We start from the raw sequence: 72089 nt of genomic DNA on the forward strand, positions 1-72089 counted from the left end.
CACAACCGCAGCTTGGACTGAGGGGTGGAGATAATGCAGGACAGAGAAAAGAGTTCTGAGGTTATGTGAGGTGGCGCGTCCAGGAACAAACCCCGACTGGTCAGGGAGAGCGATGATTGGCAACAGCGGCTGTAGTTTGTCTGCAATGACCTTGGCAAAGATCTTTGCATCCACATTTATGAGGGAGAGTGGACGGTAGGAGTCGAGGAACAGGTCGTCCTTGTCGGGTTTCAAGAGGGTTACAATCAATGCTTCATGCATCGAGTCCGGGAGGGTGTTGAGTTCTAGCGCCTCAACGAACACCGAGTGTAGTTTCGGGGCCAGTTCCTCAGCATACATCTTATAAAATGACGTCGTCAGGCCATCAGGGCCAGGAGCTTTGTTCGCTGGCATGCTCTTGATGACTTGAGCTATATCCTGGACCGTGACCGGGAGGTCCATGTACTGCCTATGGTTGTCATTGAACCAGACGAGGGCGATAGTGTCAAGAAAACTGTCCAGGGAAGCAGGAGTAGCCGTCTGTCTAGACGCGTAAAGGGATGCATAAAAGTCAGTGAAGGCTTTCAGCACCGCCTCCTGGCCCATAACCAGAGACCCCTCACTATTGTGAATTGTGTGAATGTAGTGTGCGGGCGCCCGAGAGGTAATCAGCCTGGCCAACGTCCTGCTTGGTCTGTCCCCCTCCCCGTATCTGCGGGCCTCGGCTCGTCTCCCCAGGAACTTCACCTCCCTCTGCGCCTCCTCATTGAAGTCTAGTAGTTTGGTCTTAAGACAACCAGCTAGTGCCAGCGTCGGGTCCCGACAGAAGGCCAAGTCCAGATCTCTCAGCTCACGTTCCAGCTGGGCTAGTGTCTGTCGTATGGAATGTAATACCCCTGCTTGCCTAGCTATGCATTGGCCCCTGATCACTGCCTTAAAGGCGTCCCATACTATGGCTTCTGAGGAGGCTGAACCCTCGTTGTCCAGAAAATATCTGACAATATCTTCTCTAATTTCTTCAGTAAACACCTGATCGGTAAGTGCGTGAGGTGGTAGACGCCAGGAAAAAGCTTTAGAGGGTACATTGGGAATGCTCAGTTCTAGCATGCAGGGGGCGTGATCCGAAAGTGATCGAGCCTGGATGTCCACCTCCCCCACCCATGTCGCAACCTCAGGTGATACCAGCCAGAAGTCTAGGCGGGACCAGGCAGCATGATGACATGTGATACAGGTTCCTACACTCTCCCCAGGATGACGAATTCTCCACACATCAGTCAACATCCCCTCTTCCATCACATCAAGTACCGCTTGCCTCGCTTTAGCATGCGTTGGTCTACTAACACCCCTACGGTCCATGGCATCATCCAGCACAACATTGAAATCCCCTCCCATTACAATCAAGTGGCAATCCAGCAATGCAATTTGTGCCCAGACAGTTCGAAAGAAATCTGGATCATCCACATTCGGGCCATAGATGGCAGCAAGTATCATCGGTCTACCCTGCAACGAACCATGCACGATGACATATCGGCCGTCTTTATCCAGCACACAAGTGTGCTCCCGCCAATCCAACCCTCTCCTCACAAGGACAGCCACTCCCCTGGCATAATTAGAGTAAACTGCGGAGTAAACATGCGACCACCTGGAGTGCTTAAGTCTGGGCGAGGGGGTCATGTTAATATGAGTTTCCTGCAAAAAACATATATCTACATTGTGTCTGACAAGTGTAGAATGCATCAACTTAGCTTTCTTATAGTCCCCAAGGCCCCGAATGTTCCAAGTCCATAATTTAACCCCCCCCATACCAGTAGTGTAAACGGAGCAACCAGGCCCCTATCTCGCCCACCCCCACCGCCCCATGAAGGCCCACATGCCGCACACCCATCGACCTATGCAGTATAGAAGAAAAATGACATATCACTTTGCACCGCACCAGAACAGGTAACCAAACTATCAACAACCCCCACCGCCCCCCACCCACGCCAACCCCCCAATTAGGTGGCGATAAAATCCCATTCGTGCTCCGTACAGCACCAAAGAGAACTAGAAACAGAAACAGCGGGGGACACCCCATGGGGGCGAGGTGCTCCCAGCTAACACCCCTGAATTCACAGGGTGGCTGCACACTCAAGGATAGCAGCAACCCCCGAGGGGTGCCCGGCATCGCTAAACGGGCACCAATGGAAGTACAACGAGGGAAAATTTTCACAGACCTGGGACGCAGCTCACTGTCAGGGTTGTCCCCAGGAAAGGCAGGTAGGTCAGGTCTTTGTAAGCAGTTACTGCCGGCTCATTACCTGCGAGATTCAACCAGACCAACAGTGACAATCAGCAGAAAATGGGGTAGCACGGTACACACGGTTTCAAGTCTCTCAATCGTTGTCGCTCATCTGTGCAGCGTCCTCTTCCAGTCTCGGAGATTTACGTTTGGCGCCAGGGCCACATATGTGCTTGGCAAATTTCAAGGCCGATTTGGCGTCCGTGAAAAAGTGCGCATCATGATCATGAAGTATTTTCAGTTTGGCCGGGTATAACAAGGAGTACTGGACACCGGCTTGCATCAGAATTTTCTTCGTTGGTATGAACTCCTTTCTGGCCGCTTGGACAAGGGGAGTGAAATCCGGATAAAACGAGATATGGTTTCCCTTATGAGTGATCTTTCCTTTCTCCCGGGCCAGCTGCAAGATGCGGTCTCTGTCCTGGAAGTTGAGTAGCTTGGCCAGTATAGGGCGAGGAGGGGCTCCCGTCGGTGGCTTCATGCCCAGCGCCCTGTGTGCCCTCTCAACAGTGAATACCTGGGACAGGTCCGGGTCGAAGAGCTCGTGCAGAAGATCCGTAACAAACACCTCCATCTTCCCGGTGTTATCCGTCTCCGGAAAGCCAGTAATTCTAATGTTGGATCTCCTGGACCTGGCTTCCAAGTCGTCCGCCTTGGCACGCATGAGTTCAAGTTCACGTTCAATGTTAGTAATGTGCTGTTTAGTCTGCTGTTGGAACTCGCAGCATTCCGTGTTTCTGTTTTCCAGGCTGTCCAGCCTTGTCTCATGCGTGTCCACCTTGGACTTAACTGCCTCCAGCTGTGAGGTCAGCGTATCCAGCTTGGTATCAATGCTTTTTAGACTTGATCTAACCTCCAGCATTAAAGCGCCAAAATCAATGTCAGTAGTAGAGCTTTTCGGAGGGGGCGCTTCGGCCTCCGTGTCCATTGAGAGCTGTTTATTCTTCTGCTTTTGGTCAAACGTCAGCCTGGGCTGCTTCGCATCCTTCGTGCCCCCCATCGTGTATCCTCGAGGAATTAACCGCGCTTATCACGCTGTGGCGCTTTTACCTCGGATTCAGCCTCACGGGCCGAGCGGGATCAACTCCAGGCGCCACGCAGCAGATCCGGGGGTCCAACAGTCTTCAAGCGCAGCTAAACTGACCAGCGCCAAGCAGTGCCGACCTCAGGCTCAACCGACTGGGCAGATCAGGGGCCAACCCCGAAGGAAGCAAGTTGAGGGCACCGGCCCGCTCCGGTTCTCGGGCTCGGACCGCCCGCCCCCGGGAAAGAACCCTCTCTCGTTGCTGGGACGGCTGGCTCCGGGGCTCCAGGGGATCACAAAGCAGGAGCGGGCCTCACGGACATCCGTAACATATCCCGGGATAGCAGCGCTAAATATAACGACAGCCCCAAAATGGCGGCCTCAAGCTCAGTCACAGCCCCCTCCCCCTCCAGGGCCGGTACCTCGGATCTCAGTGTACACTGCCCCCGATCGTGGGCAATGAAGTCCTGGTGAAAGCGAATGTCGGCGGCGATCGGCCAGAGGGAGAGGGCGCCGATGCAAACACTGCGCAGCCGATCAGCGACGGCCCAGTGATCCCCGGGGTCTAGTGGGTAGGCACCGCCGCTGCAGGCTCCACAGCCGAGGGCAGGTGCGGGCGCCCGGGCCGGCGCGAAACACCACTACCAGATCTCGACTCCCAGATGTCCGATACCGTCAAGGATCCAGTCGATCGATCCCCAGGTCAAGCGCAGCTCATCCGTCAGCAAAACCGGTCCCCTCGGTAACGCTTTGAAGGATTAAACAGGATTTATTAGCGTGCAGCCGGCGGAGCTCGCTCACAGAGCGGCCATCTCGCTGCTCGGTTAGCCACGCCCCCCACATCTCCACTATTAATGAAAACTACAACATGACACCAGAGAGAAAAAATACATTATTATTGTATTCTAGGTCTAGGAGGAGTAGAAATTTACCATCAGATGCTGATGGAAGAAGAAGCAGGGAACAGAAATGTTTCTGTTTGTGCTATTAATAAGTTGGCTTTGCATATTGTTCTAAAAACCGAGTATAGCCATAATTGCATTTACATTTTTCCACAAGAAACATGGAAAAGAAAAGACTGCCCTGAGAAAACTCTCAAATGACAGTACTTTCGGTACATTATTAGGAGAGTTCATAAGGGGCCAAGCTATCATGCATGCAAGCAACCCAGCCATACAAGAAAGACTTTGGATTAATGGTGATTCTGAGTTGAAAGATGTTCTTGCAATAGTAGTCAAGGCTGAGATTTGAGGGCAATCTGCTAAGGCAGTTAAAAAGTGATTCAGATAATTCAGAACATGAATTGCTAGGAATAATTAAATCCAAAATAAAGTTGGATACAATGGAAATAGATCAGGGTCAAAAGCTCAGATTGTGATAAAATGGTATGGAGACTCACTGCTATAGGTATGGTGCTAGCTGGGGGGAAGCTTTTTTTGGTGTAACAGGTGCAGTGTCACTGGGTACTAAAGGCCTCAGGGGCCCACGGAACCCTTATTGTAGCTGTATTTCACAGTTTTGACAGTAACGAGGGGGGCCCATTTCCTTAATTTCCTCAGGGCACACGCCACTGGAAAGTAGTGGACAGACTGCCCAGATTTACTATTACTTTGTGTTACTTCAGTAATGCAAATCTGATGCAAAGTGTTATGCTGGGATTTACTGTCCAATGCAAATCAGGATTTACATTGGATTGTTTCCATAAGTAATGTATGGATATCTTTATTGTTTGATTCATAAAAATCATTACAATGGTGAACATGCGAGCGCTATAAAACATATATCATAAATAGTTAAAATATTTACATTTATACCATCACAATAGAAATGAGGGGTAAAACCCGTCAGAAAACAATTTAAAATCCCAATAGCCTGTTAAAAACAGTGCTAAACCTTAGTTGTCCGTTCTAGTTTTTCCATCTGGTCGGATCGAATGCAGACATTTGCTTATAAGAAGCAACATTTAATGACTTTGATAATATAGTTCAGGGTTTATGGTAAGAATCCTGGGGCTACAGTCCATTTGTGTAATGAGCCCCCTGCATACAGTATTTCTAGGGATTCACAGGGAAAACGAGTCAGTCCATGTGCCGAGACCGTTATCAACTGTACTTGCGTACTACGAAGGATTGTAGAAGGCGGGTGAGAGTACAACAACATAGACGCTAGGCTTCGTCTGTTTTTTTAATGGTTAACCGTTGGTGGCTTGCAGAGTCTCACTGTTTGTAAATTTTCTTGCTGTTACTGTAACAAACTTGGTGAACCTGATGTTAAGTTGTGGATTATCCGGGTTCATTGATGCAAGAATAGCCTGACGGCGTGTACGAATGCCTAGTTTGTTCCATTCACCCTTTAACAATTTCCTTCGATCGTCTTGAGCTGCAGCACAAAGACATACCACATGCTCCATTGTTTCTGTACTGCTCCCGCAGCCTCTGCACGTTACATTTGAGTTTGCACGTTGCCATACCGGCAGGTGATACAGAAATGGCCAGTCTCCCATCCTGAGGGCCAGGAATCTTTTTTTCCACTGCAATGAGTAGGTACATGACAAGTGTGGGCCCTCAATCCCTGGCTTAAATCCTGATACAACTGTCCAGGCGTGCTTACGTTGAATCAGTTGAGCTCTGTCAGAATGGAAGGACCAGAGACGGACGTTTCTTTTGATGTGGGCTTTAAGTACCTGCTGCGGTGGATTAGAAGACCAGATTTCTTCTATGTCAAGGAGTTGTATGGAGTCCTGCAAGTAACGCCGATATGAGCCGCCGATTTGACCGGCTGAGATTTCCAGCCACAAAAGGGCCTCCAGGCTTCCCTCCCTGGAGTTGCGCAGCTTGTTGCACAGCCTGATGTACGCTCCACTCCCTATTGCTTGGTGGTCTTGAAGACCAAATTCAAGGCGTGCTTGAGCGGGGGAGGAGGACTTCGGTAGGCCCAGTACCTGTTTAAATACTCTTGTTATTATTTTATTCACGCAGCTGTTGTCTTTCCCTTGCATGATCTCCTGGCTGTATGTAAGGAAATTGATGATTTTTGCCTTCATTACAGTTATAAGTGGGGTTAGGCTAGGGCCTGACAGATGTCTTGCGAGGGTCTTAAAAGCCACTTGGATGGTCAGGGCTTTCACTTCCACCTCGTCTCTATGTTTAGAGAATGTTCCCCTCCTGTCCAGGTAAACCCCCAGGTACTTATATAAGTAATGCAAAGTTGTGCTATGTTTTAATTTCTTCTACTTTGCATGCGTGCTGCATTGTACAGCACAAATACAAAGTAGGAAAAGTGCTAAGGGATGGTTTTTGCACTTGAAGAGCTCCCTTCCAGTACAAAACGTATTCCTTACAGAATGCATTCACCCTTGCACTATGGCGCAAGGGTGTGTGCATTGGGGGCATTGATGCATGGAGCCTAAAATGTGAAAGTGAAGGGAGTTAGCAAAGCAGCTTCGTATCATAATAGACATGGTGCTGTTCTGCTCTCTAGTTTTCACGCCACACAGTGTAACTACTTTACTTTCTGCACTGAGGTGTGTGAATTTGTATAAATCTCTTGTCACAAGACAGACCATAGGTGGTGTAGGAATTCAAGTTGTAGTCGATTTAGGCTCCCCTTACACCATAGTGTGGGAGGAGTTGCGGATGGGAAAATTAGAAGGAAAACTAGGTAGTGAATTGTTAGACTCAGTTATCAACCCCAACCCATATAGTGGAAAGGCCATAGAACTGTTGTGTAACAGGAAGTTGGTGTTTAAATTCAAGAATAGGAGGACAGTGTGTAAGCACTATGTGGCTAGAAAAGGTCCATCAGTCCTAGGGTAAATGGATCAACGGAACGAACACATTGTTTAAGATTTTACCAGTGCAGAGCAGTTACGTATTGTTGATGGGGTTAAGAATGCTGGCAGAGCCATGCTTACGAAATTCCCCAGTGCCTTTAGTTGCAAAACTGAAAGTTGTAAGTGCTCTAACACTTCAGTTATTTCTACTTGCAGAGACATCCCCTAAAGTTCATAGACCTAAGAGAGTACCTATTTCTTTAATGAACGATGTGTCCAAGGAATTATACAATATTGTTAAGGAGAATATTATTTAACCTGTCAAGGAGTAAGATTGATTTGCCCCACTGGTTATAGCTAGAGGTGCCAATAGAAAACTAAGGGTATGTGTCGATCTGCAAGTCCCAAATATTAAGATTTTGATCAACAGATTCCCTTTGTCCTAAATTAGTAAAATGATAGCATTGAATAAAGGAGCTAATTGTTTTTCTACCATGCATCTTTCTGCTACCCACCACTAGGTGCCCTTGTGGAGAGACTGTAGGAGTCACACTGCTTCCTTAACTTAACAAGGGTGAAACCAGTTCAGTATGACCCCCCTAGCGCCTCAGTGGGACACAATGGTTTCCAATCTCGAAGAGTGGTCACGGACACAGGGGACCCTTATGCGCTATATGAGGTCGTTACTCAAGGTATATCCACCACCGGCGGGAACGTAGAGTAGCCTTGACACCCGAGCTGACCCAACCCTTCTGTATCAGGGCCAATATTACCAGGTCCCGACAGTTTTTGGCCACCCCGGTTACACTAGACACGGCAGCAGGTCTTAGGCGACTCCACCCAACCCTTCCTTAACTTATGTTGTCCTCATTTTGTTGTGCCCTATGTCCTCAGTTGGGTTCGCACTGCACTATACCTGAATCGTTTTCATGGTATTCGGTGCCGTGACTCGCCAGCACTGCTCTATCCTCCCTGGGCCTTGACTCATGGTTGGAAATACCCCCCATAACTTACATCTTTGTTTTTCCTGTTACTATTGGGTATTGTGCATCGTGCTATTGACACTCGCGTTTCTTTCTTCTCCCACTTGCTACATGAGCACTGCTCTGACTTTATGTTTTATTAATAATGTGCAAAATGTTAATAAAAACGATTTAAACAAAAACAAGGGTGTTACCAGTTCAAACAGTTGTTTGATTGCATCTGCCACTGCGATCTTTAAAAAGACTAAGGTTTAATTTGTTTCAAAAAGAAAAGGGGATACATTTTTTCATGATGACATTTTAATTAGTGGAAAACCCAAGGTAGAACAAGATGAGAGGCTTGAGAAAGTGGTGTGTATCCTGAATTCAATATGATTGACAGTTGAGTACTGTAAGTGTAAGTTTGCTGAACAGAATGTGATTTGCCTCAGGCATGAGTTTAGTGGAATGGTTGGGAAACCTAGAGAGACCTTGGTCAAGGCAATAAAAAATGCCTGTCTCCTCAAAACAAGGAAGACGTTTGTTTACTATTAGGTCTTGTTGAGTTCTGTGCTAAATGTGTCCATAAATTCATAGAGAAAACAAATCATATAATACAGTTAATAAACAATAGGACAACATTTTCATGGGCTAAATGTTCATGTATGTGCCAGAATGACCTTGAATCTATCAAGTATGACATCTGTTCTGCAAGGGTTTGACCCCTAGTCTTACACTTTCTTTACCACTGAAGGCAGTAACAAAGGGTTTGTTACAGTCCTTAGCTAATGTGATGAAGAGGACAAGGAGTTTGTGATAGACTTTAGAGTGAGACCTTATGTGTGAGATGGGCCATTAAACATCGCATTCAACTGAAAGATATATTTGATGGGGAGCAATCAGAAGTGATCTTGAGGCTATTGTGTTGAGAAAGGGTGGTAAAATAGTTCCTCCTATGTCATTGTGGAAAATCATTAGCCAATGGCATAAAGGCCATTTGACACTGTAAAAGCAAACAAAGATTTGAAAAGTGTATAATGGTGGCCAGGAATTATTGGCGAGATTAAGACTACAGTCAGAGCGTGTGCTAAGTGTGTGAATGCTGGTAAGATCTTGAGAACCTTACGACCATCCATATGTCTTTCTTTGTCACAGTGCACCAGTGCACAGTCAAAATATCGATTCCCTATTATTGACCTACAGTAATATAGAGTTAAAAATATCGAAGGGGAAGAATATCGAGGTGAAGAATATCGTTGGACAGAATATCGACCCTAAGGTAAGTAATATTGATTTTTTTTATATCAATGTAAGTAATATTGAAGTTAGTAATATCGATATCAAATATATCGTTGTCACTAATTTCGATGTTACTAATATCGATATTAGTTTATTGTTATGTATTTTAATATGTATTTTATATGTGTGTTAAATGTTTTTTGTTAAGTATTTTATTTGTTTTAAATGATACGTGTACTATTTTTTATATATTAAAATTTTTATTTTTAATTTAATTTTATGTTTTAGTACTGGAGCAGGTTGTGGGTTTATAGGGGAATAGGGTGGGAAGTAATTTAATTATAGTAAATTAATTATTCATTTTTAGTAATTGTAAATTAATTTTAATTAATTTTTGCGTTTAAGTTCTGTAGCGGGTTGTGGGTTTATAGGGGAATTGGGTGGGAAGTAATTTAATTGTAATTAAGTAATTAATTATTTGTTATTGGTATTGATAATTATTTTATTTCTAATTAATTGGTAATTAATTATTTTAATTGGTAATCAATTTTTTTAATTGGTAATTAAGGTTTGTAATTGTAATTACATTTTTTATTTGGCAATTAATTTTTTTAATTGGTAATTAAGGTTTGTAATTGGCAATTACATTTTTGAATTAGTAATTAATTTTTTTAATTGGGAATTCATTTTTTTTAATTGGTAATTGATATTTTTAATAGTTAAATATTTGGTAATTTATATTTATTAACTAATATTTATTGGTATTTATTGTTATTTTATTGTTAATTAGTTATTCAATTGTAAATGTGTTTTTAGTAATTATTAATGTGTATTTGCAAATGATGTAGAGTTATTTAAAAATTTAATTTGTAATTGTTTTATTTACAACAATTATTTATAAGTATGTTATATTTAACTTCTACACTATCCAATGCTTTCCCTACTGTTGCACTTTCTGGAGTGGGAATAGTAATTTATACCCCTACGCTATCCAACGCTTTCCCTACTGTTGCACTCTCTGGAGTGGGAATAGTAATTTTTACCCTTACGCTATCCAACGCTTTCCCTACTGTTGCACTCTCTGGAGTGGGAATAGTAATTTTTACCCCTACGCTATCCAACGCTTTCCCTACTGTTGCACTCTCTGGAGTGGGAATAGTAATTTATCACCCCTACGCAATCCAAGGCGGTTCCTACTGTTTCACTCTCTGGAGTGGGAATAGTAATTTTTACCCCTACGCTATCCAACGCTTTCCTTACTGTTGCACTCTCTGGAGTGGGAATAGTAATTTTTACCCCTACGCTATCCAACGCTTTCCCTACTGTTGCACTCTCTGGAGTTGGAATAGTAATTGTTACCCCTATGCTATCCAACGCTTTCCCTACTGTTGCACTGTTTGGAGTTGGAATAGTAATTTTTACCCCTACGCAATCCAACGTTTTCCCTACCATTGCACTCTCTGGAGTTGGAATAGTAATTTTTACCCCTACGCTATCCAACGCTTTCCCTACTGTTGCACTCTCTGGAGTGGGAATAGTAATTTTCACCCCTACGCGATCCAACGCTTTTTTTACTGTTGCACTCTCTGGAGTAGGAATAGTAATTTTTACCCCTACGCTATCCAACGCTTCCCCTACTGTTGCACTCTCTGGAGTTGGAATAGTAATTGTTACCCCTACGCTATCCAACGCTTTCCCTACTGTTGCGCTGTTTGGAGTTGGAATAGTAATTTTTACCCCTACGCTATCTAACGTTTTCCCTACCATTGCACTCTCTGGAGTTGGAATAGTAATTTTTACCCCTACGCTATCCAACACTTTCCCTACTGTTGTACTCTCTGGAGTGGGAATAGTAATTTTTACCTCTACGCTATCCAACGTTTTCCCTACTGTTGCAATCTCTGGAGTCGGAATAGTAATTTTTACCCCTATGCTATCCAACATTTTCTCTACTGTTGCACTCTCTGGAGTTGGAATAGTAAGTTTTACCCCTACGCTATCCAACGCTTTCCCTACTTTTGCACTTTTTGGAGTTGCAATAGTAATTTTTACCTCTACACTATCCAACGTTTTCCCTACTGTTGCACTCTCTGAAGTTGGAATAGTAATTTTTACCCCTACGCTATCCAACGGTTTCTATACTGTTGCGCTCTGTGGAGTGGGAATAGTAATTTTAAGTTCTATGCTATCCAACATTTTTATTACTATATTTTTTTAACTTATGGATTTTGAATAGTATTTGTATTTATTTAGCTATTTACTTTTTTTTTATAAATTTAGATAATGTAGTATATAATTAATTTTAAAAATATTGAAAGTATATTTAATTTGTTTAATTTATTAAACATAAATCTTTATTTTTTATTTATGTTTTTGTTTTATGTTTGTAAATGTATTTGTAATTTATAATATTTTGTAATAATTTATAAATTATTAAAATAATTATTACAAATTATTGTAAAGTATGTATATATTATATATGTTCTGTATATGTTTAATTAATGTATTATTATTATTATTATATATGTATTATTTATTAATCTGAAATATTATTAGATATTTTTAACTATGTTTATTTTATTTATTAGTGTTATTTACTTTATTTTACATTTATATTTTTAACATCTATATATTTCTTCGATATTTTTGTACTTACCATGTTGTAGATAGGATGTCGATATTCTTGCCATCGATATTTCTGCATCGATATTCCTGTAGGTTGATATTTTCTTGGTCGATATTTTGTCAGTGATCCCAGTGCACCATGGGAAAGTGTGTCACGTTATATAATGGGACTATGAGTTCATATTAAAAAGACTTCATTATACTCACTGGATTATTCGAAAGGTGGCCCCATGTAGAGATCGGGGACAGAGCTGATAGAATTGCTGTTTACATTTTGGAAAGGTACATTGATCTGGAGTCATGGTACAATGATATGGAGAGAGTGCGCTGGTACGTAAGGTAAACATTAGCAAATAGAGGTGAACTCTACTGATACGGGGATAGTTGCTAAGAATGACAACAATTATATGTGCAGTAATGCAGTTGATAGGAACGAGGCAGACTCTGTAGTATAGATGCTGTTGGGGTTACTGATTATTAAAATGGTGCACTCTCCAGTGTGTGCTGATGGGCTAGAGAGGTTCAAGACACATGACCCAAATACAGGAGAGGACAGTCATGATCATGTGTCTGGACTTATATTTATTTCAAAGTATGAGACGGCGTTCTGGACTAAGTAGAACTACTATTTCACTCAAGGGGTGTGGGTAATATGTTGTAATTAATATGTATAACTATGTTTCTTTTAAGCTTCTTTTGTATATGTACTATATCCCTACAGTAGTAGTGTATTCAATTATTATTTATTTTTTCCCTTCTCGTCTTAATTCATTTTCCATTTTATTGTAAGGAGGAGGATGTATAGTGTATGTGTTTAATCTTGCCACACCGTACATAATGGAATCTTTTCTAGAGCGCTTAGTGTTCCATGCACTCACTTTTATTACGTTCACGGAATATTGCCTTCTCAGTGGCTGTGAGGCCGGGATGATGGATGGTGTCTCAGTTCATAAGAGTAACCCTACTTGAAATATCTCATCTTAAGTATTCACTATTGTTTTCATCACTTACATTTGCTTAGAATCTTCCCACGTATTTCTTTTAATAAAAAAAATGGTTGTCAATCTTACTCTAGTCATCTGTTGCAACTTGTAGAAAAATACACATTTGAGCCTTTCTTAATAGGCATTCTTATGAATGTTTAGAAGTTTGCAGCTTGCCTAAAGTTGAAGCTTAAGAGACGTGATCAAATCACTTCTAATCTCACGTCTCCACTTGATCACAGAGGAAGTAAGAGTGCAGATCTCTCCTTATGTATCTCCAAGTAGCATTTCATTGTCTGATTTCCCTTTATCCACATCTCTACACTGTCTCACAGCATTGCTAGTGGGGGTCCTCAGAGCTTCTGTGTATAAGCTCTTCCACAGCCCTCTTTCTTTTTTGAGGGGTGTGTTTGAAGTGCAAACTGTGGCTCCAGGGCTCTGGTTTGTTTTCTGTTCCAGCCACTGTCTTTGTTAAGTCCAGAATATAGTAGGCACAAATGGCAAACCTTTAGTAGCTACCACTCGTAAATACCATTGATAGATGTGTATTCACTCATAGACGACCTGCAATGGGCAGTTGATGGCAGTGTATCAGATATGTTTTGATCGGTTGATTTTTATAGTATATTGAAGTTGACTAGGAAGTCTCTCATGAGCCATTTCGATTGCATGTCAATATTTGAGGAAATGATACAGAGATAAAAAATATTGTGAAAGTAAGTGTACATAGGTGGGTATAGATTCACTCTTCTGAACTTCACACTTACATACCTTGAAGATATATGTATGTATTACATTACCAAGTAACCACATTGTAGCTATAGCTGGGACCACATTTCCAAAGGCCAGCTGGGGCTGCAGGGGCATTGAGGCCACAAAAGGAAAAGCAATCTTTTGATTTCTAATAACTTTAGCACCATTTGACGAATCGTAACACAACTTTCCAAAAACACTCCCCAGCTCCTTCCCAAAGTGATCTGTCAAGCGGTGGGCCATCACTTGTTTTCCCCATACTACTTTTCATACGGACAATTAAGACACTGCTGTAGCCAAAACAGCTCAATGCAATTGTATCAAATTTGGCTGAAAGTCAGATCTTGGTCCAGAAATTGTTTTTTTGTGATTTGGTGTAAATACATTCAGTAGTTTTTGAGAAATTGAGGTTAAAAATAATTGTATATGTCACACCGCCGAGGAGCCACAGATCTAACAAATCAAAGGATATGATCTGATTGGCTGCCACCACATCAGAAAATATGTGGTGGCAGCCATTTTAGGAGTCAGGTACTCAGCCCAATGTCCTGAATAAATAAGAAACAAAATACACAGAGGGTAGTGAATGGATATCTTGCCCCATTAGGGCTGGTCCCAGAGGGCCATCCTCTGTGTCCGAAAACCTTTTTTATATTGACACAGCAAATTTGCAGAGGATCTGTCGATCTGAGGCACTGAAAAAAAAAGTGTGGCCCCTCTTCAAAAAGAGCCTCCTATGGTGGGCCTGGGTATGGGGGACCACTGCTTTTTTTATGGGGAGAGTGATGTGTGTCCCCACTCCTCCAGCCTTTTTTAGACCCGGGGACCTAGGGCCAAGAATTACATTTTGGGCACATGGCATGTGCCTCCCCCCTCCCAGAGCCAGTCATCTGCTCCAGTGATCCCATCCCTGGGGTTCGATAGAGCTGCAGTGTCCCAGGCAGGGACACCATGCTCCTAGACACTGTAGTTCCCTGATCGGGAGAGTGAGGGCATACCTTGCCCACATTCCGCTGGGCAGGAAATGCAACTTTGCTCCCATCTAGCTGGGAGAAGACAAACATACTGGTACAGCCCGACCAGGTCACTGAACCAGCTCCCGTCAGCACCACAATGGGTGCTGGCTTGGGAGCCAGCTGGTGCTGCAGGGGCATTGAAGCTACCCTCCACACCCTCAATGATCTGACATGCTGTAGTTGGCCCGGGTGGGCACTGGGGCACCCACTTAAAAAATATTTTTTAATTGCCTGGCTCCTACCACTGTCATGGCTAGTGAGCCAAGGCGATACAAAAGGGGATGATGGACAGAGCGTTTGAGCAAATCAAATACTCACCCCCAGTCAACTGATCTGGGTTTAATCCATCACCATTCTTTAGCCCACTCAGCCACCCCATTTCAGACATGGCCATATGCAAATCAGTCTGACCCTGTGCCCCATGAGAACAGTCCAGCCCGAACTGCCAAGCCATGTCTTCCATGGACCGGAAACAAGCATCCTGGGACCGGTTTCGGATTCATAATCCTCATCAGCCAGGCTATCTTGAATCCAGTGGCCAAGTGAGCAAGGGACTCACGTCTGAGCATGCCCTGCCACACTTAGGGCGAACAAAGCTATACAAAAGGGGATGATGGACGGAGCGTTTGAGCAAATCAAACACTCACCCCCAGTCAACTGATCTGGGTTTAATCCATCACCATTCTTTAGCTCACTCAGCCACCCCATTTCAGACATGGCCATATGCAAATCAGTCTGACCCTGTGCCCCATGGGAACAGTCCAGCCCGAACTGCCAAGCCATGTCTTCCATGGACCGGAAACAAGCATCCAGGGACCGGTTTCGGATTCATAATCCTCATCAGCCAGGCTATCTTGAATCCAGTGGCCAAGTGAGCAAGGGACTCACGTCTGAGCATACCCTGCCACACTTAGGGCGAACAAAGCGATACAAAAGGGGCACCCACTTAAAAAATATTTTTTTTAATTGCCTGGCTCTCACCACTGTCATGGCTAGTGAGCCGGCAGGGGCTATGGCTGCCTTGCGGCTCTCCCCACAGCCCCCAATGATGTTTTTAAAAATTTTTTTTAACAAAGTGCAGAGAAGAGTAAGGTAAGCCAAATGTTGCAAATATCCGTACAGTAGTGACCAGTATTTCATCAAGACTCTGAACTCCATAACTAACGGGTAGTATCGAAGACAAGCTTAAGCAAGTACAGCAAGGACATTTTTGTATCATTATTAGTAGGCCGTAATATTCAGGGTGGGAATTTGGCGCAGGAAAGGAGAAGAGAAAGAAAAGAAGGGAGGGAGGGTGGGGGAGAGACCTCAGCTAGCTGTTTCATGACTAGCTGTATCTAGGGAGCTAGTGTCATTTGGTGACAGAGAAGAGGTATTGGGAGAGTCCAAAACAAGAGTTAACAGATAATTATGAATGGGTTGCCAAATATCCTTGGGTCAGGAGGTGGGAGGTTCCCCTAACGATGTTAATGTTGTGAGGGCCGCCAGTGGGCACCCACTTTAAAAATTAAGTTGCCATCTTCCGCCTGCACCCTCTATGGGTGCCAGCTGGAGCCATGGGGCTCCACATACGGACCCCTACTTAGAATAATATATATAAAAAGAATATGTGGCCAAAAAAATAAATATAAAAGGACATCAGAATAATAAACTTTCGTTCACTGCTCCAGCAAGAAGCTTCACATAATGCCCTGTAAGTCTTTTCAGTCATGTTTTTTATATCCTGGTGGTGCCCTTTGAAAGGACAGAGGCACCACCAGGTACATAGTTAGTGGAAACTTTTTGACAAAGCCAATAGGTCTGCTCATTATTTGTTGAATCGCTGACCCCTTGATAAAGCCAGGATGCCCCCTACTTTTTATATTTTAGTGTTTTTACCCTTTGAGAAAGCCAGTAGGTCTTTCTAATTAAAATTATATTGTTTTTCATCTATGGAGGGTTGGGTGAAACCAGGCCCTGTGCCCAACCCTAAGGCCATGCATTGTGAAGGATTGGGAACCCACAGGATGCTTGGGTGCATGCACTGCACCCAACCCCATGCTGTGTATGACAATCGACAACTAACTTCACATTGAAAAAAAAAAAATCACTGAAAAAAATCAAAGTTTATATTGGAGTTATAGTTATAGTTAGAAAACTTAAAAATTCACTGAAAACAAGAAAGGGTAAAGGGATGTTATAGTTAGGTGAGAATGTCAGTTAAAACATATCATTTTAAACTAACATTGATGAAGGCGATAACACCAAAACGCGCGTAGTCTCTCTACCGCCATTGCCTCCATCAACAGTCTCAGTTCCTATTGTTCACTGTTTTATGAATTATCACCTAATGTATATCATTTTGAGAAATGTACCATAAATGAGAACTTTCACAGTATAGTTAATAAAAGAATTTATATAAAGATACTCAGTTTATGTGGAATACTTATCCCTTACGCACATTCAGGTGCATATGGGATGATAGAATTAGCCATATATTGACCTGTTAGTAGGTTTTCTTGTCAACTTTTTGACTGACTGAGCTATACAATCTTCCATAACGTGTTTCTTCCCTATGTATAGCAAGTCTATCCAATAAAATAGGGGTCCCCTTTTTCCTAATCAAGGTATCTCTATCTTGTACAGGTCTGTGCTTTTGGTTAGTTGTTTTTGCTTTGCGAAGCTGCTTCATTTAGTGTCTGCATTTCGTCTAATCAGTCCTTTAACCACTTCCATGCTAATGACAAGGTCAGCTCGTCATGCAGTACACTGGAGCTGTGCTTATGACGAGCTGACCTTGTCATGAACAATGGGAATTCATGAAGCTTAGCACCCAGCGGGAATTGCCTTAGCATTGAAGGTGTTAATGGCATTTTGTTATATCGATCACCTGGCCCATGGCTCATTTTTTCACAGGACTTCAGTTGTCTCCTTGAGGAAGAAATTGTACAGAAGGATTTCAAGATCCTTGGTGATTTCAATTTTCACCTCGATGCCCACAATGATTTTGGCACTGCTGCTTTACTACAAACAATGTCCTTGTTAGCCTTGTCTCAATGTGTGGATAGTCCCACACATCAGGCAGGACACACCCTCAATGGTACTTTTTCCAACAATTCTTCTTTGGGTAATGTAAGTACGCTTCTCCTTCCTTGGTCCGATCACAGTGCCTTCTTTTTTAATATCTTCTACAGACATTCCAGTCAGGTATCCCCGGCCACTCCATCTTGGATCCTCGCTCATGCTTGGCACAGGATTCAAGCGAACGAGTTTTCTCAATTGCTTATTGAAATCGTACCTGGTTCATCTGGCGATGCCTATTTGGCAGTCAAGAATTTTACACATTGGCTTGAGGCCGCCGCCATCGCCTTAGCTCCTGCAAAAAAGGTCACATTCAAGAGACATCGCACCACCGCCCCTTGGTCCTCCGAGGAGCTAAGGACCTTGAAACAGGCCTGTAGGAGGTAAGAAAGAAGCTGGCATGTAAAGTACTGCAACAATGAAAAGGACAAATAAAAGATCTGCCTGTCTAGGTATAAGGTAGCGATTCGCAAGGCAAAATATGTATATTTTACCAAAAAGATAGAGCTTGCAGCTAAATTATCTAAGGAACTGTTTTCCACAGTTAAAAAACGTACTTCTGCTACTGCACCTAAAAAGTGCAGATAATATTTTTTCAATTCAGTGGCCAACCCTTCCGTCTTAAGGTAGAACATGTTTTTAACAACTTTACCTCACTTTCCTATGTCCCTGGGGCGGAAAAGTCTCTACCTGTGTCAACTAATTCAGGCACTTCATTCAGCTTCTTTTCCCTGCCTGCCACCAATGAAGTTATTAAGCTGCTTAGGGCCTCTAGATCAGGATCACCAGATGATCCTTTTTCCCCTTCAGTTGCCAGTCTAGAAGCTGAAGCTATTTGGACCAAGTTGGCTGACATCTTTCAGCTTTTGTGCTTTTTGGGTTCTTTTCCTTCCACCTGGAATAAAGCCATGCCCCTAATTAAAAAACATTCTCTTGACCCAAACAATCCTGACAGTTGCGGACCATTTCCTGCCCACGCTGAACGCACAATTAGAAGATTATATCAACACCAACAACCTCCTGGACGCTACACAATTTGGCTTGCGTGCTGGTCACAGTACGTAGACTGCCCTTATTAATGCTACGGAGGAGATTAGGTCGACTCTCGTTCAGCGTTGCCTGGGTTGTACTGATCCTGCTTGATCTATCAGCAGCCTTGATACTGTGTATCATGAGTTACTGATGGAGCGGTTGAGTGAGATCGGTGAGACTGGAAGAGCCTGGGAGCTATTGAACTCCTTCCTCTCAGTCGAGTGCAATTGGTAAGACTAGTTGGGTTCTCTTCTCCTCTATTTTCTCTTCCTTGTTGGGGGTCCCAGGAGTCATCTATCAGTCCTCTTTAATTTACCAACTATGTCACTCCCCTTGCTGAACTTATAAGATCATTTGGATTTGAGCTGACCTCATATGCCGGCGACACACAAATTGCTGTGTCATTGGCAATAGAGGATAGGCGTGTGGCAGTGAGATTCTGTGACTGTACGAAAGCGTTGGCACATTGAATGGTGAGGAACTGCCTCTAATTGAATGCTGCAAAAACTAAGGTGCTGGGGTTTGGAGCCCAGTCCTCTTTTTGGACCGCCGATTGGTGGCCATCTGTGCTTGGTTTACTTCCCTTCACCTATCAGATATTTTGAGAATCTGGGAGTTTTAATAAACAACAAAGGGCTAGATGTAGGTGGCTAAATACCGGTCAGTAAAGCCGAAATTCAGTAAATTTCAGCGTTACCGACCGGTATTTAGCCATGTGCGATGTGGGTATTACCGAATGCCATTGGTAATAATGATTCGGTAAATTTAAGGGAAACAAGTTACCGATTCCTTATTTACCGATCGGCCGACACCGAAACACCAAAATACCGAATCGGTAAATAAGAAATCGGTAACAAATCGCTAATGCGATGTACCAAAAATAGGTAATACCAAATTTGTCCAAAACCGGTATTTAAGAATCGGTAATTACCACTGACCCAGAGCAGGTGGTAATCAGGTGCAGTGCATAAAAACATCCCCAAAATGCAACACTGTGAACACAATGGCAGCCCTCTACGTCATAGCAAGGCGGCTACGTTTGCAAGCCGCAGGACTGAGGGTTTGGAGACGGGAAGACCGTGTGTACAGACTGCGTTTCACACTGTTCCAATTGACTGAGACAGAAATACATGATAGGTATAGGCTACACCCACAAACCATCCTAGACCTGATACGGGACCTGCACCCATACCTTAAGCATCAGACACCAAGGGAGCATGCCATACCAACACATGTGCAGGTGCTCTGTAGCCTGCACCTACTCACATCAGGAAGTTACCAGGGTGTGATAGCTGTGGCAGGTGGCGTGTCACAGAGTTGCCTGACCCATTTCTTCAACTCCTTTTTGGATGCCATGATGCAGAGAATGCATCACTACGTACGCTTCCCCAGCACACAGGCTGAACTGCAGAAGACAACGCTGGATTTCTACTAAAAGGCACAGTTCCCACATGTAATAGTGTGCATTGATGGGACCCACATACCAATCTGCCCACCTGCAGCTACAGAATACATATACCGCAACCGCAAATCCACTCATTCCATCAACGTGCAGGTGATATGTGATGCAGACTACATCATTACTGACATTGTGGCCAAATTTCCAGGGAGTACCCATGACTCCTACATATTCAGGAACAGTGGGATCTATACACGTCTGGCTGCTGGTGAATTTGGAGAAGGAAAACCTGCTAGGTAAAGCAATGTGACACACCCTCATGTATACCTTGGATGAATGTATTGGTGACTCAAATTAATGGCACTTTCTTTCCCATTTAGGTGACAGTGCATATGCCGTGCGGTCATTTATCCTACCACCATACCTCAACCCATCCACCCCTAGTGAGAGGAGATACAATGTGGCACATAAAAGCATGCACCTCCACAAAAGTGGAGGTGCACGTCAGTACCGCCCCATCATCTGCTGCAAAATAATAGCAACATGTGCAATGCTGCATAACCTTGCCACAAAGAAAGGAACAGCAGTGGAACTAACTGACTCTGAGGACGAGGGTGAGGACTGTCCACAGCCAGAGCACAGTGCAGCAGGTGTGGCAGCAGCACCGGATGGGAGACACAGACGGGCTGAGATAACACACAACTATTTCTGAGTGAGTAAGGAAACATAGCCAGTTACTGTATTTGAGTGATGGTGTTTAATGATCAGAGCACACCACCAAGATCATTAGCAGTGTCCATTCAAACATGGGTATATCACCCATTTCAGTACAACCATATCATGGCTGGCTCTACTTCTTGCGTCCACGCGCTGCACTGCCACGTTCCTTTGCACCACTGTCCGCACTGCCTTTCTGTCCAGGGCCAGAGCTGTGGCGTTCTCTGCGCCTCCTGCTCTCTGTGGGAGGAGCCGTGATGCTACTATGGCTAGTAGCCTCCTCACTTTCCTCCCCATCAGCTGTATTGGCCACCTTGTCTGTTTGGAGCACTTCAAGTGCAGTGGTCACTGTGACCAGCCCCCTAGCCACATCCCGACTGCAATGTGCCATCTCCTCCTGCATGGCTATTGAGCGTCTGCACATGAGAGAGGTTGCAGTGGACAGGCGGTTCACCGCCTTGGTGTAATTATCCAGAATCTGCCACTCCCTGTGCCTAGAAAGACGGTTCTCCTCCAACTTGCTGCAGAGGTGCCTCACCGCCTCCGCCACGTCACTCATGCCCTCAGCCATGGTGGTGTTCATGGCACTGATGCCCTTCTCAATACGATGCATGTGAGCATTTCATGTGTTCTATCTCCCGCTGCACTGACCTGATTGCTCTCCCTTGCAGGTGCTGGACCTTGAGCATGTTGCTTTCAAACCCAGCAAACACACTGTCATCTTCGCCCTGGAAGTGAGGACTGGCTGCCCTTGCCCTGAGGCGTCTGGAAGATGTGTGGGCGTGCTCTGTTGGGGACTGTGATCTTGCCCTGTTGCTGTCCTCAGCCACTGTAGACTGTTGGCCCCCTGTGCTGTCCTCCTCGGACACCTCCATCTGCTTGTGGCGGTGGTGATGGTGGTGGTGGTGGCAATGATGGTAGCTGTGGTGATGGTGATGGTGGTAGTGGTGGCGTTGATGGTGGTGGTGGTGGTGGTGGTCGGGTGGTGTGCCCTTCAGGCGACAGGTCCTCCTCCTCTTGTCTCCTCTCTGGCCTGGGTGCCTTTCCTCTGCTCCCCTCTGCTGCACTGTGAGATGTCTCGCCTGTGAAGACAGCATATAGATATGCTCACTTATCTGGAAGCATTTGCATTGTAATAAACATAATGCCTGCCAATCACACTGACTGTCCTCTGCTTGCTAATTGCTAATTGCTGTCCATGCCTTTGGGTTTGCTGGACTGACTGTTCTGATATGTGTTACTACTGACTACATCTCCCATAATGCATTGCAGGGTATGAGTAAAACATGTACTGGAGTCGGAGTCTCTATGCCTCTCTGGGGATTGGGGTTAGGGAGGGGGTGCACAGCATGCTGTGCATGCATCTTACCTTGTTTGTTGGCAGCTCTGGCTGAGCTGTCTGCATCACCAACGCCACTCACACTCTCCGGCTGAAGCGTGGACTCAACCAGGAGCTCCAGGGCAGTTGGTGCAGGTGCTCTGCTCCTCCCTCCACCAGTTTTGCTGGTCTGCTTCTGCCTCTCTGCCATCCTCGCCTTAGCAGTCTTCCTCAGATCGTACCATCTTTTTTTAAGATCCTCAATGGAGCGCTTGGTGACTCCGATGGCATTGATCTTGTTCTGAATTGCAAGCCAGATCTGCCTTTTTTGTGATTCTGGCACATGCAGGGACTGCTTGCCAAACAACTTGTCATGGTCCTTGGTGACATCTTCAATGAGGACCTTCAGCTCCCTCTCGCTAAATTTTTGTTTTCTTTTCCTTTCAGCTCCCTCCTTCTCCCTCTCCTGGTTTGCCATTTTGCTTGGTTTTGGTTGCAAAATAAAGCTGTGTTGCTCCTGGCTTCTCTGCTCTGCTCCCTGCCTCACAGTCAGCTCCAGGTTCAGTGCAGCTGCTTGGGTGTGGCCACTTCCTGTTTGAGAGGTAATGGGGATGCACAGGAGCGGCTGATTCCACAATTACCGATTTTTTTAAATTACCAAATTGGTATTTACCGATTCGGTATTGGGATTCGGTATTTACGATTCGGTATTTGGGTTTCGGTAATTTTATTTTACCGGTCCATTCCAAATCGCTATTTTTTAGCGATTTATACCAATTGAGTAATTTTTACCAAATCTTTACCGATTCCTTAATACCGAATCGGTAAAATTCGGTATTAAGGAATTAGTATTTCACAATTACCTACATCTGGTCCAAACTCTCTTAAATCGACCAGGCTAATGACGTGACATCTTCAGCTTTTATCATCTTAAAAATGAGTGAGAAAATTCTTCCTTTCCTACCTGTCCATCTTCAGAAAGCAGTTGCTACTTTTTTTGTTCTCTCTAAGGTTGATTGTTGCAATGGGCTTTTTCTTAATGCTCATCAGCTGGCTCTTAATATGTTGCAAACCTTACAGAATGCTACAGCTCGGGGTTGTGCACAATTACCAAATATCAGCCTGTCTCAAAATGTCTCTCCAAACTTCATTGGCTCCCTGTCAGACAGGGTCATTTTTAAAGCTTTGTGTCTCGTGTTCAATGCACTGCACGGGATAAGGTCTGACTTCCTTAGGAGGAGTTTTACTTGGTACTCACCAAGTCAGACTTTGCTTTCCGCCTCGGCCAAACTGCTGATGATTCCCATACTCAGATACACCAACTGAGGAGGCAGAAGTTTTGTGCTGAGAGCTTCTAAAGCATAGAATGCCCTTCCTTTACATATTAAAGCATTGACCATTTTTCTGGTATTTAGGAAGGTGTTAAAAACGTGGCCTTTTCTACATGTTAACCGCCCTTCTTGCACTTTTCCTGCACCTGATCACTCAGCTAGCGCCAGGACGCCCTTCGGGCAAGGAAGCGCTTTACAAGATATTTTAACACTAAAGTGTACCGGGCAAAAAAGGGGATGATATGTGTTTGTGTAACTTTTCTAGCCAGTCTCATCTAATTTCAAAGTAGTCTATATTTGATAGACAGCTTTTCATGACCAAAGTATCTCTTGCAGCTTTGATCTCTCTCACAGTTTAAGCATGTCCATGGTGGGGCATACAATTTCTATACACACAGAGAAACTGTGGAACTCTTTAATGCTGACTATCCGTTTTGCTAAAGATTGCTTTGTACTGAGGCCAGATTACTCCATTGCACAAGGATTGAGCTCAAATGTTTTTTAACCAAATGATTGCATTTTTTAATTTGTGGTTTTGATTCTCTTCACATGATCCAATTGAAGCAAAACCACTGATAAAGATTTTTTTGTCCAAAATGTTTTATTAATTTAAGAGAGAGAGTATAAATAATTAAGGTACTACAACATGTAATACATACAAATAAAACCATCTTGAACAATAAATAATTAATGAAAAGAATAAATATGAGCAATAATATATATAATGGATAAACCCTAATAAAAACAGATAGATAAGAACCTAATCATGTCATTTCATTTGTATTACATTTAAGTAAGAATAATTGATAATAGAAAGGATAAATAAAAATGACCTACAAGAAAAAAGAAAAACGAAGAGAGAAAGATGAAGAGAATAAGGAAAGGAAAGAATAAGAAGATAGAGAGAGAGTAAGAGCAAGAGAAAAAGAGAAAAAGAGAAAGGTACTCCAGCCTTACTAAAAGAAAAGGGAAAATCAATCAGCAGTGATAAAAGGATATTGAGCCACCAGACCCTGAGAGGCTAAATGGATATATTTATCAAGCGATCTCCAGACACCAGAAGAGATAAAAGGGGAGAAGTGTGGCTCAGGGGTTAGAGGCAGCAGACCCGGAAGCTGAGATCGGTCCTGGACCAGGGTTCAATTCCCCGCCTCGGCGGGTCTTGGGCTAAAAATTCCACGGACTCGATAATTCTCGCCCCGGTGCCTCCTCGACTCACGGGTTCACACTCTGCGACTGGGCAATAGCTTGCTTAATCTCCACAATGGCCCCTCGCGGCGGGATGCCTGACTTTCACCTTGTGGATACCCTGCTATCTCACAGGGGAATACCAGGAAGGGTTCCCTAAGCAAGCGCCGGGACACCCACTGCGGGTAGCTGTGCGCTATATAAGCTCAACTACATTTACATTTACATTTGTCCCTCCTCCACCAAAGTGTGAGCACCGCGGGGAAACGATACCCATGCCCACCATGTGTGATACGATATGGACATGTTGTTTCTAAGATATATATGTTTTTGTTTATCACTCCGCCAACATTTCTACCGTTACACAGCTCAAATGGATACACCATTTTGATTCTGATGTATTCAAACATATTACACTGGACAATTGGAAAACAATTGGGAAATGTTCCATACGTGATAAAATTGCTTCTTCTCTGATTCAATCAAAGTTTTTCACCATCAATCTTCTACATTGGACCCCAGCTCGTCTGTATACACTCAAACTTAAAGATGATAATCGTTGCTGGAACTGTAAAAGTGCTGCTGGTACCTCTCAGCATATGTTTTTTGAGTGCTTCCTTCTCCAAACGTTTTGGGAGTTAATCCACAAGCATTTATTACTAATTTGTAATATCCAGTTTGAGCTTTCCTTTCCTCTAGTTTTGTTGGGTCCTTGGGCAGCTTCATCTCTACTTTCTTTAGACGAGTTAGATTTACAACTTCTAGATCTATTGTTATCAATAGCTGTTAAGATTATATTGTCAGAATGGAAAGCCTTCAATTCCTTATCGTATCACTAATAAAGATTTTTGAAAGAAAAGTGGAGGAGTGGAAATATTGGGTGTACAGGTGACATGTTCTCCAAGCCCCTGGCTCTTAACAATGTGGCTGTTCCTCATGAAAGCATAAATATCATTCAGGTCCCAGCTGCCTGCATACCTTAGACAGCGCCACAAAACTACTTTGGTGACATATGGCCACTTTCCTATACACATTTTAACCTCTTTAAAGCCCTGTTCATAGCCAAAGCAGGGAACAGTCCCCATGAATTACTGTGTCTTATGTAATTTTTAGGTCGAGCCTGGGCAGCGCATGCATTGCTCTGCGAGGCATGCTATTTTGAGGTAGGGACTTAAAGCTCCGCCCACATTTTTCATTGGCTTGTGTCATTGTCCACTGTGAACTGTGGCTGTTCACTGGTCAAAAGGCTTAGAAGTCCCTCCTTAGTGCCGCCGTGTCTCATTTTGTAACCTCCCATGGCGACACCCCCTATTACGTTTGTTGTTACTTGGTAGGGTTTAATTACAGCCTCCGAGCACTATTTTCTCGAATAGCTTTGTCTTGCCTTCTTTGGACATGCTCTCTCCTAACGCTTTTTAAAAATAAATTTGCACACATTTGCAATGCAATAGGTCTCACATTTGCAAGAGTTTAAGCTATTGGTATTGTAAATGACAATGCCTTTTATTTATCTGTTTTAAAAACAACACATAAATAAAGGCATTGTCATTTACAATGCCAATAGCTCAAACGCTCATAAATGCGAGACCTATTGCATTGCAAATGCTTGTTGAAGACTAGCTCTTGAGCCTTCTGGTGAACTTAAACTTCAAAATACTTCCTTCGCTGACCCCATTACATTTCTGACACTTGATTGCCCGTTAGGACAGACGCTGAGTTCCCTACTTATAGTGGCATAGAGAAGAAAAAAAGCATGAATTGAAACGCGGCCTATCGCAATTACCAGCAGCTGAGATTAATTCAAGCATTCCACCCACCACTTACTTTTCTTCTCTTACACCCATTTGGCTCCAAGGTTTCCTGACACGCCTCTGGGTTTGTAGCAGTGTTCTGGCGGGGGCGGACTCAAGCAAAACAGGAAGGAAGTGTTAGGTGATATTATAAGAGCTCTCCCTCCAGGAGGTATTTCTAAAAGGGGCTCAGAGGAGAAGGGCAAAAGAGGGCCTGTGGAGCTCTCTCCAGGTGCATGAATTAATTTGTAAACAAAGAGGCGGCAGCTGGTGCAAGCTAAAATGGGGGTGTAAGGGCCAATGCTCTGTTCATGTGATCACGTTTGGGAGGGAAGTCTGACAGGCACAGCTGCTCGGCTGAACAATAGAATAATCATCAGATCCCATTAATACATTAAGTGGCATAGCTGTTGTCCTCCTGACCACAGTCACGGGCCATGTGAGGATTTCAGTGTATTCGCGGGTTTGAAAATATGCATTTTGAGGCCTGTTAAATATCTCACGCACTTTCATTATTATTAAATGTAAGATATTTTTTTTTCTTGTTATTACCAAACTATCCTGCGTTTACTTGGTACATTTCCGGAAAGGAATTAAAATGTTTCAAGTGTGTAAAGCTCCATAATAATAATATTGTCAAATATACAGAGAAACAAAAAACAACCATGGTTTATAAACCAAGGGCCCAAATCTCAACATTTACAAGGGAAAATTCGGAAAGGTACTCCTGCAAGGTTAATGCTGCGTTTGGAGTACATTTCTGACTTTTTAGTACTTTACAAAGAATTCCGGGATTACTCCTGCTCTACTGAGGGGATAATTTCCAAGAGGTCGGAAACTTCCTACAATTGCTTACTTCATCATTGGGAATGCCACCCGAGTGAAGGAAGTGCCAGTGCCCAGGAATCAGAGCCCCACATTAAGCAGTGTCAGAAATGTCTTGACCCTCCCCCCTCATGTCTCTATATTTATTGGTGTTTATTTGGCTCCTATGGTGCATATTGGAAAACCACGTGCCTGGCTCACAAAGATACTTTAACTTTTGAGTAGATGTATACATCTACACTTCTACTTTTCGGTATTCACGAACTATGGGGCCGATTAGGATTGCGGTGAATCTGCATCCTCCGGGCCGGCGGAAGCCACCGCCGGCCCGGACGATGCGGATTCACCGCTGCGGTGATTGAAAAGACTCCCCGCCAGATTAGGTTGGCAGGGGGGTCATCTGCGGACGGGAAGACCGTCCGCCGCCTTTCCGCCGCGGTCGCCTTCCGACCGTGGCAGAAAAGCTCTAATATGGTGGCGGTGTCTATCAGACACCGCCAGCCATATTAGGATGCATGCGGAAACATGCTTTTCCACGGCGTGTTTTCCGCCGTGGAAAAGCATGTGGTCTTTTGTGTTTGGGGGGCCGTTGCGGGCCCCCAGGGGTGGTGAGGGGTGCACATGGGTGATACCTATGGTACCCCCCTGCCTTTGCATGCACAAAACGGCAGGCACCGCGCGGTGCCTGCCGCTTTGTGCATGCAAAGGGAAAACATGCATATTTAACATTGCGGAGGGTGCTGCTTCAAGCAGCACCCGCCGCAATGTTAACTATACAGGATGTGACCGCCAGGGTGGCGGTCACATCCTAATTCCGAGGGAGGGAACGCCGCTGGCCCTGAGGACGGTCCCTCCACCTCGGGGGTGGCAGACGGACGCAGGTCCGTCCGCCATCCTAATAGGCCCCTATGTGCGGAATTTTACAACTCCACACTTCCTCTACTTATGTATGCAGAATTCTTCACACCCAGAGAATCTACAATAGAATGCAGAACTCTGCCCACATAAACATATGGAGAATGGGGTCATAAAACTCCGCACGTTGTTTGTGGATACCAAAAGTAGTAAACGTGCACACAAATGTAAGTGTACCCCAATGAACCAGGCCCTCTATGTTTATGCTACTACTTAAAAACATAAAATGGTAGTTAGTCCAGCACTACACATGACCAACCACTGGTACTGCAACAGTCTCTCATAGAAAATAATGGAAATAGGGACTTAAACTAAAATCCCTTTGGAAATAATGTTAAATTAAATTATTTAAAAAAGGTAAAAATATAAATATATAATAAATGAATGTAGAAAATACATAAAATAATACATATTTATTATTGTACAATATTTTCATGGCCTATTTTGACTTTAAAAAGAATATGTAATAAAACATTTAAGTAAAAATAATGACTTTTATTTTAAATAATCCTATACCTCGCTTTTAATAATTATTAATGTGCATTAAAGATATTTATTTTTAGTTAGGAAATCATTTTTATAATTTAAACAGAAAATTATTTTCATTTGATATACTCTTATTAACTAAAGTTTTAATTCAAATTATTTTAATTGTGCTAGTGCATTTTTAAATGTTGCTTCTACATTTCGAGGAAACATATAAAATTAATTTACATTAAAATTTAACACAAAAACGTTTTTAATATTTTTTTTCGAGTTAAATAAACAGTTTAATTTTTTACGCAGATTTTGTGAATACCAAAAAGTCGTAAACTTACTCAAAAGTGTAAACTTACAAATATGGAACCGTTGGGTGGACTATAGAGGCCTAGGAAATTTGGGAGGGAGGAAGGGAGGGGACCAAGAGTTAGAGATATAGGTGGTTTGAACATTATCCAATAAGTGTATTACAGTAGTGGATGTCGGAATGTATGTCAGAATATTTGAAAATAGACTTGTAATGTAACCTGATTGAGGTATGGCCAATACTTCTGTGTCTGAAACAATGTACGTTATAGCCAAATGCGGCTAGTTTCTTGACACTATGACACCATGGCTCCTGTAAATGATAAACTGTATACTGCAACTGACAAAGGTTTAATAAAAAGACTTTAAAAAAGTGTAAACTTACTCAAAAGTGTACGTAACCTACGTGAATGAGGCCCTAAATGTGTTCCATGCTCAGAGGCAAATACATGGTATACACACCGACATATCACCAGTTACAAATGGCTACATGTCAACATAGTCTGGAACACAACAGAATGGATCTGATGATGGTAACATAAGTTAGGGTCCACAACAGCAAGAGTGAGAAGTCATGATTACACTGACCTTGCCCAGTAGCCATTAGCAAATCCTGTTGAACGACATATAGATAAGCCATATGAACTAAGGTAGCATCAGAATATTACTTTGCCAAGGCAAATAAGTTATATTAACAGCCCCATGTCAAGATGTGCACGACAAAGGACTGAGGTATTAATATACAGCGGTTTACATATTGTAGTGTGCAATAAAAGGAAACATTATTTTCCACCATATCTGCAACGAAGACTAAAGTTAAAATGTTTTGTAAATGGATAAAATGGTACAAAATATATGTGCCACATTTTTCATGAACAAATAATCTGGCATAACACATGCCCATTTCTTCTGCTGGATGTGTTAAACTGTGGCTGACAGGCAGTTCATTAGTGCTGCATTTTCATGCCTGCACCTCCGCCAGGAGCCCCATCTTCTTCTGAGGAGAAGCCTAGGAGTTGCAGTTTGAGCAAACTGGGAGTTGCCCCAATAGGCCACCCACCACTCCCTCCTAAATCACTCCTGGGGAGTGAGCCCAAGAGGCTTAACCTCCAGTTAAGATGTCAACCTGACCTCCCGTTGCACGGTTGGTGCAAGTTTTTCCTGGGAGGGAGGCTATAGCATTCATGTCATGAGTCGCCACACCTAAAGATGGCTTCAGGATTTCATGTTATGTCCTCCATAGCCTAGGGTCAGAACTTTTGTCTAAGGAGGCCCATGATTTGAACGTAGTCCGTGGAAGCAAAACATGGCATTCAGGTTGTGCTCATGGCCACTGTTAGCCAGTGGGTATTGATGTTTTCTGATTGCATCTACTACACGTATCTGCATGCCTCAACTTTAACAGCACAAGAGGGTTGCTATTGCATCCTATGGCTGAGATCAAAGCATTTTCTAACACAGCTAAGAAGGATTAGTGATGGCAGTTTGCAGTGAACATATTTGAGACTTGTCAGAACCTCAACCATTAAGGGGAGTTGCTTTCTCCATGTAAGGGTGGGATGTCATTGCTCTGTAACATGACTGTCAAAGTGCCCTTACCGGAGGCACTTGGCCCATTGTGACTGCAGGTTAGGACTTGAGTCACAAAGGAGGGTAGCAGTTGCACCCTCTGGTGGGACGCAGACCTTAATTGTTTCATAATGTGCATACACTTGTCACTCAGGTGATACAGGTGATGGTTAGCTGTTTTTTTAATTGGCTATGCTGTCAGGACTCACACAGTAACTAAGTAATATGTTCTTGTGCAGAATTTGCCTCATGGATCAACTTTGGGCATATATGAACATATTCAGTGTCCTTCATGGACCTTGGGTGACTGTCAACGTCTTAAATGAGAAAATCATTGATAGCCAAAGCCCAGTGAACAGTACAGGGATCTATTTAGTCCCCATTCTCGGGCAACATCTGCATCCCTTATGAGGTTTTGTACCTGAATACTGGTAGATTTGTAACAGAGACACCCACCAAAAGCAAATAGCTGGGTTGGTTCATTTGCTTCCAACTTACAATTAATACATTTTGCACTCTGTATAAGGGCATGCAGCTGAGCGGGATGTAAATTTCCTACTCAGACAGGTGCCTAAAGTAAATAGCCCTGCTGTACCCACCTGCAGGAAGTGAGGTCTAATACAACCTTGGAGTTTTCCTGCAAGTGGGTCAATAACTCTTAGAGGAAAAACTTTGTCAATGAATATTTTAGTGTAACAGAATATATCCTTGTCAATACATAAGTAGATGGCTATTTTCATGATGGAGTGGGGTTGTCCGCTTACTCAGTATCTGGTCTAGAGATCTTTGTTGGAATTTTCTGTCAGTAACAAGTGGACAAGGGTAACAGGTAATGGGGGAGGGCCTCAGTGCTTGCAGCTGCTGCTCCTGAGGCTTGGCAGAGTTACTGAGTGATCCAACAGCTTTGGTTCTCAAAATTAACCAAGAACATTTGCCCAGAAGTAGGGGCTTTGTGACAATACCTCTCCAATCATTTGAAATGTGCCTAGGAGGGGACTTTGTGGCAATACCTCTGCAATCATTCGGTGGGCAGCCGCGGGCCGTGGAGGGAGTTACGGTGGGGCAGGGAGGCGGGGAGGGGGAGGGGCAGGGTGGAGGGACCTAAACACTGGCATATGGATTATTGCAGGTAAGAACACAATTTAATTATTAAAACGAAATTCGTAGCGCGCACAGCATCGCATTGTGCGATGCTGTGCGCGCTACGAATTTCGTTTTAATAATTAAATTGTGTACTTACCTGCAATAATCCATATGCCAGTGTTTAGGTCCCTCCACCCTGCCCCTCCCCCTCCCCGCCTCCCTGCCCCACCGTAACTCCCTCCACGGCCCGCGGCTGTCGGTGGGGCCCCAGTGAAAATAACAGTCCCCTTGTATTTCCGGGGACAGTTTGAAACTTAAGCAGTTGGGGGTGGGGGGTGTCTTTGCTCCATCTTTGGTGGGAGCTATGTTCTGCTAGACTGTGGTCTTCGGAGGCAGGGTACACCCATTTTAAGCCATTTGAGTATTGCATCAGTCGCATGTTGTCTTCATGTTTGTTGGTTAATAAGACTGGCAGCCAGGTTAGGTTGTATCATCATTGGTTTCTTTTGCCTGGCCTGTAAGTTAACACAGTGCCCTGTTTAATGAACCTGCGACATAACATTTTCCATCAGACGAGAACAGTGTTCTACCTTCTATTTTTACTTGTTCTGCATACATTACACCAGTTTATGAAATTACGTTATGGAATTTGGGGTGGTTGCTTGGCTGTGGGATATCAGTGCAATGAACGTACATTCTATTTGTGTACACCTCCAGTTGTTAATCGAACCAGCCTGTCTGTGTTTACAAAGCGGCATGGGTGCTCCTAGGAGACAACTAATTTAGGTAGTAAATAATATATTTACTCAGGGGAAAACTAGCAGTCTCTTGTGAATTTTATAGTAAGTTAACATTTGCTCTGAGGTTATATCAAAGGTTTATCCTATACTTTGGATGTCGATGACAGTCCAGTATTAAGACTAATTCAGAAGGCTATTCCACCCAAATATAAATATTTTGGGTTTTTTAAAAACAGAATTTCATGTGAGATATTCTTGAAGGCACAGTGAAAATGCTCCTTCTTTTATGTATCCTCTTTTTACATTTTGTGAAATGACAAATTCTTTCACTATGACTTTGTGTGAGCGCTAACTGAACTGCCAAAATGCAATTTAGTAATCTGCAAAATTTGCACGTGGGGCTGTAGTTAGTGGCATGGCAGGTAGAGTTAGGCCTTTCTGTCATTCACTGAGTGATGCGCCAGGTTCTATGGTCTACCGTTACAACCTTTCTACTCCAGTTATGCGAGCCCTGATATGGCACAGTTCTCCCACTGGAGAAGGTACCATGTGGGCTGTGGAAAAATGTCCAGTGCATCTATTGAAGACCATCTGAACACCAGGGCTCGTGCAGGGCCTGATGGTTGTAATACAGGATTTCATTTCTACTTCTAATTAAGGGGTAGCAGTATAACTCCTCACAATTCCCTCTGTACATCTTAAGGTCCACCAAAGGAAATACTTCCTGACCTATGTGAGTAGGGTGCCAGACCCTGATGATAAAAGGCTCCTATCCCGCCCCCCCCCCAGTGGCTTCTGGGGGCAGAGAATGCTCAAGCAATGGTGACAGGCGTGCAACGGGTGCTCTGGTATTCATGTAGGGATAGCTTCTAAGAGTTTCACAGCCCTTGTACTGCCAGCTTGGCCACCCTCTTGTATGCACATATGCAAGGAGCAAACTGCTCATCTCAGCTGTGTAACGGTGGATTTGTGAATTTGGCCCTAATGGTCAATACCTTAAGGTTAATTTGCTTCCGCCCATAGATACATTGTAATACAGTGCATAGGATGGGTGACATTGTTTCATAGGACAAATGACAGGATTATTTAGAGATAATGAATAATAATAAGAAATCACCCTCATGATCACTCACACTAATGGCCTCATTACAGGTTTCCTGGGTTTTGGGGTGGGAGAGTGGAGATTCAGGTCTTCCGGTATCTCGGCACCTAATTCTGGAGATTAGACGCTATTTCACCGTGGAATTACCAGATCAGCAGTCTGCACACCTACTAATTCCGGGCCTGGAGATTATGGCAAAGACAGAATGACGTACAGCATATTGCTGCTGTGGGCCACTTATAATGAGTGCATAGGTCTCGTTACTCCAGTCTTGGAAATATCGGTTGCAGAGTTTGTGCACTCAAAAATTTCTGGACCCAGGAAGATAAAATGGCTCAGATTGGTATCCGTCCTGGGGATCTCACCATTGGTCGCTCGTAATGAGAGCCTTGGTGCTTTTCCCATTGGTCTGTTATCAAGAGACTGCATTAACTCGCAAAAGGAAACTGCGAGTCTGTCTTTCATTTTAGTAATTGTTGTGCTATAATTATCTCACCTTTGCTTTGTAGAAAACGACAACCACTAAATATAGATAACGTTTTTTTTAACTTCATTTACGTTAAACTATTTCTAACATCTTTTTTCAACAAATTACTAAGTGTTTTTTGGTGTATTTAATCTCCCACTACAGATTCTGCTTTTATTCTTTATAGCTACAACCATGCTATTGCATTCATATGAAACAGCAAGACACCAAAGACACATGGTTTGAGAGAAGGGTGATGGTGTGACCATGTATTATAAGAGATAAAATACCCTGTGCTGTATATTGAGCGAATATTGCAAGACAGCTTCGAATTCCATGACCTTATAAGGAATTTGGCCTTTTGCCTTTTTTGCTTATATGGTCACGGAACACCTTGGTGGCTTTGCAATAGCTTTATAATGTAGAGTACACATTATCTATATATGAGGACATCATAAACTATAATGTAGAGCAAGAGACATACATATGATGACATCATAATCCATGAGGATGAAGGCTTAGTGGTTTGTAAATGTCAGCAGAATCCTAAAATTGGATTATAGAAACATATCACAGTTGTTATCTGTTATATTTTTTTCACTTGCTTACATTTGAAAAGTCTGAGGACTGGCCATTCAGAAGGGTTGGTTCCATCTTCCCTCAAGACTATTCTCACTAGCAGTCCACCATCCTTGTATCGAGAGCAGAAGGGCATTGAATACCACACCAGGATCATGCACATTTTGTGGGGGCTGGTTGCACAAGTTGTGCAGAGTACATGCCATACACTGCACACAAAACTCAACATTTGTGACCTCGGAAGTTATGCATGTAACACACCGATATTGAATGATTTGCATCAGTTTTGTTCTGGTTGTGACAGCATGGACTTGGGGGTTCCTAGATAAGCAGCAAACTCCACTTAAGACCTTATCACATAACCCACAGAAATCTTGACTTGGGCACATACAACAGCTCGTGCTCAAATCTGAGTCATAAATGTTATCCATAAATGTTGTCCTTCCTCTCCCTAAGGGAGGACGTACACCTGTGTTGCCATACCGGAGCTTAACCCATTAAAGAGTGTATGTTCAGGTAACAATTTGTTTGAAATGTGTGTTCCAAATACATTGCCTCCTCCAAACCATAAAAAACCATCTTGGCGCACTTGTCAAGTCTTTCACTAACAACAAGATGATATTGCGATGCTGATTGAGGATGATTAGCGTAATTTGTTTTTTAATGACAGAAACTTGGATTAATGAAGCCCTCACATATGATTTTTATCGTGCATTACCCTATTCTTATAAAATTGCAAGTGTTGATCCTGTGGGTCGAAAATTATGGTTTCTAGAGATCTTTTGAATGTGAAGTTACTCACCCTTGAGAGTTTTTCCCTGACTGAGATGTTGGTATTTTCTTTTTCACCCACAGCCTTCATTAACTTTTTCTAGTGTGCTAGTGTAACATCCTGTGGGAACCGACATTCAATTTGGCCATTCGCAATTTTTTTTTCACATATTAATTTGCTATGTTCTTGTCATGAGCTAAATCAGTTAGTCAGGGAGCCCAGTCAATTGACAGGACATATGCTAGACTTTACCTTTGTTTCTGGAGATTTTGTGTCTGAACTTTCCCAGGCTTTGGTCCTGTGGCCTGACTGAGAAGTTATTTTTTTCTGTATTAGTGGCAATACTAATAGTTCTGGTGATGCTCCTCCTTCTAAACTTTATTTTGCCAAATGGAGGCTAACGTCTGTTAATCCCTCCAATTTTGATGCTACATTAATAATTACGATCAGTGTTCTGCATGGCAAGACACAAGTTAATAATGATACGTTTAATGGCTGGATCATCTAAACACTGACACTATTTATTTATTTATTTATTTATTTATTTATATCATTTATAGAGCGCGCTGTAACCTTGCGGGCTTCCTGGCGCTGAAGAAAGGTGCAAAAACAGTCAATCTTGAGAGCATGAGGAGGGTGTCTCGACAAAGGTCTGTTACTATTACCCCTGGGGGGGGTTATACCCTTGGAAAAAGCCTCGCAGCAGTGACTTGTGGGCTCTTTGTTTTTTAAGTGTTCTTTGCCTTCCTGTTCCGTTCCACAAACCTGGATTTGCATTACTGGAGGCCCTGGGGAACCCGGACTGAGCGCGGGACTGCGAGGACCAGCAGCAGTAGCGCGAAACCATCAGACGCAGCTGGGGACTTTTCCCGCCCACTCCTGCCTGTTTCCCATTTAACTGCTCGCGGCCCCCGCTTCGCGGGAGCCGCTCGCAGCAGTGACTTGTGGGGTCTTTGTTTTTAAGTGTTCTTTGCCTTCCCGTTCTTTCCCTTACCTGGATTTGCATTACTGGAGGCCCTGGGGAACCCGGACTGAGCGCAGGACTGCGAGGACCAGCAGCAGTAGCGCGAAACCATCAGACGCAGCTGGGGACTCTTCCCGCCCACTCCTGCCTGTTTCCCATATTACTGCTCGTGGCCCCCGCTTCGCGGGAGCCGCTCGCAGCAGTGACTTGTGGGCTCTTTGTTTTTTAAGTGTTCTTTGCCTTCCCGTTCTTTCCCGTACCTGGATTTGCATTACTGGAGGCCCTGGGGAACCCGAACTGAGCGCAGTACTGCGAGGACCAGCAGCCGTAGCGCGAATCTATCAGACGCAGCTGGGGACTCTTCCCGCCCTCTCCTGCCTGTTTCCCATATAGCTGCTCGCGGCCCCCGCTTCGCGGGAGCCGCTCGCAGCAGTGACTTGTGGGCTCTTTGTTTTTTAAGTGTTCTTTGCCTTCCCGTTCTTTCCCGTACCTGGATTTGCATTACTGGAGGCCCTGGGGAACCCGGACTGAGCGTGGGACTGCGAGGACCAGCAGCAGTAGCGCGAAACCATCAGACGCAGCTGGGGACTCTTCCCGCCCACTCCTGCCTGTTTCCCATATAACTGCTCGTGGCCCCCGCTTTGCGGGAGCCACTCGCAGCAGAGACTTGTGGGCTCTTTGTTTTTTAAGTGTTCTTTGCCTTCCCGTTCTTTCCTGTACCTGGATTTGCATTACTGGAGGCCATGGGGAACCCGGACTGAGCGCGGGACTGCGAAGATCAGCAGAAGTAGCACGCAACCATCAGACGCAGCTGGGGACTCTTCCCGCCCACTCCTGCCTGTTTCCCATATAACTGCTCGCGGCCCCCGCTTCGCGGGAGCCGCTCGCAGCAGCGACTTGTGGGCTCTTTGTTTTTTAAGTGTTCTTTGCCTTCCCGTTATTTTCCGTACCTGGATTTGCATTACTTGAGGCCCTGGAGCACCCGGACTCCCGTCCACTTCTTACCGGTATTTAGTGTCAGCTACTATTGCGCATCGCGGGACGCGCGCGGGTGTGCGCCGGGAGAAGCCCGGGACAAGGGCGGGAATGTCTGAGGCCGTCCGAGGCCAGTAAAGGCCGGGCTGTGCCCCCCCCTAAATTACCTGACTTTGAAAGTGAGATTTTATGTGTACATTTCTTTTAGTTATTAAGTGTATGTTTTAATCGCCAATTTGGTCATAAGGTAACTGGTCGCAGCTCCGCCTCTTCAGCTTATTTTATTCTCTCCTGTGTTTCCGGAGCACACATTCTAATGGCATTACGCTCTGGGAAAGGAAGAAAGGCTACGACCTCCACTATTGGGGGGACAGTAACTGGTACGCTTGATCAGTTTATTACCAGGGCCGCTATAGTACTTGAAAAAGAGATTGCTCTAACTGAGAAACGACTCTCTTTTGACCTTCTACATGCTAAATGCTCTTCTCTGGGCACCATTAGGTCAGTGGTTACACCAGAACAACCCCGGGAAAATGTTGCCATTGGAGATCCTAGCCCAAGATCCAGCCTGACGTTGGCTGGATTTGAGGGATCAGTGGTTTGCACTTCACTAAATACTACTATCGATAGTTCGCCCCCTTCAGGAATTAGGCAAAGAAACTCAAAATCGCCATCTTTGAATAGCTCGCCCAACATTAATTTAATCCCTGATTCACCAGTCAGTAAATGTACAAAGGCCAAACAGTTGCTGGGTAAAAGAAAGAGAGGAGATGGGCCCCAAAAGGGAAGATCAGCCAAGGTATCTAAAATCACCAAACCTACCCCTGTTCCAACTACCACCGAACATCCACCCACCCCCCCTATGAGTGCTAGATATCTAAATCCACAGCCTGCACAATATGCCGCTAAAGGTATAAATGAGGGTCTCTTAGCCCAAATGGAGCAACTTGTGAAATCACTATTGTTACCTCTCTTGGAGAGAACCAAATTAATAAATGCTAACTTGGAGAAACTGGAAAATATAGTATCAATGAACTCTAGTATGTTGAAACAGGTAGTGGCAGGTTTTACGGATTCTAACTCCCGAGTTTCCCAAAGCCAGACCCCCGGATCTAGTACAAATACCATGGTTCGTCCCCAAGAAGTAATCAGCAGTGCCAAAAATGAGAATACTTTGTCCCGTGTTGAGCGGACCATAGATCCAAGCAAATCTCCACGTCATATTAGGGAGGGTGACAAGGGGATGAGAAAGGAGGTAGAAACCCAGCTTGTATCCCAAGACCAGGACGGAGTGAGGTCAACACAAAGGATAACAGCATTGGGTAAAGAGGGTGGTAATAAGAGGGGGCCCTGTATTGACTTCCCCCTAGAGTCCGTACCATACACGGTAATTTTGGCAGGAGTCCCCGGGGTTAGCAAGGAGAAGCTGGAAACCCATAGAGAGCTGAAAAATAATGTCTCCTTTTGGTTAAATAGGAATAGAACACTCCCACCATCTACAAATGCAGAAATTCTAAATGTCAGAAGGGTGAGTTGGGTGGGGTGTAGACAAAAGGACATAGAGGGCGACTGCATAATCGTAAATTTCAGAGACCCTAGGGTGGTCAGATACATTTGTTATGAAGCAGGGTTTGGAGGAGTGGGTGAAATCCAATCGCTCGATCTGAACTATTTCTATGTTCGAGCTCCACCATGCCCAATCACTTATCCCTACGATGGTTTCATTAAGAGACCATATAGCTTTAACCCATATGATAGGATTAAGTCCCACCTCTCTCTTTCAAATAGGTATGAGGTACTTTCTGGGCTAGAGGGGGTGGATTGACATGAGAATATCTTTAAAGGTTCCAAAGCGGTTCAGTTCTTGGGTGAGGAAAAAGTAGGGGGAGGAAAAAGTAGGTCGGTGGAACTTGATGGTGGGCGATGTATTTAGATAGTGATTTTCCCGGGCTTGGATTAGGTTGCAGTCATTCTGCTGGGCAAAATCCAGTGCTCTCTGGGGAGTATAGCTCCGTGAACACCATGGGAGGTTGGAAGGATGGCCAAAGCTTGGTGAGTACGAATATAGAGCCCCCGATTGTGGGGCATCGTTAAATGGAATGTGGAATAATAGGATTAAATCACCTGTAAACGCATATAAACAAATAGACAAATAAAATGGATGACTCCAAAATGGTGAAAATTGCCTCCTGGAATAAAGCTGGGTTAAAAAGTAAAATATCCATTGCTGAGTGGTTAGAATTGGTGGACGACCAGGATATCCTGATTTTCCAGGAGACTTGGGCAGTGGACCCCATCCATCGCCTTGGGTACTTGGATTTTTATAAACAAGCAATAAGAGGGAAAAAAGGTAGACCTTCAGGTGGCCTAACCATCTGGGTTCGGCAATCACTAAATTACAGTCCCCTTGAAGTAGAAGGCACGGAGCATCTTGGTGGCTTGCAATAGCCCAGATATACTCGCCTTGAAGTGGAAGCTGCCAAATCAATTAGAGACTCTCATTGTAAATGTGTATGCTAGAGGCCAGCCGGGAGGGCGCGGATTGGGAATTCCTAATGAGTTGGATTCCCTTTTTAATGCTGTTGGGTTGGACTGTTATGTGATTGTGGCAGGGGATTTTAACTGTACATTTGAACCGCTAATATATGAAGGGGAAAACATTTTTGCAGAGGAGGATGCTCAATGGAATATTCCCCACCTTGATTTGAACCCAATTAAGAAGTGGACAGAAGCAGCTTAAGAGTGGATGGGTTTCTGCCTGGAGTGGGGTTTCAGAGCAGTAAATGGTCGTTCCAACTCAGATAAAAGTGGCAAGGCAACCTTTGATAACGGTTTTAGTACAAGTCGTATAGATTATATCCTTATTAAGGTCGAGTACTGGTCTATTCTTGAGGACTTGATAATTCCTGACCGTCCAGAGAGCGACCATATCCGCTCTTATTGAGTCTAAAAATAGAAGGGGGTCTTGAGAGTAATAAACCATCTGAGATATCCACTGCGGAGGCTCTGCTAACTAACGGTGGGCCAGGGTAATTGATGATCCCTTAACCCTAGATAAAATCTCCAACGGTGTTTCCCGCACTCTGTGTGCCCTGCAAGCACTCCCATCCCAAGTAGAGATAAATGAGAAGACTATCTTACTCCATGAGCAGTTGTTCAGGGAGTTGAAACTCCACTTCACTAAAAGCGGTAAACTTACCAAGTTGCCACCCCAACCACCAGGGAAATCATGGTACAATAAATTATGCCGTGATGCACATGGCTTATTGGTGACAGCTATAAAATCTCGAAATACCCTGGAGATTAGGAAGGCAAGGCTAGCCTATCGAAAAATCCAAAGCAAGTCCAAAAAAGACTGGGATGACCAGCACTGGCAAGAGCTTCTTGAGGCCAGTAGACTGAAAAGTCAGACTAAGTTCAGGCATATAGTTAAATGGGGGAACTCTGCCTATTCTCAAGTTCCTGCTAATCATGTGACCCCTGTAGACTGGGTTGAGCACTTTCAGTCTCAGTTTAGGGGACTAGAATTAGAAACAGAAATCGCCTATGGCGATATTTCTCCTAGACCATTGATTTTCAGTCAACCTTTATTGTTTGATAAGAAAGACGTAGAGGATGCATTAAGAAAGGCCCAAGGTAAAAAAGCACCTGGAATGGATTGCATTCCGGCAGATCTTTTCAAATATGATTTAACTAACTGGGTACCATATATTACATTCCTTGCTAATGCCACCTCGAGGGGGGCTGGTATCCCGGACTATTGGCATGGGGCTGAGATCCTGCCCATATATAAAAAGGGGGACCGTTCTGTCCCGGGGAACTACCGCCCAATAAGTCTGATAGATGCCATCCAAAAAATAGTTGCCAGGATGGTGCTTGCAAATCCAGAGTTGGATGGATCTAGAGGACGTTTTATCCCCCCTTCAAGCTGGGTTTAGATCTCGCATTAGTACGATTGAACAGGTCTTCAGGTTTATTTTAATATATTGGAAGGTTGTTAGTCTGGGAGGGGGCACTATCTACGCCGCATTTGTAGACCTTAAGTCTGCTTTTGATTTAGTCCCCAGAGCCAAGCTATGGGATGCGTTAAGAACCATGGAGATGCCCCAAGAACTTTTAAAACTGGTAACTATATTATATGAAGCTAATTTTGCCCAGTTCAGATGGGGCAAACAAGGGCAGGTAACCGAGAGATTCCCGGTGTCCAGTGGTGTCCGCCAAGGGTGTGTACTAGCACCGACCGTGTTTTTGTTGTTCATTAACAGGGTGGTGCAGTACTTTGCAGCATTTCCAACTTACGCACCAGCCTTAGGTGCCACCAAGTTTCCGCTACTAATGTTTGCGGACGATACCCTCATAATGTCTAAAACTCTAAAGGGTCTCCAGACAGCCCTAATTAAATTTGAACAATTTTGGAAATCAAATGACCTAGAGATTAATGTATCAAAAACTAAATTTATGGTTTTATCAAAAAATAGACCAGTGGTTGCGCATGTTTCCATGTATGGATCGATACAAAAGGGGATGATGGACGGAGCGCTTGAACAAATCAAACACTCACCCCCAGTCAACTGATCTGGGTTTAATCCATCACCATTCTTTAGTTCACTCAGCCACCCCAGTTCAGACATGGCTATATGCAAATCAGTCTGACCCTGTGCCTCATGGGAACAGTACAGCCCGAACTGCCAAGCCATGTCTTCCCTGGACCGGAAACAAGCATACTGGTACTGGTTTCGGATTCATAATCCTCATCAGCCAGGCTATCTTGAATCCAGTGGCCAAGTGAACAAGGGACTCACGTCTGAGCATACCCTGCCACACTTAGGGCGAACAAAGCAATACAAAAGGGGATGATGGACGGAGCGCTTGAACAAATCAAAAACTCACCCCCAGTCAACTAATCTGGGTTTAATCCATCACCATTCTTTAGTTCACTCAGCCACCCCAGTTCAGACATGGCTATATGCAAATCAGTCTGACCCTGTGCCTCATGGGAACAGTACAGTCCGAACTGCCAAGCCATGTCTTCCCTGGACCGGAAACAAGCATCCTGGGACCGGTTTCGGATTCATAATCCTCATCAGACAGGCTATCTTGAATCCAGTGGCCAAGTGAACAAGGGACTCACGTCTGAGCATACCCTGCCACACTTAGGGCGAACAAAGCAATACAAAAGGGGATGATGGACGGAGCGCTTGAACAAATCAAACACTCACCCCCAGTCAACTGATCTGGGTTTAATCCATCACCATTATTTATTTCACTCAGCCACCCCAGTTCAGACATGGCTATATGCAAATCTGTCTGACCCTGTGCCTAATGGGAACAGTACAGCCCAAACTGCCAAGCCATGTCTTCCCTGGACCGGAAACAAGCATCCTGGGACCGGTTTCGGATTCATAATCCTCATCAGCCAGGCTATCTTGAATTCAGTGGCCAAGTGAACAAGGGACTCACGTCTGAGCATACCCTGCCACACTTAGGGCGAACAAAGCGATACAAAAGGGGATGATGGACGGAGCGCTTGAACAAATCAAACACTCACCCCCAGTCAACTGATCTGGGTTTAATCCATCACCATTCTTTAGTTCACTCAGCCACCCCAGTTCAGACATGGCTATATGCAAATCAGTCTGACCCTGTGCCTCATGGGAACAGTACAGCCCGAACTGCCAAGCCATGTCTTCCCTGGACCGGAAACAAGCATCCTGGGACCGGTTTCGGATTCATAATCCTCATCAGCCAGGCTATCTTGAATCCAGTGGCCAAGTGAACAAGGGACTCACGTCTGAGCATACCCTGCCACACTTAGGGCGAACAAAGCGATACAAAAGGGGATGATGGACGGAGCGCTTGAACAAATCAAACACTCACCCCCAGTCAACTGATCTGGGTTTAATCCATCATCATTCTTTAGTTCACTCAGCCACCCCAGTTCAGACATGGCTATATGCAAATCAGTCTGACCCTGTGCCTCATGGGAACAGTACAGCCCGAACTGCCAAGCCATGTCTTCCCTGGACCGGAAACAAGCATCCTGGGACCAGTTTCGGATTCATAATCCTCATCAGCCAGGCTATCTTGAATCCAGTGGCCAAGTGAACAAGGGACTCACGTCTGAGCATACCCTGCCACACTGCCATGTATGGATCTAAATTAGAGCAGGTGAATGTCATGACATATAAGTCATAGGGGTCGTTTTGGAAAGTAGGATCAGCTGGAAACCCCAGATTGATACTCTCTCTCTTAAGTTTGCGCAGCTATCGGGGTGCTTAATTAACACCTTGAGTGCTAGAGGTATTCCCCCCTGGTGCTGAATTCATCGAATTCCCATTGTTCATGACAAGGTCAGCTCGTTATGAGTACACGAGCAGTGTACTGCATGACGAGCTGAGCTCGTCATGAGCATCGAAGGGGTTAAGGAAGAGAGAACCTCTCTAACTAAAAGGATAGGTCCCGTTCTGAAAATCTTTAATGCCAAGATAAGTTCAGCGATCTTGTACGGTGCGGACCTTTGGGCCTCTGCGGACCTTTCCCTGTTAGTTAGACTCCAAAACAAATTCTTTAGAAATCTTGTGGGCCTCCCCCTTTCCAGCCCCCTAAAGCCTTTGTTATTGGACCTGGGCTGCCATGCAATCGACGATGAGGCACGCTTTAAACCAGTGGCCTTATGGAGGAGAATATAGACCACGCCTTAATTGGCACTTTTTACCAAAGAAATTTTGGATGTTAGATCCTTGCTGGGCTCGGGTAATATCTCCTGGTTTAAAAAAGTTAGATTGCTTATAGAAAATATGGGTTTGAGTAACTTATGGACCGACCCGGCAAAAAATTCCTTTCCAACTAAAAAGGATTTTAAGGCATTATACTGGTTGACAGTACGTCAAAAACATATTAATATGATAAACACCTCCTCACTGTCCGGTAGGTTCCTGGAACATAAACTTGATCCATCCTTAGAAGCCTACTGGGACATAATCACCAAGAGTAGTGACAGGAAGCTTTACCACCAGTTTAGAGTTAGTTCCCTCCCAATAAGATCCTTCACTAAAAAATGGAAATGACAGGTGCAAGAGCTTTGCCCTTGTTGTAAGGATAAGAATGAGTCTCTTGGCCACATATTTTTTGTATGCCCTGCCTATCTAGCCCCCGAACCAAATGGATTAAACCAATTTGTAGAAACATGGGAACGCGGGTGGGTCTGGAAGCTCTAAGGATTATGAGGACTGATACAAGGGAACCAGTGGTAATTGCAGTAGCAAAATTCCTCGGCTGGATATGGATAATCATAGCCAACCACTCAGATAAAGGCCTAACAGTAGTTACTTGAATTGTTCTAATATATTTTCTGAGCTCGCTATTATTTGCTTATTTAAAATAGCTGCTGTTTTACTTTGGTAGTTGCACCCTTTCTGCATATTATATTTTGCACCTCACTAAGAAATGAAATGTATTTGTAAGCTTTTATGGCTATGGTTAAGTATTTATTGTTATGCTAAATTGTTTTTTTTTAAATTATTGTGTAATAAGATTAAGGATGATGTTCATGTATATTTTTAATGCTTGTCTTTTATGATGAATTAATTGAAATAAAGACATATGAACTGAAAAAAAGTCTGTGGCTCTGGCCATAATCAGATTTCTCAATATATGTGTGAGAGTCATGACCAAGCGTGATGGTCCTGTATGGTCATGTATAGTGGGTACATTCTCTGGGAAAATGATTTTGTGAAGTAAAAAAAAACCAGCAGCAGAGAATACCACAAGTTTCACCCAGAGTCTTGCTTTGGAATATTTGCAAGGGTTTGGTTTTTATTGGACTTAGGTACAAGGTTAAGCAACTTTGCACCAGTAGTCCTGGAACAGTTTTCAGAATAGGGGTATTGCCCTCAATATAACATTACAGAAGTCGTGGGGATTGTGAAAAATCCTAGCCCCACATAAAGTAAAGCAAATGTATTCAGAAGGAGAGGGATAAGGGCACAGTATGTTGTTGGTAGTGGATTTTGGATCACACTATTGCATGTAGTTGGTAGTGCATTTTGGAACGCACTATTGCAAAAATATTTCTAAGACCTTGTGGGGTAGTGCACTGTCATTTACAGCCATTTTCCACTGAAAAGATCACTACATTTGCACAGACCTTCAGTGTTACCAATTTAACTATGTAGCACACAATTGATAATGAGTGAAAATGGGGCTTCAGTGAATATAATCATTTGAGCAATCACTAGGTAACAGTGTTGATCCTATTAAAGTCGTTGTTTCCATCACACTTAGAATTACTAAATAATGTGCTTAATTGTTGCTTTACTAACTGCTAATATTTTCTGAAATATGTGTACAGTTGATTTACAGCTATTTACTGTATGTTGTTTTACAAATAAATGACATCCTTCAGCCTTTCCTTACATACTTGCTGTATGCCTGCAAGATTGTCACATAACTTACTTTAAAAAATCCTCTTACTTTGCAGCCAGAGAAAGAAAAGTAAACACCAATCCCCATGTTAAAAGAATAAGCAGTCATTTGTCAGAAGAAATATCCTAACATTTTACCTCTGTCCTTAAAGCACAGCAAATGTACAAAGAAAATACAAATGTAAAGAATTCTTTATTTATTGCTCTTTCACGACCAACCAGAAATCGACTGGTAACCCACCAGTGGTCGCACCACACAGATGTGATTGTACATTGTACATTAACTTTGAATACCACAAAATACCCATTGATGAGGATAAACTATGGGATTGTGGTTCATCTAGCAGCCAAATGGACCTGATTATGAGTGCCCTAGAGGGTTATGCAATGATTATTACACCCAATCTGATAGTGGTGCATCACAATTTTTTAGTAGAGGTGGACGAGCCAACAGATTTACAGGGAGAGCTGGGCCAATGGTCTGGCTCAGATCTTAGAACCCGTGCATGAGCCAAGCCCTTAAAATGTTTGCTATGTAAATCACACACAAACATCATGTAAAATATTATCAAAGCTGCTTCAAAATTCAAGCAAATGTATTTCCTGAACAGGTGAAGCTTTTATGAATAAATCACATTACAGCACTGCATGGAGAAGTACTTATTAAAAGTGATTTGTTTTGTAAATCTTTTTATTGAAGATGTAGTTAAAAACAAAAAACAATACACTACTATGCACCGGCGTGCTTAAATATATAGCAATTCCTCCTCAGCAGCAATCAGTCTGTATGTCCCCTCCCTCCCCACTCACAACTTTATGAACATCAACATTCATTTCAGGTTGATTAGTGAGCAGCACTTCAGAGCCAATTAGCTGAGAGGAGTGCAGGGATTACCCATGTATTTGTTCCATTTTCCCCAGGTTTTCACCTAGTTTGGGGGACTGCCACAACCTTCATACATAACTTTCTTAGCCAACATACACCAATCCATATCCCCATAGTCTTGCAATGTTTCATTTGGCTATCGTCAGTCCTGGGGTCTTGTGCCGACCTCACTGCATTGCCTATGACAACCCATCTCAGTTGCCCTCCTCATTTTTACCATGGTGGTCTGTGCATAGTAGGAGGGGTAACACATTTTTTGTTGCCTTAAACAGAACCCCGCCCATAAGGGCACCTCCCTTGGAGACGCCAGGGTCTCGGGCCATTCATTGTCCTCCAGGGCCTCTAGGTGACGCGCCCATTGTTCCTGCAGACATTTCAGGGTATCCGGTGAGTTGGTAATTAGTTTTTGGTACGTGAGGGAAGTCGCCTTTCGGGGCATGTATTCATCTAGTAATCTGTCCTCCGGCGACAGACTCTGGGTGCTCTGCACATTTTAGCGGTTCCACTAGGAGTATGTGGCGTATCTGTATGGAGTTGTAATTTTCGGTGGGGGTCAGGTGGTACTCATGTTGCAGTTCAGCAAAGTGGGTCCCGCTCCCTGTGTCCAGGGAACTCTTACTCTGGAGAGACCAAAGAGATTCCATTTATCAAACACCGGTTGTGCGCCTAGTGTACCCAGTTTCACCGTATCCCAAAGGGGAGGGGGGGTGACCTGTGTTATCTTGTCCCTCCAGCCAACTGTGTGTGATGTTTTGTGGAAGCGTTTAACTGTTACCGCTGTTGGGTCCCTATGGTTTAAGTGTCCCAGTCAGTATATATTGCCTTGTGGTGCCCCCCAGTTGCATGGTCTATCTATCCTTTAAAAAAATCCAGTGTTTAATGTCAGTTAGTTGCGCAGCCCTGTAGTATTTCTGGATGTTGGAGAGGGCAATCCCTCCATCACACCATCCACTCATTAATATATTTATTGCTATTCATGCCGGGTCCCCATCCCAGAGCAATTTATTAATTTTAATTTTGGATTCAATTGCTTTGAAGTGGGATACGGGGACCATATAGGGCATGTTATGAAGGGCATAGAGGGAGCATTTGAAAAAGTGAAGCCCTGCCAAAAATTGACAGAGGTAAGAACCTTCAGAGGTAGACATCTCGCTTCAGCCATTCCAGCGGTGGTGTCAGGTTACTGCTATGAAGACGTCAGGATCAGTAGTTATGTAAATTTTGAGGTACCGGAATCCCTCTGTGGCAATCGTTACCTCACAGTCACTGGGCAGTCTTGGTATTTGTTCATGTAGGATATATATATATATATATATATATATATATTTTTTCACTGAAAAAAACGTAGGTTTTACACACGTTATAGTTAGGAAGTAGCATTTACAAAACCTTTGAAATTCACTGAAAAAAACGTAGGTTTGACACATGTTATATTTAGCTGGACATTTCACTCATATAAAACCATTGAAATTCCCCCGTTATAGTTAGTTCAGCTAACTATAACTCGCGCGCCCGCAATGCACTGCTGATGACGTCACATATTACATCACTCATGACATGGTCAGTGACATCACTCATGACATCACTGATGACATCTCAAATGACATCACTGATGACATCACTGATGAAATCATCCAGTGAATGGGTGTTTTTCTGAAAATTAAATATGTTTTATATATGTATATCTGAAGGTTGATGGAAGAAGACATGGGTATATAAGTGTATAAATGGCTGCTTTTTTGGTGAAAAATAGATTGTATAACTGACTGATTAAGTGTATCTTAATGAATACATGGGTTAGTGAGTAATGTTTAAATATATACATTTCTGTATCAGTCTCTCACTTTCTGTATAAGTGGCTGCATGTGTTGGTGAGTAGCTATATGAGTGATACATGAGTGTCTCTATAGGTTATTGTTTGTTTGATTATCAGTAGGAGTGTCTGAGTGTTTGAGTGTCTGTATACTTCGTTGGGAGGTCTTACGTAGTGCATAGATGCATGAATGAGTGACTTACTGCTTGTATGTGTTGAAGGCAGCATATGTGCAGGACTGTATGGGTGGATGAGTGTGAGTGGTGAGTAGCTATATAGGTAATTATTTTTTTTCTGTATGGGTGGATGAGTGTATATATGGGTGTGTTAGTGAATGAATGACTGTTTTAAAAGTGTATTTGTGAGTAAGTACATATGTTTTAAACTAGTACATATGAGTTATGTGTGAGTAACTCTATGGATGAGTGTCGGTGTGTAACAGGATGATCAGGATGTATCAGTGTATGAGTACATATGATGAGTGAGTACATGTATTAGTGACTGTATATGTCTGTTGATGAATGAGTGGATATGTGTATAGATCTTGGAATTACTAAATAGGTGTGTTGTAAGTGGCATTGGTATGTCTATTGTATTGAAAATGTTATTTTCTATTTATGAATGTGTGTAATAAAGGTTATATTAGGGTGAGAGAAGGTCTGCCACTCTTCCACAGGATGATGTCATCAGTGATGTCATCAGTGATGTCATTTGAGAAGATGTCATCAGTGATGTCATGAGTGATGTCACTGACCATGTCATGAGTGATGTAATATGTGACGTCGTCAGCAGTGCATTGCGGGCGCGCAAGTTATAGTTAGCTGAACTAACTATAACGGGGGAATTTCAATGGTTTTATATGAGTGAAATGTCCAGCTAACTATAACATGTGTCAAACCTACGGTTTTTTCAGTGAATTTCAAAGGTTTTGTAAATACTACTTCCTAACTATAACGTGTGTAAAACCTAAGTTTTTTTCAGTGAATTTCAAAGGTTTTTTAAATGCTAATTCCTAACTATAACGTGGCTGTAACCTATGGTTTTTTCAGTGAATTTCAATGGTTTTGTAAATGAAAATTTTTTAATGTAATAATTGTTATATTTTTTTTACTGATTTACTATATTATATTTTTAGATATATAATTTTTTTAATTACATTACATATTTTTAATATAAATTGATAAAAAATGTTTGTACACCTCTCTGCAATGCAGCCCTCTGACGCGTTTGCAGAGGGGGAACTAATTCCCCTTGCATACTGGGGGTCCCTGGGGGCCAACTAGCCCTCCAGGAACCTCCAGTATTCCCCAGGGGGCTGCATTGCAGAGAGGTGTAATGAGACCACACCCTTTTTTACACCTCTCTGCAGCGCAGCCCAGACGGGGAACTAATTCCCCTTGCATACTGGGGGTCCCTGGGAGGCAACTAGCCCACCAGGAGCCCTCAGTATGCGCCAGGGGGCTGCGCTGCTTTGCCCCGGAGGGCGGCGGTCCCCGGGGCAGTGTGGGGGGGATTGGGCACCCCCCACACTTCTTTATCACTATGCCTCCACAATTTGGTCCCCTTGGGGGGTAATTTTTAAATAAACATACCGTTTAAAAAAAAACATGTTTGGCCTTGGGGGTCCTTGTGGGACCCCATGAGCAGGCCTAGGGGGTCAGGGTGCTTCTACCCTGCCCCCTTTTTGTGTTCTACATGTTTGTTTTTCTGCTTTCTTGTGCCTCGGTCTACCGAGCACAAGATGGCTGCCAACACTTCCTGGTTTGAAGTGTTGAAAGCCAATGAGCATGCAGCTCGTGCTCGAGAAGTTTTAGAACTCAAAAAGGGGGCAGGGTAGAAGCACCCTGACCGCCTAGGCCTGCTCATGGCTTCCCACAAGAACCCCCAAGGCAAAAAAAAAAATTTTTTTGGGGGGAAAATCATGGGGTTCGCCTTGGGGGTCCCTGTGGGACCCCCTGAGCAGGCCTAGGGGTCAGGGTGCTTCTACCCTGCCCCCTTTTTGAGTTCTACACTTTTTTTTTCTGCTTTCTTGTGCCTCAGTCTACTGAGGCACAAGATGGCTGCCATCAATTTCTGTTTTGGAGTGTTGACAGACAGTGGCAGCCAATCAGCATGAAGCTCGTGCACGGCAAGGTGCGCGCACGGTGCGCGCACAGTGCGCGCTTATAGATATATAATTGATTTCAACTTTAATTTTCTCAGCAACTACTGGAGGGATTTGGACCATTTAAACAAAAGCGTGATCTGCGTACCAGACCCTACCATTTTCCCAAATTTGGTGTGATTCCGTTCAGCGGTTCGGGCTGTAGCCGTGTCTAATCGTCCTATGGAAATTAACATGGGGAAAACACGTTTTGGGACCCCCCTTTGTTCTCGGCCCCCGCTTGGCGAATCTCCTCGAGACTTTCAGGGAAGGAGCGGAGCGGGCCATCTTCTTTGAGAAATTCGCGGAGATTCATCAACCGGCGCTAAAGTTATTCCCAATAGAATGTTGCGGATTTCCTATGGAAACTAGGTCCTAACTATAACTACCTACTAGCGACCGCCAGTAGGTAATATATATTTCCAAGTTCAAAAACAAAGTTTGTGCGCTCTCAGGAAAAAGAGTCAGAAAACACCAGTTGGTACGAACACAGGTTTAATCCACACAACGCTTTTCGCCTTGCAGCTTGTTCACGTGTAGATGTGCACGAGATCAAAACACATTAATAAAGTTACAAATGAACATCAAGGAAGGACCAATGCAGGTACAATTAGGGTGGCCATCTTGGAGTGGTGTTTTGACATACTTTATGCAGTATGTCAGAGTGAACGAAAATGTTGCCTCTAGAGTAAACGCAAATTGCTGTGCACAAACAATTGTAAAATAATTACAAAATGAAAGTTGCTTCGATTTGAAAGCTCAATGTACCATCCCCTCCTAGTTAAACTGACAAGTGTCAAAAATTAACTGTAGGGTGAACATATCAAATTCCAGCAAACAGTATTGTCTGGCAGAAGGAAAGCAATATGACTTCTGGCATAAGCAACAAAATCAATGGCAAGTGCCATACTCCAAAATTCCAAGTAGATAGATACTGATTACATGCTTAGTGCACTGAGTCATCCACAAAGATGTTCAAAAAAAGGCGGTGCAAATATCAGTGACATACGTGATCTCTAGATGAGGAGTGCAAAGGTTAGGTACGCCCGTGAAGTGAATGTTCGTGAATGGGCCCCTTCCTTTCCTCCTGTGGAAAATGAGAAAGAATAAAAGAAAATTAAAACTAAGAAAGATAAAGATAAAGATTAACATTTGCAGCAATTGCTATGTACTCAGAATTATATTCAGAAAAGATCACAGTATAATGAGCACTGGAAAACCGATAAAAAGACAAGCAAAGTGTCCTGGTGTAATACTCATTCTTTCAAATGGATTGCCAATTCCTCATCCATGTTAAGACCTCCTGGGATCTTCGTCTGAAAATCAATTATATACCTTGATTCCTTTCTCCGTAGTGCCAAGACCCTGTCCCCCCCTCTCGGTTTCATCGGGACATGTTCTAAAATCATGTAGCTACAGTCGGCAGTATTAGAGTAGTGATACTGCTCAAAATGTCTAGCGACGGGGTATTTAGGATCATGATTAACTATCGCTCTGAGGTGCTCCATGATGCGTTTCTTGGCAGCACAAGTTGTACTGCCTATGTACCACAGTCCACATGTACATGTAATTACATAGATTACAAAGTTCATACCACATGTTAGAAATTGTGTCAGTTTTTTAGTCACCCCATTATAGACAACCGTTTGTTTGTATTTGCTGTTTTTGCAGGCCTTGCAGTGGCCACAGGGGTAGAAACCAACAAGCCCATGTTGTTTAGGGGGACAAAGAGTCACATCATTTCTCACCACCAGATCATGTATGTTCTTATTACGTCTGTATGTGATATTGGGTCTGTTGGGCATGTGATGCATCCAATGATACTGATGTCACGCGGATGATTCTTACCTATAACTCTGACTCTCAGAAAGTGAAAAAGATCATCACTAAGAACTGGGATATCCTGAAATCTGACAGTGTTGTAGGTAGCACCATGCCCCTGTGGCCACTGCAAGGCCTGCAAAAACAGCAAATACAAACAAACGGTTGTCTATAATGGGGTGACTAAAAAACTGACACAATTTCTAACATGTGGTATGAACTTTGTAATCTATGTAATTACATGTACATGTGGACTGTGGTACATAGGCAGTACAACTTGTGCTGCCAAGAAACGCATCATGGAGCACCTCAGAGCGATAGTTAATCATGATCCTAAATACCCCGTCGCTAGACATTTTGAGCAGTATCACTACTCTAATACTGCCGACTGTAGCTACATGATTTTAGAACATGTCCCGATGAAACCGAGAGGGGGGGACAGGGTCTTGGCACTACGGAGAAAGGAATCAAGGTATATAATTGATTTTCAGACGAAGATCCCAGGAGGTCTTAACATGGATGAGGAATTGGCAATCCATTTGAAAGAATGAGTATTACACCAGGACACTTTGCTTGTCTTTTTATCGGTTTCCAGTACTCATTATACTGTGATCTTTTCTGAATATAATTCTGAGTACATAGCAATTGCTGCAAATGTTAATCTTTATCTTTATCTTTCTTAGTTTTAATTTTCTTTTATTCTTTCTCTTTTTCCACAGGAGGAAAGGAAGGGGCCCATTCACGAACATTCACTTCACGGGCGTACCTAACCTTTGCACTCCTCATCTAGAGATCACGTATGTCACTGATATTTGCACCGTCTTTTTTTGAACATCTTTGTGGATGACTCAGTGCACTAAGCATGTAATCAGTATCTATCTACTTGGAATTTTGGAGTATGGCACTTGCCATTGATTTTGTTGCTTATGCCAGAAGTCATATTGCTTTCCTTCTGCCAGACAATACTGTTTGCTGGAATTTGATATGTTCACCCTACAGTTAATTTTGGACACTTGTCAATTTAACTAGGAGGGGATGGTACATTGATCTTTCAAATCGAAGCAACTTTAATTTTGTAATTATTTTACAATTGTTTGTGCACAGCAATTTGCGTTTACTCTAGAGGCAACATTTTCGTTCACTCTGACATACTGCATAAAGTATGTCAAAACACCACTCAAAGATGGCCACCCTAATTGTACCTGCATTGGTCCTTCCTTGATGTTCATTTGTAACTTTATTAATGTGTTTTGATCTCGTGCACATCTACACGTGAACAAGCTGCAAGGCGAAACGCGTTGTGTGGATTAAACCTGTGTTCGTACCAACTGGTGTTTTCTGACTCTTTTTCCTGAGAGCGCACGAACTTTGTTTTTGAACTTGGAATTGTGATCACCGCTCTCTCCGCCGGAATGTGCGCCACCCCTCTCGGGTCCCAGTATCACGGAAGGAGCTTTCTCTTGAAGGATTAGGTAATATATATATATATATATATATATATATATATATATATATATATATTGGACTTCCCCCACTTATTGGTATATCCTGAATAGCAGAGAAACAGGGTAAGTATTTGCATTATTTTGTCGAGTGTAAAGTCTTGGTCCTTCACGTAAAGCTGAGTGTCATCTGCAAAAAGCTCTATTTTGTCCTCCAAGTTGTTGGTCCAACGCAAGCCTCGGACCAGTGGATCTCGATTGACCCAGGCTGCCAAAGGTTCTAGTATCAGGGCAAAGATTAACAGCTAGTGTGGGCAACCCTGCCTGGTATTGCATTGGAGTCCGATGACCCCGGATGTTCCTCCATTTACTTTGACTTTTGCTAATGGTTCGTGTACAGGAGCTTTATCCATGCTGTAATGTGCGTGCCAACGCCCAGCGTGGGTAACACTGTGAACATATATGGGCATTCAGCTGTGTCGAACAACATTTTGGGGTCCAGCGAGAGCACCAGGGCATCCTCCTGAAGCCTGTCAGCCTGGCCCAGTCCACCATGTACATGCTCTAAATTGAGAGTAGTGCTTTGTCCTGCCATAAAACCAAATTGATACGGGTGAACCACGTTGTGATCACCTGAATCAGTTGCGAGGCCAGTACCTTAGCTAGTATCTTGATTTGGTATTTAATAGCGAGATTGACCTATATGAGGACCATCCATCTGGAGGTTTACCATGTTTGTGTATAAGAACGATGGTGGACAACCTTTGTGTCTAGGGAGCACGCCCAGGTGTAGTCAGCTCTACTTAAACATTCTTAGCAGGTGAGGGGCCAGTTTGGAAACTGTCAGTGGGAAGTTGCAATCTATCCAGGTTTTCTGGTTCACTTTTTACAAATCAGCCAGGAAATGGGTATTTATTTGTTCTTTCCTTATGGTAAGGATTTATTTTTACCTCTTTGTGCATATTTCTCTAGTTTTTATATAGCAGGAACTCGACTCGAAGGTACTGGAGCACTTTACATGAGCACTAGTTACATTACAGAAGGTCACATTCATTGATTAAAGGTATGGGGAGATTAAGTGATTTGCCCAAAAACATGGACAGGATGTTAAGCCAAAGCTGAAACTTAAACCTAGTCTGCAGCTCTGGCACTAACGCCACATCCTGAGTAGAGGTAGGTAGGCATAAGCCACACGAAAGCTCTGCTCTTTTGGGCTCGATGTTCAAACAAAACCTTGATATGAGCAAGAGCCATGCTTCCGGCTCGAGCCTGGCTTGGTCTTTCAGTGGCTTGCCCACCACTGTTTTCTACTGTGTTAATTTTCTCAAATGAATTTTTCTCCTCTTTCAAATGGAAACTAAGCAGACAATGCATGTCCCGGTAATTACCAGGGGCCAGATGTAGGTAATCTCAATTTACCTATTCTTAAATACCGAATCATACCGATTCGGTATTTAGGAATAGGTAAATGGGATGTAGGTAATTTTTCGTAAAAAATTACCGAATCGGTAAGTTTCGGTAATTACCGAATCTGTATTTACCGATTCGATAATTGCCATTCATTCCTATGGGCCTGGAGGCCCATAGGAATGAATGGTAATTACCGAATCGGTAAATACCGATTCAGTAAGGGGGGAAAACATTGAAGGGTCGCAGGGTGTCACTTTGACACCCTGTTGCACCCCTCAATTGTGTATGGGTGCACATGTGGCACACATACATGCCCTTAGGGCATGTATGTCTGCCACATCGCACTGTTGGAAAAGCAAAAAAAATGCATTTTCAAAGGTTTTCATCATTTACCACCAACTTGTAGTTGGTGGTAAATAACGAATCCTTAACTGAGGAATGCACCAACTTGAGTGCTCCCTACATCCTGGATTCGGTAATTTACCGAATCGGTATGTTAGGAATTTGGGGCCAGATGTAGGAGCCCAAATACCGGTCGGTAACGGCCGATTTCGGCCGTTACCTACCGGTATTTAGGATTTGGCATGTAGGGGGCATGTCATTTACAGAATCGGTAAATTTACCGATTCGGTAAATGAGATGTAGGTGGCACTTCTAAGAGTGCCACAGGCCCTTAAGAGTCGGTATTTTACCACCCAATCCTATTCGGTGGTAAAATACCGAATACAGGTGTGCATGCACAGCTGTGCATGCACACCTGTGCAATGTGACACACAGACATGCCCTTAGGGCATGTATGTGTGCCACATGTTACACGTGCCTGTATTCGGGGTGCTAGAGGGTGTCAAAGTGACACCCCCTGCACCCTTGCAGGATTCGGTATTTACCGAATCGGTAAATACCGATTCGGTATTGCCCATTGATTCCTATGGGCTTCAAGGCCCATAGGAATCAATGGGCAATTCCGAATCGCTATTTACCGATTCGGTAAATACCGATTTTTAAAGATTCGGTATTTCAAAAAATAAATTCACCTACATCTCCCTCCTTCTAATTTACCGATTCATAAATACCGAATCGGTAAAATTCGGTATTTATGAGTCAGTAAATTAGAATTACCTACATTTAGCCCTTGGTATTTTACCGAATCCTTAAATTACCGACTCGGTAAAATACCGAATTCTAAAAAAATGCCACCTACATCTAAAAAGCCCAATACCGGTCGGTAACGGCCAAAATTCGGTAATTTCGGCCGTTACCGACCGGTATTGGGCGACCTACATCTGGCCCCAGGACTTTTTCCCTATTAAACTTACGCGGGTCTGACCCACCAAAATTAATACAGGCATGTGGATTTTATCTCACCTGGTAATTATCAGGTGCAGTAAAATCTACACTCTTAATCGAGCCTGAGGCTAGTTTATGACTCCTTTAACAACCACGCAGTCAGGTGCAGTATTTTTCCATCTGTGGCCTACAGTAAAAGAATGTTTGCTCCCAGGAGGAATCAGGCTACACTGTCAGCAGTGTTGCTAACTTTGTAGTTGTCTCCTCGGAGCATCTTGTCCTTTAATTAGTATTACCCACATGAACACTATTTATCTATTCTTGCGTGTTATCTAGCAGGGCTCATGGAAAAACAGAGCCTTGCCAGCGCTCCAGGTGAATTCTTTGATGATAAACATGCTGCGCTCCCTGTTAGTGTTGTCGGAGAGTGTTGTTGCAGCCTTTGAACTGTGTCTGTCCCTGACTGCCGCCTGCGGGGTCTCTGAGGCAAAGTACAAAAATACGCCTCAAAACAGCAATTGGCTGTGTACATAGCTTCTTTTGTTTCAAGGATACTTAAACTACCTACTTTTAAATGAAAAATCACACAAACAATTTTTCTTAAAAATATGTTTCTAAGGTTTGAACAGAGTTGGAATAGGAATAATATGGCTTCTGTGGTTGACACTGGTGCATGTAGCATTGCACAGCTCGTTCTACCTTTAATCACATTTATTTTTTTTCTATTTGAAGTTCTATGCTACGGTTTTAGGTTTGATTGTGTGACAATTAGGAGACAGCAAACTGAGTTGTGGTTAAACTCCAATTGAACTCCGGGGTGTTGTGGTGGAATTAAGGGTAGAGCTGAGTTAGTTGGTTTGGTGCGATAACTAGAGATTCCTTGTCAAAACTACAAGAAATGTTGTCTATGACTTATGTATTTATTTATTTATTTTTGAGTTTTATATAGCGCTCGCTAGACCCAGAGGTCAGGGGCGTAATGCAGGCCCCCGCAGCCCACGTGGTGCGGGGGGCCCCTAGCTCCAACGGGCCCCCTCGGCACTGAACTCTGGCCGGGAGAGATCCTGATTGAGCCTGAAGGGGGCCCCCCTAAGTACCTTGCAGGGAGGCCTCCTCACTTTTTGTTACGCCAGTGCCGGAGGTATCAGAGCGCTTTACATAGATGGTTGCGCAGGTTACATATACGTGGTTGCAAATTGCAATGAACAACAAAAACATAAGAAATGCGGCGGAGCAAGGGATAAACACTGGTACAAGTAACAGAAGAGTAGAGGGGGGTATGGAATAGGGCAGAAACGGTCATTAGATTAAATTAATTTCAAGTTCAGCACACCAGCACCAACTAGAGGAGGCTTCCAGGGCCAGTCTATCCCACCAGGCCGGGAACAAAGGCAGACCTTACTCGAGTCCGGTGTAAAACGCACAGATGGGATAGACGTCACGGCACCGCAGCATGACGGCTAAGATCCCAGAGCCGAGACTAGCAGATCACCGAGAAGGCCAGCAGATGAGGGAAACATGGCCACATCGCACCCTCTAAATTCCGACGAAAAGACGTAGCTGAGAAGCGATGGGGGAGCAAGATGTAAATCACTGCAGTCCTTCACTAGGAACAGATCAGGTCGCCGATACCCAAATTCAAATGGACGAGACAAGCTGCAAGCGGTGTTCTCGTCGAAGACTTCCCCCCACATAGAAAGGAGGACTCAACCATGTTTACCATTCTCAAAGATCTCAGTCATTCCGATGCAGAATGGAGACCCCCCAGGCACCCAACTGACTCACCAGTGGAGGAAGGCCGCTCCGGCTCCCGTACCCCTAGAGAGGCTTCCAAGGGAAAACTAGAGGGCCACACACAGGAACCCCGTGCACTCTTCCCACTCCGACTGGGGAAAACAAATCGGGGACCAGGGCAGCCCCTGCAGGAACCTCACAGGGCCGCCACCTCGAAGGCAACCCAAAACAACCAGCCACCATTGCCAGAGACAAGCAGTTACAGCGGGATGTAGAGCAACTACGGCAGTGTCCAAAAGGTAGGTGATGGCCATGGATCAACACCCAAAGGGTGATCCCGAATCTGTCTCCTCTCAGCTGCATTAAGCAGCTCAACCAGCACTCGACCATTTCCCTAGGATTCCGGTGGCATTCCGGTGGTTCTCCTTTAGCAAACACATCGGAAAAGCCCAGGGGGATCGCCAAATAGAGGCCTTGAAATCACCGGGGAGGAGGTGGTTCAATGAGAGGCTAATTTCTAGGATTATTGCCCAAAGGCGATCCCTAGCCTGGGAGCTCCCGGCTGGAGCGCCTTACCCGTTGGCCATCTTGGATCACTATGACTGACATGAAGCATATGGTTTACAGCAATTGATTTCAGTGCTGCATATCATTACATACCTTTTCATTAATAATTTTGGAAATTCACTGCCTTTAAAACACCATTTGGTTATTTTCAGCTTTACAGATACTGTTTGGGTAAGCTTCTGCAGTTGCTCTGTAGCTGCTGTTTTTCAGTGATTATTGTTTGCATTGTTTAAAGATAAGTCTAACAAGATTTTCTTTTAAGATGACATCTTGGTAATGGGAAAGGCCAGAAAAGAATGGGAAGATGAATAAAAGGAAAGTGAGGAGTATTTTGTAAGAGAAAAACCTGAACTCCCTATCTCCAAGCTTCCACTGTGGATCACATGGCAACATTCTATCAAAATATTCACTTTCAGCAATTCAGACACCAGCTCAGACACAGGGAATTGGAATACATAGGAAACTACACACCTTCCTTTGTTACAAGCAACTAAACAAAGAACAGTCATTCCCCTGCATGTAAAGTACAGAGATATTCATTCGCAATCTCCAATGTCTAGTTTACACTTTCACCCAACAACAACCTGTTAAACTTTACAGCATCCATGCAGGCACACAAAAACAATAAATGACAATCACAATAACTCTGCAATGGATTAAGACATGATGCGTCCAACACCTCATGCATGTCAAACAAAGAAAGGGAACAACAACTAGGTTGTGACTACTATTGTTCACCAATCCAAGATGTACAAGTCCATAATACCCTACCACAACGTCTGCATACTCACAATGACACTATGCAACATTTATGCAGGAAGGCCATGTAGTCACCTTTGCTCAATCATGTGACAGCCACGGCAGGGAACCCACAGGCTTCCTTCATTAAAGAGTTTCTCCATCATCCCTAAGTCTACCCTCTCAAACAAAACACAAATGGAACATTTCACCATACATTACCTTAACTCAAAATTCCCTTAATCATACTGCAGTAAAAACCTGTTATCAAAACTGACATCCACTGAACTATGCAGGAGACACAGATACACCTCTCACTTTCTCCACCTTTCACAAGCACCACAAGCAATCCCAGAAGGTAAATACCCTCCGCCAACCACACATTCACACACAAGTGCACCCATCACTCCAGCATGCCCAAAACCCAGTCACACTAGATGGCTAGACCAACATGCCCAGGTGTCAGGTAAAAGAAAGCACTTAATCTGCACCCAGTCATATGCTCTTTGGAAAATATGTCAGAAAAATGGTGATGTCTTCTGAACACAATGATTATAGCCTCCAGCATAAGCACACTGAAAAAATTATTGGCGCACAAATCAAACACTAGAGCAGTCCAGCAATATCATCATTAACACCATACCATGTACGGAATTAAAGATATACTCACCTACAACACACTAGAACTACATCAAACATAAACATCCAAACAGAACACTGGCCAACTTCCTTATAGTCAAACTGCATAAATATCACCACAAAACAATTACAAATGTACTCCACCTCCTGTACAATACACTTGTCAAATCTTCAATTCATATAGACTGATGATTAAGGTGAGCTTGTGGCTATCGCCTCTAAACCTCAAGCAAATCTTGTGGCTATTGTCCGCAACACCACAGTGCACTACACTTTCCAATATTTTCAATCCACGGAATACTTCACCCTTGCAGCCTCTTGCAACATGGTACTTCTCTTCTTCCACATTGCACCAATACAACGTCTTGCAGCAGGGTGCTACTCTTCCCCAACTCTGTATTCCCCCATGCAACTTCTCATGATGAGGGTAGTCTTCCCTAATTTTGCACTCAATGGTGGTCCCCCCTCCTCTTCCAACTTTTTATGACCAGGTACTACACTTCCTCAACTTCGCATACCACAGTGCTCTCCTGACATACAACCACTAGTGATAGGGTGCTACTCGTCTCTAACTGCCCATACAATATAGTACCACCCATGTAACTACCAACAAGAGGGTTCTGCTCTTTCCCCAGTTTGCATTAACAAACAAAATTGTACTTATATCTCTCGCAGGGGGGGTACTATTCTTCCACTACTCCATGACACTTGGACCTGCACATTCAGCATGTATCTACACAACAACACGCAGATGAGTACTTCACCCTCTCCCCAAAGTGCTAACTAGATTCCCTATGGAGAAATGAAGAAAATGCTCACTCAGTGTTCCCAGAACAACCTACAGGTGGGTAATTTACATTTTCCAACCAGCCTTGCTGTACTTAGCATTCAGCAAACCACAACTATTACCATAAAGCACAATTTTCAACCAACAGAAATCAACTTACCTGGAAACTTACTTAACTGACACATGTATTACCAAATGAATGCATATAGCACATTTGAAAACGCAAGAATCACCAGTGAAAATGTTCCACAGCCTAATAAACTGGTTACAGATAACTGTTTATGTCAAGTTAAGGAATATGTTGAGTAAGGTTGGTCAGTTAAGAAACATGTTGATAAGAGTTTATAGTAGTTTTGCCCATGGAAAGAATTGGATAGTGAAATACATTTCTGGTAATGGGCAGACAATTGGTTCCAACAATTGAGCTGTGGAAAATCATTTTAGATATTTTTCATGAAGGGCACCATGGTCTTGTTAAAACTATCAATCAATCCATCAATCAATCACTGCATTTGTAAAGCGCGCTACATACCCGTGAGGGTCTCAAGGCGCTGGAGGGGTGGGAGGGGGTGCCGCTACTGGTCGAAGAGCCATGTCTTGAGGAGTCTTCTGAAGGCCAGCAGGTCCTGTGTCTGTCGTAGGCTGATGAGGAGAGCGTTCCAGGTCTTGGCAGCGAGGTAGGAGAAGGATCTGCCGACGGCGGTGGTCTTCCGGATACGAGGAACTGTGGCGAGTGCGAGGTTGGCTGAGCGGAGGTTTCGGGTGGGGGTGTGGAAGCTGAGACGGTTGTTGAGGTATGTGGGTCCGGCGTTGTATTGGGCTTTGTGTGCGTGGATCAGGAGTTTGAAGGTGATCCTCTTGTTGACTGGGAGCCAGTGCAGGCCTCTCAGGTGAGGGGGTGTGATGTGGCTGCGTCGGGGGATGTCAAGGATCAGTCGTGCCGAGGCGTTCTGGATTCGTTGGAGTCGTCTCAGGAGCTTGGTTGTTGTTCCTGAGTAGAGGGCGTTCCCGTAGTCGAATCTGCTGGTGATGAGGGCCTGGGTGATGATTTTTCTTGTGTTGGAAGGGATCCATTTGAAGATCCTGCGGAGCATGCGGAGGGTGTTGAAGCAGGATGCGGAGACGGCATTAACTTGCCTGGTCATGGAGAGGGTGGAGTCGAGGATGACCCCTAGGTTGCGTGCGTGGTCTGTGGGTTACGGGGCTGTGCCTAGTGATGTGGGCCACCAGGAGTCGTCCCAGGCTGATGGGGAGGGTCCGAGAATGAGGACTTCCGTCTTGTCTGAGTTCAGCTTCAGTCTGCTGTCCTTCATCCATTCGGCTACGGCCTTCATTCCTCTGTGGAGGTTGGCTTTGGCCGTGTGGGGGTCTTCGGTGAGGGATATGATCAGCTGGGTTTCATCGGCTTTGGAGATGATGTTGAGGTTATGTTGTCGTGCGACGTGGGTGCGCGGTGCCATGTAGATATTGAACAGCGTCGGGCTGAGGGATGATCCCTGTGGGACGCCGCAGATGATCTCGGTAGTCTTGGAGCAGAAGGGTGGGAGGCGGACGCTCTGGGTTCTGCCGGAGAGGAAGGATGTGGTCCAGGCCAGGGCCTTCTCTTGAATTCCGGCGTCATGGAGGCGTGCTGATAGGGTGCGGTGGCAGACTGTGTCAAAGGCTGCTGATAGGTCCAGGAGGATGAGAGCGGCTGTTTCTCCTTTGTCCATCAGGATCCTGATGTCGTCAGTGGCGGCAATGAGGGCGGTCTCGGTACTGTGGTTGCTGCAAAAAACGGATTGGGAGGGGTCCAGGATGTTGTTGTCTTCGAAGTAGCGGATTAGCTGTTTGTTGGCAATCTTCTCTGTCACTTTTGCTGGTAACGGGAGCAGGGAGTTGGGCCGGAAGTACTTGAGGTCATTTGGGTCCGCCATGGGCTTCTTCAGGAGGGCGTTGATCTCGGCGTGCTTCCAGCTTTCCGGGAAGGTTGCTGTCTCGAAGGAGCTGTTGATTGTTTTTCGGAGGTGGGGCACGATGGTTGTGTTGGCTTTGTTGAAGACGTGGTGAGGGCAGGGGTCAGAGGGGGATCCGGAGTGGATGGAGTTCATGATTTTGATGGTGTCTTCGTCGCTGACATTGGACCAGGCGGTCAGGCGGCTGGTGCAGGTGGTGGTCGCAGGGGTGGTGGGTGCGGGGGGGTGGGAGTTGAAGCTGTCGTGGATGTCGGTGATCTTGTGGTGAAAGAAGGAGGCCAGGGAGTCGCACAGGCCTTGTGATGGTGGGATTTCGTTGGTGTTGGCGCTGGGGTTGGAGAGTTCTTTCACGATGCTAAAGAGCTCTTTGGTGTTGTGTGCGTTGTTGTCTAAGCAGTCCTTGAAGGCGGTCCTCTTGGCGGTCCTGATGAGTTGGTGGTGTCTGCGGGTGGCGTTCTTGTGGGCTGTGGGGCTGTCTGGTGCTTGGTCGTGGAGCCATTTCTTCTCCAGCTTCCGACAGGTGCGCTTGGAGATCCGGAGGTCTTCGGTGAACCAGGCGGCTTTTTTGTTGGTGTGGTTGGTTGTGGAAGTTTTGAGAGGGGCGAGGGTGTCTGTGCAGTTGTTGATCCACTGTTTGAGGTTGGTCGCGGCGGTGTCTGGGTCGGTGGGGTCGGCGGGTGGTTTCAGGGCAAGGGTGGTGGTCAGCTGGTCCTTGGTGATCTTGCCTCAGCAGCGACGTGGCAGCTGTTGGGTGCGGTGATGAGTGGTGGGTTTCCTGAAGGTGTACTGGACGCATCTGTGGTCGGTCAAGTGGGGTTCGGTGGTGTAGTTGAAGGAGACGGGGGGGGCTGGTGGAGAAAATGGGGTCCAGCGTGTGTCCGGCGGCGTGGGTGGGTTTCGTCACAAGCTGCTTGAGTCCGAGGTTGGCGAGGTTGGCGATCAGGGCAGTGGAGTTGGCGTCGTTGTTGTTCTCGAGGTGGAAGTTCAAATCCCTGAGGAGGATGTAGTCCGTGGAGGCGAGAGCGTAGATGCTGATGAGGTCGGCGATGGTGTCGCTGAACTGTGGTCGAGGTCCGGGAGGTCTGTAGACGAGTGTTCCTCTGAGGGTGGTGTTGGGGTCGGTGTGGATCTGGAAGTACATGTGCTCGGCGGAGGTGAGGGTGCCGCTGGTGTTGGTCGAGATTTTGATGGTGTCTTTGTGGATGATGGCGCTTCCCCCTCCTACCCCGTTCGTGCGGTATCTGCGGGAGATCTTGTAGCCCTGTGGGATAGCTATGGCGATGTCAGGTGCTGAGGTGGCGGTCAGTCAGGTCTCCGTCAGGAAGGCGAGGTCGGGGTTGGTTGAGTCTAGGAGGTCCCAGAGTTCGATGGCGTGTTTGCGTGCGGAGCGAGTGTTGAGGAGGATGCAGCGGAGGTGGTTGGGCTCTCTGGTTGGTGGTTTGGCGGGCTGGATGCTTGTAAATCTGCAGGTCCTGCAGGGGAAGGGCCCTTGGGTCTGCTTCGGGGTGGCCTGGTAGCAGGGGTGGTCTCGTTCGGTGTTGAGTGCGTGGAGGGTGCTGGGGTCGGAGTACAGTCTGGTGTTGCAGAGGGCGCGGACGGGCGCAGACGGGCTTGCCTATGGCGCGCCTTCGGTGCGCCAGCGGCGCGGCCGCTGCGCGGCCTCCATAAGAGGCGAAGTGGGAGGGAGGGGCAGCTGGGAGGCAGGAGCGGGGCGGCCAATGGGCAAGGGCGGGGATACAGAAGAAAAGAAGGGGGCGGGCCGCGAGGGAGCAGCGCTGGAAGCGGGGGGCAGGGGGGGCACGGAGGGAAGGGGCGCGAAGGGAGCGCCTGAAAAATACGGTAAAGCAAAAAACAAAGCTAAATACAGTTAAGCAGAAAACAAAGCTAAATACAGTAAAGCGGAAAACAAAGCTAAATACAGTTAAGCAGAACACAAAGCTAGATACAGTCACCAATAGCAGATTACGGGGAAGAACACAGGACAGAGAAAGGAACCGGGGGCACACCAGCGGCGAGCCCTCGGGCAACTGGGGAGACGCGCGGCGTGGGGAGCTACCTGGGGTCAGGTCAACTAAAAAGCTCAACTAAAAAGGAGAATCAATGATTGGTGCTGGTGGCCTGGAGCTGATAGTGAAGTAGAGAAGATAGTGAGGAATTTTGTGAAGTTTGAAAACTCTGATAAGTTGCAAATGACTTTCAGACCTCCACTTTGTCCCACCAAGTTCCAGAGTGTGCCCTGGGAGAAAGTAGAAATTGATATTATGGGACCTATTTTGAATACGGTGAAATGGAACCAACATGTTATCGTTATGGTTGATGTTTTTTTCAAAATGGTCAGAGGTTGAAATTATGGAGAGGGCAGATGCAGTGCTAATAATAATGTTTAGGAGCAGAGTTTTCTTTTACCCTATGTTGTGATGAGTGATTACAGGCCTCAGATTACATCTGGAATTGTGCAAAAGTTCCTTAAAAGAAATGGTGTTTCACACAAGACCACGTCCAATAATCATCCTGAAGGGAATGGAAATGTAGAGCGGTTCAACAAAGTTGTTAAAGGAATGATTCTGTTGTTGGTGAAACGTAACAGATTGTGATAGTAATGCAAAGTGCTCAAGAGGGCATGGGTTTACAGGATTACACCAAGTGGTGTAAACTAATTATAAGAACGATATGATGCTAACCTTGGAGTGAAAGAAGTTGGTTTCAAGGTAGACAAATGGGTTAGAGTCAAAAGGAGTGGTATCATGACGAAGGGAAATTGTTGGTTTTCAGAGCCCTTGAGCATAGACTTACATTGTGAGTCAGCAAAATTATTTAGGTGCAAGAATGGTGTTGATTGTATACATGTGTTCACGAGTAAATTTGATTGGTTGAATGAGAAAGTGGGAGGAAAAAAAAGAAGAGCCTAATATCAACGAGAACGTTGTTCATGCTGTGTCTTTAATTGTGTTTAGAAATGAAGGGAAAAGTAAACACAAACGTATCATCGTAAACCAAAACATTTTTAGATTATTTGAAATTGAATTCTTTCGGTGTTATGTAATTCGTGTTGGTTTGGGTTTTCTCCAGAACCGAAATATTTTTGTATTGTTTATGTTTGCTAGGCTTGGTTATTTATAATGAAGCAAAATCTACAGCGTTGGATTAGATATGGGGTCTCCAGTCTTTTCTTTAATACGAGCTACCTATGTTCACTGAAAATCATCCTGACCTAATAATATTAACAGTGGTGTCATAGTGGCCACATCAAACAAGACTGCAGTAGTGGCCACCCCTTGTAAGATTACTACCTCAGCTCAGTTCATCTGGCAGGGTTGTCAGCAGTAATGTAGGCTATATCAGTGTTGAAGCCCCTACATGGGTAATTTATAAGAGCCATAGCTGAAATGCTCTGGCACCAAGGTAACAATATTAGTGATAAGCCTCCCCTACGACACATGATTTATCACTCAAATATTTGGATAAAATATATTTTTGAAATTGAACCTTTTTCCTTCAAACACTAGCTTGTCAGTTCTAAAATGCACACATTTTCAATTTGAGTACACACTTTTCAATGTTGGTCTGCATATATTGATTCAGCCAAGCATAATCTTCCAATTTAATAGGCTGGACCACACACAGGAGCTTTTTTCTGGTAACTAGAGAGCTACCAGTAGTTCACGAGCTACCTGTTGAAGAAGCCTGGATTAAATGGACAGGTGTGATGTCAAGTTTGATATCATAAAGTTCTACTTTCTGCACACTAACTGGGGGAAATCAGTTGGAGCCAGTGCTTGAGAAGAGTGGTATTGTGGACTACCGCGACTGCAATAATGATTATACTGAGACTACACTGGAATGTATGTGGCATTATTATATAAAGACTTAAAATCCACCACATTGGCAGTCTTTCCTTCTTGGAATACTACATATAATTTTGATAATGAATGTAGGTTATAAGTGGACAACCTTTCAGTTTGCGCTTGCTGCAGATTTTTTATCTGTAACAGGAGAAAATGCAATGAGATGGAATTAAGGGAAATAGTACTCTTTGGGCTCAGGGTTGTTAAATTTATTACCACATTCCCAAAAGGGAAAAAGAGAAAGAGAGGGCAATGTATTTGTTATTGTCTTATCAGATTTTGATGCCTATTTTGCTTGCGAAAGTATGTGGCATGTGTATGTGTGTCAGCTTCCATATTATTCCACAGAAAACCAGCAAAAGTAAGAATGGGTGGATGTCTTGTACACAAGAAGAGTAAAGGATATTCTGCTTTTAATTAGACTGTTTTGTCACTTCCAATTAAGGCATGCCACATTTGGTCTTTCCTGCACTGCAGCTGTTTTTGAGAGATCAATGTCTAAACTTTTTAGTAAAAAAAGAAATGTGATATTTTTCCAGAATTATATATTATTGATGGGGCAAAGTGAAAAGGAACATGATAAGAGATCAGAAAATATTTAAGGATTATTAAGAAAAAGGGTTGACGGTGAAATATACTAAATGTGAATTCAACAATTGGCAGTTCGGGCTGGACTGTTCCCATGAGGCACAGGGTCAGGATTGATTTGCTTATGGCCATGTCTGAACTGGGGTGGCAGAGTGGACTAAAGAATGGTGATGGATTAAACCCAGATCTTTTGACTGGGTGTGAATGTTTTGCCAATGTGCACCATTCAGTCCATCATCTTGTGTGTTTTGCTGTTCGCCCTATGTGGGAAGGGTATGCCCAGACGTGGGTCCCGTGCTCAGTACGCCACTGGAGTCAAGCTATTCTAGCTGATGATGGCTGATAGCCAGAAACCGATCCTAGGATGCTTGTTTCTGGTCTAGGGAAGACATGGCTTGGCAGTTTGGGCTGGACTGTTCCCATGAGGCACAGGGTCAAGACTGATTTGCATATGGCCATGTCTTAACTGGGGTGGCATGGTGAGCAAAATAACGATGGATTAAACCCAGATCTGTGACTGGGGGTGAATGTTTTGCCAATGTGCACCATTCCGTCCATCATCTTGTGTGTTTTGCAATTCAACGAGAAGATAAGCATCAGATGAGATAAGCATTGATGGAATTAAGCCATTAAGCAAGTTGGTAGAACCTATCAAGAATGTTCCTTTCCCACAAAAATAGAGCTGGAGTAAGGCAATTTTTTAGGTTAGCAGAGTTTATTTCTAAATATGTGAATACATTTGAAGAAAAGAAGTATCCCGTAAGGCAATTGTTTAAACCAAATTGTAATTCTTGTGGTCACAGTAATGTGAGATTTCAAGAAAAATTAGGAGGCAATTTGTAGTGAACCAGCCCCTCAAACCGATAGCATAATTGTAACTTATGCCAATTATAAGGACGTTGGGGCTGTTTTACATCAGAAAAGTGACCTTGTTGAAGAAGAGGTCATTGCCTCTGCATCACATTTTCTATCCCCATCTTAAGAGAGCATATAGAACATAAAACTCCAGCATGTATACTCTGTTAAAGAACATGCATACTCTGTTAAATTTTATTTATTTATTAATTTTTATACACTTATAAGGCGCGCAGCTACCCAAAAAGGGTTTCCCGGCACCTCGGCACTCAGTTTGCCACCTGCAGCATTCAGTTCCAGCCTGATCCAGTGACACCACTGCTGCCCGGATTTTCCAGACTGGGTTTTCCCTTTCACCATTCTTCCCACCAGCAGAAGCCCCCCCACCCCAGGACCTACGTAATACAGGCCGCAGCACGACTGCTTTAATAAGCACCTTGGCACCCAGCTTGCCACTTGCCTGTGGCCTCCAGTTTCTCCTTGTGTCAGTCTGCTCAACTCACTGCCACTGCCCATTTTTTTCAGACTGGGTTTTCCTTCGGACCAGTCTTCCTTCTAACAGAAGCACAGCCCACCCTAGGACCTATTTAATGCAGGCTGAAAGTGTGCCAATGGAAAGCCCATCTGCGCCCATCAATGCCTGTACCATGCCCAGCACCACGACCCATGGCCCTCCCACAGATACATCATTGCTGAGCTCTATACTCATGATGCCACAAAACCCCGGCTCTGCACCGACCCACTCTCCACAGTAGGACCTTTCACATGCATCCACTGCCACTTCACTCGCCACAGTACACACAACAGCCCACCAATGAGCCACACCCTGAACACACCACCTGAACAAAAACACCAATTTGCACGTGCCCTCCTCCATATATGCTCACTGTACAAACATACATAGATTTGGGACCTCATCTCCACCCTCACACCCGATATCCTCTTCCTCACTGAGACCAGGCTCACCCACCCTTCTGCACCCGACATCACCGCCACATTACCCGAAGGATACAACATCACCCACCATGACCGCTTCAAAAAACCAGGTGGAAGCATCGCCATCATACACTAGGAATACATCCGATGCGCCATCACAAATGACATTGACAACATCACTCCAGCCATGTAACACCTCAACTTCCAACTCCAAACAGAGAGCTAAATCACTCTCAGGCACCCTTGCCTCCCTTCCTCCAGGACCACATCCAGCCTTCTGCAACTTCATTGCCTCCCTCGCCATAGACTATTACAACTACACTTTCCTCGGTGACCTCAACTTCCATCTCGACAACCACATAACATCAGCACTACCAATCTCCTCGACAGCATGAACATCAGACTCACCCAACTCATCCATGACCCTATGCACACTGCAGGCCACATGCTAGACCTCATCTTCACTTCCAACAACCACATCAGGCACAGCCACACCACAGAACTCACCTGGACTGACCACTCCATCGTCCACTTCAACCTCACCAACTCACGGACCTCTGCCCCAGTCTGCCCAGCACCCCCCACCGCAGCTGGAGCAAAGTCTCAAAGGACACATGGATCAACACCCTCAACAGCATACACCCCATCTCTTCCAACAACCTACAGCAGAAGATTCAAACCCTAGCCTGAGGCCACCAACTTCTGCAAGCAACAACAAGGTTTAATATTAAATTGACTTATCAACAAATTAACAATTGAAATACAATATATAACAGATATGGCAACTAATCAAATATATAATTTACATAATTATTAGGTAATCTTTTAATTAACCTAAAAAAAACTATGACAAATAAAAAAACAGTATTTTCAATAAGTTCTACTTTATGCCCTACAAACCCAACACCCCACTACTAAATTATGAATTATTAATCACACTTTAGAAAATGTAGATTAAAAATTAAAATAAATCACAAAATGAACATAAATAATTAAAATAACAATGAACCAATTAAATATTCAATACATTAATTGACCAAATAATTAATTAACATAAAAAAGAAATGATATGAAAAACAATAATTTATCACTTAAACTGCTACCCGCCCTGCCATACAAACTACGCTACCTGCTACAAAATTATAAATGATCAAATAAGGTGTCGAACATTTAAACTACAAATTAGAAATCAAAAAGTGCACTCAAATATTTAGAAACAAAATTAATCTATTAAATAATTTACTTATATAATTACTAAATACAAATTGAAATAATTTAAAGAAATACATTTGAATACAAATCAATAATCTATAATTTAGATAAATTCCTACCCGATTCCACTGTATACCCAACAACCATTCCTACCCAATTCAACTCTATACTCAACAACCTTCCAAGTGAAGGAACATGTTAAGAAAGAACTGACAGTAATATAATACCTAATATACATTACATGAATTAAAAACAATATTTAATACAATTGTATTAAAGTAATCAATTTTATAAACAACAATATATATATATTTTATATAAATTAATGTGGATCACTATATGCAATATCAAGTGCTCCCAATAATTTGGTAGAATCTCATCTTGACAAAATAATCGTGTGGATCTAGATATGCCTGATCATGAAGAATGCCACAAAATTAGCGTGAATACTATTTTATCTAAAGCAAAGTGATTCTAACATAAATTAAAAGTGATTGCATTAAGTTAATCTAAACCTCTTTCCACCTTGTGTGTTATGGTAGTATGAATAAGTAGCAAGTGAACTCGAAGAGGTGAGAATGGGCTGCTGAAACCCGGAGGGATGTGTTCTTGTGTTTTGAGTAAAATACTATCAGGCAATTAGAAGCCTGGGCCAGGGAAGGCAAAGCCGGACCCGATGGGGCCTGGGACAAACGCCACCCAGAAGTGGGAAAACCCTCCCCCACCACCGTCGTGGAAAGGGGGCGACCAGGATTGGTCACCCTAGGGTAGGCCATTGCGCCCACCAATTCGGGGGCGCAGTGATGAGTGGCTGGGAAACCAGGGGACAGGGGGCATGCAGCCAAAATGGCGGCCCCAAGAAAATCACCAAGGCAGGAGCAAAGGATGCTGCTACTAAACAGATGGAGGGCAACTCAGGCAGGGACGCCTGGCCCTGGAACAAAATGGCGGCAACCCCCAAGAAGCTGTCCATTTAGGATATCGAGTAGAGCAGCAGTGATGAGGGGTCTGTAGCCAGCACGGCGGCCCCTCAAGAATTACGCTGAGGGCGGAACAGCAATGACACCAGTAAGCACTGCACAAAGGATGGAAGGGGAAGGTGCGAAAGGTGGGCAGCGCGCTGATGCAGTGGATGAGTGACCAGGGAAAATTGTGAACTTGGGAGCACAGCTAGGAGTAAACAATCTAGGGATGTGGGGCCCCTGGCCGCTACAACCTCCCTGGCAGGCAGGGCAAGGAAGGGACCAACAGGGTTTCGAGGGGAATGATGGGGACAGGGACCAGTTCATCCTATGGCATGGATGCCCTGGTGGCAATGGCATGGCGCGGGATCCTCTTTTGGAGGGGGGCCCCAGTGGAATGCTGAGAAGAGTGGGGGGAGCCAGGAACCAGAGCAGGGAGCAAAGAAAGAAGGGGACTCAAAGGGGGCATCGGGCAAGGAACAGGAGAACCCCCAACGGGCAAACCAGGTCGTCGAGATAAGGCCTGATAAAACCACACAGGTGGGGGCGGCCCCCAGGGGAAGTGCAGGAAAAAGCGGTGCAGGGGAAGGCCCGGACCCAAAGGGGAAACCGGCAAGCGAATACCTGCATCCCTCCCCTGGAGACCACCCCACTACCACGAAACTACTATGGCTGGCCAATCTTATCCCGCTGCCAGCGAAAGAAAGTATCTGGAGGAAGTAATTTATAGATATTTTCTCACTGCTAGAAGTGCGCCAAGCAGGCTTAGTCCTGACGACGCATGACAAATAAGAGGATGACCGA

This window comes from Lissotriton helveticus, chromosome 4_1, assembly GCF_964261635.1.
Source record: "Lissotriton helveticus chromosome 4_1, aLisHel1.1, whole genome shotgun sequence".
In the NCBI taxonomy this organism is placed as follows: Eukaryota; Metazoa; Chordata; class Amphibia; order Caudata; family Salamandridae; genus Lissotriton; species Lissotriton helveticus.